The following is a 72,089-nucleotide window of genomic DNA, read 5'->3' on the forward strand; positions in this document are numbered from 1 at the left end:
AATCCGCAGCTAAAGATTTCTAGCGCTAGTGTCGCTTCTTAGCAGGCAAAAGCGAATGTGCCAACCATCTTTTGTGTTTGTGCCAGTTAAATGAGAGGAGACATAAAAAAATCATATTAAACTTTTAATTTTATGATCACATTAAGGTAAAACATTATTCTTTTTTATCACACTAATTATCATTGAATAAAAATAAAAATAATTCATATTTATCTGTAAATTAATATTTTTATATTTTGGTCTAATAAATGTAGGTGTTGGCTGGTATGCAGTAGAGACACAAAATTTTAATATGGCTGCCATCACACACACACATTATAAACAAATAAACTATTATAAATATTTTATACACCAAGTTATTATAAAAATAGATTAGTTTATGATCATCAAGAATTGTTTAATACTTTAATAAAATAATGATAACGCCAATGAAAGGAATAAATAATGGTTTTTCAGACAACCGGCCCGTCTAGTGCAGGTTGAGAAATTGAAATATTAAAAATGTGTTAACAAAAATGAAGTTAAAAATGTGAGATTTTCGTCCCATACTCATGGATTATGGATTAGGTTTGTTCGCACTTATTGAAAATAGTAAAATTTTATTATTAAAATGTTTAATTCACAATTCAATTATCCTATCCATAATATTTTTAAGTAGTAGGAATCCTGTCCTAACTATATATATATATATATATATATACTGTATACAGAAAATATAATACACTATAATTTACTTTATCTGTCTTGACTCTATATACGGGTGGGAAATGTTATGATAATGTTTCATCTGCATAAGATAGATTGCTTTTCTTGGTAAAGGTGCGTACCGAAAATTAATCTTTACTATATTTGGTCCATTTGTCTGTCGGTTATGCTACCAAAGACATTTATACTTTGAATTTACAGTGTTTCGGAGCCGTTTGATTTTGGTGCGGCTCCGGCTCCGACCTAAAATCAAGAAAAACTCGACATATTTTTTCCCCCTCGTCTATTTTTGACTTTTGAAGGTTTAAAAGTTCAAAGTTTTTCAAAAAATGGACTTGAAAAACTTAAAAAGGGCATTTGCACATGACTATTGACTAAACAGAGTTACCAAATTAGAATTTACAAAAAATCTCTTTATTTATCTAGTCCGGAGCCGGAGCCGTTTTTTAACGAGAATTACGGCTCCGGCTCCGACTCCAGCAAAATATGGCGGCTCCCGGCTCTGAAACACTGTTAAAGATAGGTTTAATTCGCATTTTTTATTATTAAAATTAATTTGTGTTATTTTTTTAAATCTATTTGATTATCCTAAGATTATAAGAATAGGTACCTTTAAAAAAAAAAAATAAATAAAAAATAAACCATGCATTTATTTGATTGTTTACTAAACATATAAAGCTAGTTTTCTAACGCAAATTTTCACACAAAATACATGTAATATCTTTGGATGAAACTGATAACTGATAAGGTGCTTAATTTCTATGCAATTTTTGCAAAAGTTGATTTGAATTTCTTTTAGGTCTACCTGACCATGCTGAATACAGGAGTAGATACCTCGCAGCAGCAACTAAACAAAAAGAATCTCAAAAGGTAACATTAAAATAGATTTGCTAAATAAAAAAAGTAATTAGAACAGGCGATGCTTGTTAAATGAAACAACTTTAAAATTTATATGTATTATGTAGATTCTAAAAGTATATTATTTGGTTGATGTGACTCTTTACATCGTCAAGTTCATTATCATATACGTAAATAGTCTGTGATAGAGATATCATAGAGATATTTTTGTATAACTTATTAACACAAACAACATTAGGTATTCTATATTAATTTTAATTTCAGCGAGGAGAGTGTCGTTGAGATGGAAGTTTCATCTGCCCCGCCTAATCCGCCAACAGGCGGGTCTGGCGGGGCGACAAGTAAACAGGCCCTTTCATCAAATGCCACCAACAAATCAATCTCTTCCCCAAACTCTGACGGAGACAAAAAAATAAATGATGATACAGTCGAATTAAACAGTAATATGAAATCAAAAGTGTCGCCTTCAGAAAAAGAAAATTCTAGTGGTAAAGAGGATCTGGAAAAAATGGAAACTGAGGATAATGAAGCGTCAAATAATGGAGTTGATGAAATTTGCAAGGAGCGAACGTTGAATGGGAATGGGGAAGGGGATATTTGTAACGAGTCCATGGAAGTTGATGACAAGGTTAGAGTTTTCCCATTTTTAAAATCCATCAGTGATTAGGTACCTATCATTTTAGCAGAGCATTATCATGATTGGTCATTAAGCAATATTTGAAATAATTGTGTGATAACATCTAACCTTTTATAGTTGTGTATTGTAGAAAGTCTGATTTACAAAGGAATATATATATAAAAGTAATTTACATACCCAACTTACCTATAATAAAAAAGTAGTACGATATATTGTCAAAAAGGTTTAAAATAAAAATTATTTAAATAGACGTACGTGCTTATTTGTAACGATCATAGAGTTGCTACGCTTCTAAATCGTACCTCACAGTAACAAATTCAGCATGTCAAATTTGAAATTGATAGGATAAATAATATATCTAATGATAAGAGCTATCCGGTACAGATGGACAGACCTTAATTATAAGAAAGCAAAGCCAAACTTTTTTTTGTAGCTGTCGATTTAAATAAATTTTATTTTAATTGTAGGAAAACTTAAAACACTCAAACGAGGACGAAGGTTCACAAAGAGTTAACGGAGAGGACTCTTCAAACTGTACAGAATATATAAATGAGATTATAAACGAGGATTGTGATACTGATATGGAATCCAAGCCTACAACTGAAAATGGTGATGGTGATGAAAAGTCTGCATTGGCGAAGGAAGAAGGTGGTGAGATTAAAAAGGAGGAAGATCTTCCCGATATTAAGGTATTTATTTATCTTAGTCCAAAAATGGGTTCGTAATGGGTAGTAGGGCCGCTCCGGATCTGTTGGCCTTAATCTGGCAGGCCCATTTTGGTTTACAACGATTTTTAAAAAAGGAAGAATTTACCTGAAGGATAAGCAGAATAAGAATTACGACAAGTGTCCCAGTTAAGGTATTTACAAAACACTTCTCTTCTAAAATGAAGCCAGGTTATTAACAATAATTTAACTCCAGGACATTCTCCTTCTGGAATGTGAAAAAGACCTTATAAATATCAAAATATTAAAGAAATATCAAACACAAACAAATTACTGAACTTTTGATGAGTTTAACTATTAACAGAATTTTGAGTGGTTTTTATTAAAATGATCCAGGTCCACTCCTTAATCGTGTGTCACTACGCAGTTACTCGTTTTAGTGTGTTTACCTAAAATAAGTTACATTCAAATAGTTAGTCACATTCAATTGTTAAGGTTTATTATTTCTATTTTGAAATAACCCCCCCCCCCCCCCTCCTCCCTGGTTATGAATTACAATTAACATATCCAGTATTATATATTAAAATATAACTAGGAAGATTCATGGCACTACACTGTATCTTGGTACTTTGTAGATTTACCCACGACTTGGTTCTGTTTTTCAGGTTGGGGATTGGGTGAAGGCGGCAGAAGGACAAGACAGGCTGTAAGGCTAAAAGTCATGTTTAAATGTGTTATATTTTTTTAATTTAGTAGCCTTCAATCCTGCCTATCCCCCTTCGCCCTGAGAATGGTTGGTGCTACTTAAATGCGTTTGTATATGTAGGAAATAAAACTGGAGGAAGAGAAGCCAGTCCAGCTCGAGTCCAGCTTGTTTGATGAAGACATAATTGATGGGTTCTCTTTCCTTGCTTTTGAAAATTATAAAGGCATAAAAGTAAGTTTTTTTACGTGTTTTTTTATTCCTTAATATGAGACTTAGTGTTCTCCTTCTCTCTCATTGATTTAAAGTAAGGTGATTCGGCCATGTGAAATGCATACTTTATAAATTTATTTTTAGGAGGTAATGAAATGGCAAAACGAAAATCCAGGAAAGCTCCCGGATCCTTGGTACCCACTCAAATTCAAGCCACCACCGCCGCCACCCCCTCCCCCTCCTCCACCACCCGAGAAGGAGAAGAAACCCAAGAAAGAGGTTATTAAGAAAGAAAAGAAATTAAAAGAAGGGAAGAAGGTAATATACTTAAATTTTCATTTCATAGCCGTGTCTCATGAACTTAAAATTAATAATTGTATAACCCAACTACTTATAGTACTTTGAGAAATAATTGAGAAGAAATATCTTTTTCTTTATTGATAGTATTTGCATGGTTTCCATTTTTAAGTTTTTTTCCTGATGTGAGAGTTAGATTAGTAAAAAATTTTGGCAAAGTATACCTGCCAAAGATTACTCATACTCATTACAAAATTTAGATTACAAGTGCCATTTGTGCACAAATAACGAGATTAAGGGGGGGGGGGGGGGGGTTCTGACACATTTGCGTAAACCTGGTATATAGGCTTTATCTTTGGACTGAGAGGATAGGTTATTAGGGATAAAATCATTCTTACATGATGAATTTTCCCAAGTTTTAAGATTTTTTTGGATAGGCTTCCAGGTTCCGGAGCTCCAGGGCTCCAGGTGGTCTCCTTACAGGTAAAAATGAAAAAAAAATTTTTTTTTAAGAGTTAGAGGTCAACTTATAAAACAAAATATGCATCTTTTTGTAAGTTTTTCTATATTTGAAGAAAAAACATGTATATTTTGTTTCATAAGCTGACCTCTAATTTTTTTTTTCATTTTTACCTGTATAGAGACCACCTAGAGGCCTGGAGCTCCGGAACCTGGAGGCCCATCCAAAAATCTTAAAACTTGGGAAAATTCATCATATAAGAATGATTTTATCCCTAATAACCTATCCTCTCAGTCCAAAGATAAAGCCTATGTACCAGGTTTACGCAAATGTGTCAGAACTCCCCCCCCCCCCCTAATTTAAAGAAAACCCTAAAAAGTAAACTCACTCTTGATGTCCTAAAATGACTAAATTTTCAGCATGAATCAGCAAACCCAATAACGCAAAACTAATTTGTAAATTATTTGTGTTCCACATGATAAGTTCACAAATTATATTGATTAGAACTGAATTATTGTAATTACCTAACGCGATTTTAATTATTGTTTAAAAATAGGTTATTATGTCATATCGCAGATTAATTGAAATAAAAAAAACTTAAAACGGAGTGAGAATTAATGAATAAATAGATATCACTAGATATATAGATTACCAAGAATAGATACAACTCCTTTAAGTTATTCTAATTTAGGAATCTGGTTGGAATTAATTAGTCCCCCTCGTCATTACTGAATTACTTTTATTCTAAAAATATATAGGTGTCGGATAATGTTTTGTACAACATCATTGCAAAATTTTGTATGCTTTAAACTTTGGGTTAAAATGAAGTCAAATTTGGGTTTAGTAGTACAGTTTAATAGGGTAGAGGGACGATGAGACACAATGTTATAATCTGGGAATCTTTAAAATCAAATCTTTAAATAACAGTGTTAAGTACATTGGAGTAATTTTGGTGTAGCTCTATACTATTTTTTTGTTTAACTTGAATATGTTGAATATTAAATGTATTGTCAATTTGTTTATCTGATAGTCTGATGGGTTTAGCTTTACTTATAAAAGAGGCTGTCATTATTGTATTTTATAATAGTTTCAAGAAAGAGACTTGAAATTTAATGCAAGATTATTTCAATCAATAAGTTTCCTGTTTGTAGAAATTAAGTACATTGTCTGTGTGGAGGAATCAATTTGAAATTTTTCAAGCCCTACACCATAAGACACCTCAGAATGATAACACTATTATAATGCTCAGACACCTAATATCTCTTTAATTTATACCTAGGTCCTAGATAATGATTGCATTAAAAAGGAAAAGAAAAAAAGTTGTATAATAGTGTTCTGTTGTATTGGCTTGTTTTTGTCTGCATAATAGAACTAATTAATTTTTGCATTTGATTTAAAAATAAATTGAAGAACGAACATTTCATGCTACACTAGGTAAAGATGCCTTACCCTCCATTTATTCATAATAAACAAGAATTTAAAAAAATATTTAAGTAAATGAACGAATAACTAATGTTGCTTTACCCGACTATAGTTCTGAAGGTGTGTGATAAAGTTTGTGCATAAAATAACCTTGGAATGCCAAAACACTAAAGTTCAAATAAATATTCAAACTAAATTTTAACCTTTTTTAGACACTAATTGTTGTTAGCTGTAAAAGTTAGAAAATTGTTTAATTATGATACGTAACTTTAATCAATTCAATTTCAATATAAAAATATAATTTCTACATGAAAGATTTCACAAAATTTCAACCTGTTAATGCATACTATTTTTTGCATCAATTAACATTTGACCATGTTTTTTTGCAGTCACTATACAATATAAGTTGTTTTTGTTTGTCGGTTGTAGCAATAAAACAAGATAGTTTCTAGAAATCTTACTGGTTTTGTATATAAACGAAAAAATACCAAACTTTATTTTGTATTTTCTAAAAAAGCGTCTTTTTAATGTGTTCAGTCATTTCACATGTTTAATATAAATTCCACTTTATCCTTTTGCATACTATAGTTTTAAAACATTTGGTTTTCTCAATTCATATATATTGTATATGTATATATTTCATTTGATATACCCTGTTCGATTAGACTAAAATGAAATAAACATTGATTCCCTTAAAGCAGAGTAGATAATCTCTTTTAGACTTATCAGAAAAAAAACGTCTTTTTTACATTTAATATATTTTTTTGGTATCTTTACATTAACTTTCAGTGCATTTTCTCAACCAAGAATATGCAATGCTTAGGTATAACAAGTATAATTTTGTATTGACATATATTTTCTAAAATGCATTTATTTTTCCAGTCTTAATTTTTATAATCACTTATTGAGATTTCCCATGAGTTTAGCAATAAATCTTCATGCGATTTCTGTAAATTTTTCCCCATCACCATCTATTGCCAATATCTTATAATATACCTACTATATTTGCAAGTAATACTATTTAAAAACTACCTACCAAGTAATAATAAAATGTCGTTATAGCGTTTTCAACTTCTTTTGTATGCTCGCTTAAATATTATTATTTAAAATTGTCCAAATTAATCCCAACATTTATACAACCACCCATGCGATTTAGGACTTTAAATGATTTACCGTTCCCGCGTTTTAATGTATTGAATGGTATTAATTCTAAATTAATTTTAGGACAAGGAAACTACAGAGAAGGATGCAAATGTAAGTAATTTAATTTCTTTAAGGATAAAAATAATTACATGGAAAATAAGATCTATTTGTAGCAAATGTTAGCAAAAATCATTGACCGTATCATTTAGACGTGAAGAAGGCCAGTGGGCAAAATACAGGCTTTATTGGTTACTTGTGTGTATCAAAGTAGAATATATGAATAGAATATATAGGGGGGGGGGGGGGGGTAGTTTTTTCTAGAAGATTTCTTTTGGGAGAGTTTTAGTACCCTCCCCCATAATAAACCTTCTTTCCCAGGACCTATGAGAAGCTATATTGCATGAGGAACCGTGTCTGCTCAGCAGTTAACGAGATCCTTCAATGCAGAGAGATACAAACAAATTCATGGACATCCTGTTACTTTTATATCTCTTATAGAGGTCTCTAGGGGCCCAAAGGAGCGGGGTTGAATATTTATAAGTAATAAATAATTTTTTTTATGGGCTATTTCTCTTGTGGAGGTGGTGGTTCCTCCCCTAAAATATTTATAAACCTTACCAGGACCTGTGTGAAGCTACACTGTGAAGGAAAACCATATCGTTTTAGCGAGATCCTTCAGTACAGACAGACACACAGATCTTGTACTTTTATTTTAGGATTAGGATAATAGGATCATATTTAATTCCTTATTTTTACTTTAGGCTGATGGTTCAACAGACCCTGATTTCAAAAAGGTTAGTAATCTTTATTGTCATAGCTAAGCTACTCTATATATTTACAAGGCAGAGATTTTCTGCAAGCCATTTTTATCTCTCTTGAAAAAAGGCATCTATTAATCATTTCATCTGTATTTCTGAATATTTGGTAAGTACAAAGAGTACCTTTTCAGCATAATGTAAAAATGAAAGGAAAAAATGAAAACATTGTTTTGATTAAAGTTAAAATGACTAAGTTATGCTTAATAATTTCATTTCTTCTTTTATGATTATTTGTATCGATTTAAAATTTTTGTATCAGTGAGTATTCTATTGCCTCTCATTTGTTTATTTTAATTGGTCCGCGGAGATTCAGGAGAAAAATTTGAATTGCATTAAGTGTTTAATTTAACCTTTTTTTACTCACGGATAAGATAAAACAAGATTATGATAAATTGAAAAAAAATGTTGGTCGATTGAAAACATACAATTAAACTTTCTGAACTTGATATTATTTTATATTACTTGCAGTCATCATACATGTCATAAAAAATCTAGCAGCGGAATTGCTTTCCCACTAAAACTAACAATATTCGTAGTGAGCAGAAGATTTCGATAGGCGCTATTTTCATTTACATCTCCATCTGAACTTTTTGAATTAATCTATGTATATGCACAATTTCTTTTATTTATTAAAACAAAGTGCACATGATTACAGACATTAAGACAATTATGTACAATATGTCGGTTGCACAAATTCAAACAATTAGATTTTAATCTTCATTTTGCGCATTTTTTTTACACAAATTTTTCCCCTTCTAAATGTTTTCTTTTTCTCCCTTTCCTTTCTTTTGAGAACACTCTTTTTATCAATATCTCTGTTCGCCAAATTATACCCTGTAATTTCTCTGCAATTCTCTCTTTCCCCACTTTGCCTTTTTGCATTAACGGAAAAATAAGCTTAGAATTTAGAGCAGTTTACTTCTTTAAGTAATCTAAGGAAGTTCTTAAAAAATTATAAAGAACTAATTTGCTTTAAATCAAATTAAATTCACCTGAACCAAAAGTGAGAGTTGAAATTATTTTTAACAGAGACACGAAAAAAGTTATCTTTCACCATGTAGTTTTTTAAAAATCCACTGTTTTTTTTTACAGTTAAAAAGCGGAATTAGGCGTCACTTAAATTTTAATGTATTTGCAAACGTACAAAAGTACCTATGCTCTATAGCTTACCTACTAGACTTAAAATTAATATTTTAAACCTGTTCAGATTAATTAATAAAATGCTTCTTTGACTGCTATCTTTAGTAAAATGTAGTTGGAAATTAATAACAAACAGCTCATTTTATCATATATTACAGAGTCCTGTGCTTTCAACTCCCAAGAAAAAATTGAATGGTTTACACGGTGAAGGTAAACAGCGGAAGTCTCCTGTTGCGGTGGGTGCCGGGGGAGGTGTTGCAGGAGGGTCTGGAGGTCCAAATCAGCAATCAACACCCCTCAACTTTTCTGGGAAGTCTAGCCCGGGAAGTGCCAGTACACCAGATAGCGGAAAGAAGCGGCCAGGAGGAGGGGGGCTGTACAGACCTTATAGTACTAGTCCTACTCCCAGTAAACACAGTCCAGGTAACATTTAATTCTATAGGGCTGTTTACATGTTTATACTTAGCTTTTGTAATGGAATAAACCATTTAGTAGGAACAGGTGTAGTCATGCGTATTTAGCAGGGTTGGCATAAAAAAAAACAAGTTTTTTTTTTAAATGTACCTTTTTTCGATAAAGTTAACTCTATTTTGACTCATAAGAAGTAACATTTTCAAATAACTAATATAAATTATAGAAACATTTTATTTTAACTATTGTATAACTGCATTTTAACTGCTTAATTTTATATATAAGTAATGAAATGTCTATATGTACCAAAATAACTCTCTCACCACTGAACCGACAATTCTCAATTATAATGTAGCTTCTAACGGGTCCGTTTAAGATTTTAACTACTTGGGGGGGATGGGAGTACCACCACCCTCTTAAAAAAAATTTTTCCATAGAAAGAATAACCCCCCCCCCCTCCCCTAAAAAAATGGAAATTAAACCGAAAATATTTAGGGTAAAGCGGGGCGAACTCGGTGTTTTTTTTCGGTTTTTTGAACCTGCAAATCGTAAAAATTATTTTTTTTAAATGTGACAAAGACCAGTATAAAGATCTCGGAAAAGTCGATCAGGTCCTAAAAGGACGTAAACCTAGGACTTTGGGAAGTTTGTCAAAATTGATCTCTAAAACGGCACCGACTTCGCCCCGCCTTGAGTAGGGCATTTTCGAGCTTCGAAAAATTGATGACGTATTGATTTTATTACAGCATGCCGAAAAGGTAAAAGTTGCTAAATGTAATAAAGAGTATGCACAAAAAATTTTATTAAGATAGGTCAATTTTTTCTACCAAAAAAAATAATTTTTCCGAAGTACGCGAAATTTGACTTTTTTTTCGAAAATTTTTTTGATAAAAAAACATAAAAATACTACTAGAAAAAATAACTTTTTATGACTTTAAAGGCCTGATCCTTAAAATTCAGGCAATTTTAAATAGATTTGGCCAAAAAAAAAATTAGTTCTATTAGCAAAATTTCCTAAAAAAATCAAGTTCAAAAAAAGAGAAAAGTTTGGCAAAATCTGTGGTCGATTTTCCAGCTTCAAAAAACCTATGACATATTGATTTGATTACAGCATGCCCTAAAGGTTAAAGTTGCTAAATGTAATAAAGAGCATTCACAAAAAAAATTATGAAGATCGGACAATTTTTTCTACAAAAAAAAAATAAATTTTTTCTAAGTACGAGAAATTTAACTTTTTTTCTCGAAAATTTCACTTTTTTATATAAAATTGAAAAAGTTAGTATAAAAAGTGAAAAAACCGAATTCGCCCCGCTTCACTTTTAGTCGATTTAAGAAAAAACTATACAAGCTTTTTTAAAGTTTTAAACGGAAATGGATAGCCTATTAGATTCTTAATAAGTCCCCTGAAGACGTCTAAGCTCTAGCTCTTACCAGTTTTTGTCCAACTTACCGTTTTTCCGACCGAAGCAAAAAAATCGAAAAAAAATTTTTTGTCGTCCGACTTTAAGACCCAATAAGTACCCTAAAAATCCATCTCACAAAAATTTCATTTTATACTTTTTTGTAGGCAATTTAATAAGGAACAAATTTGATTTTATGTTTTTTTTCTGTCAGTCGATTAGAACATGGATAAAAATGTCATTTAATGAAGGTGGTCAAAAAAATACCGACTTCACCTCAAAACCGAGATCGCCCCGCTTCACCCTAATACTAGCGGTTGTTCCCCCTAGAGGCCTCTAGGGGCACTTGAGGAGGGAGAAGTTGAATTCGATAACCCAATTAAGATTTTAAAAGAAAAAATTTTTTTTTGAGAGGGAAGGAATATTTTTGGTGGTGGGTGAAATTTTCTTAAGAGGGTGGTGGTACCCTCCCACAAAATAGTTATAAACCTTTTCTGGACTTATAAAAAGCTACCCTGTAACGGAGAACCATACCGATTCATTGGTTAGCGAGATCCTGTGGTAGAACGCTAAAATTTTACATAGGAGTAGCTTTAATAGTTTACTATATGGAAGTGTAAAGAAAAGGCGGATAAAGCGCCACTGCCGCCGATATTTTGTGCTTTTTCTCGCCAAATTAGACAATTTTGAATCTTTGACTTACTTTGTTTTCAATGACTGCCACAACTCTTACCAAAATATTAAACGTCAAGTGAAAATAAAAAGGAAATTTACTGAGTTCTAAAATTAAATTAATTCCCCATGGTCTCACTACCATTCCTATATCCCTGATACATATAAAAGCCTAAGCAAATATTATGTTCCTTAGGTTCTTCGCACCAGAATCCTGCGCCAAGACAAATCTACGCAGCACCATCTGTTTATCACCATCACAACCAACAACAAAGGTACACGTTTTTTATAAGTTATTTATGAAAATTTTCTTTTTATTTGATATGAATGGAATATACTGTCTGAACAAGCAATTATACCAATGTCGATATGTTTTAAGGTAGATAAAGAAAAAGACATTTCAGTATTCAAAATATTTCGTTTTTTAAGTAAAGATTATCATCCACACATTTAAAGACTAGGCATACTTAACTCCAATTTATCATTAGTTCCTATTTAAATAAAATTATTTTGTTTATATGTAGATAAATTGTATTTCAATATAATTATTTTTTTTTTGTAGTAACCATGTGGGTGGAAAGCCTTTAGCCCCTGGCCACCATCCTGGCGGCGGATATACTCACCATCATCAGGGTCACCCACACCATCCATCTCATCATCCAGGCTATCCTGGCCACCCTGGGTACCCACATCACCAGCAAAACCTTCACCCTGCTTATCGGCCTTCTTCAGTGGGAACTACTGCACAGACAGGCGGACATCCAGGTTCTACTCCTGGCCATCCCTCTGCTAGTGGACATCCTTTAGAAGGTGGTCATCCGCCAGCAACAAGTGGTGCCACTCATCATTCCGCGGGCAGCAAACCTTATCCATCACACCACCCTTACCCACCTCAAGCTGGGTAAAAACTTTTCTCGTATTCATTCGAATCCGGTGGATAGGAACCGGTTCTCATCCATACGAAAAAACTATGTCTAGCATCGTATTATATCCAGCTTTCTACGAATATAGAAATGTACAATCATAAGATTAAAACCAGTTTTTTTAGCCGGTGCCTTCGGCACCTCGGGGCTAAAAAAACTAGTTTTAATCTCATAATTGTACCTATATCCGCGGAAAGCCGTTTATAATACGATGCGAGAAATAACTATTATTATATTCTCAATTACCTAATCGTTTTATATTAAAATAGGGGTGTGTATTCTGCACAAGATTCATTTTTAACCCTGCAAAAAAACATTTTATCAACCTTTCCTCTAATTAAACTTAAATTTATCATCATTCTAAGATTGTTCAAATATTTCCCCAGATCTTTGCTGCTTTTGGTCCGATTTTCATAATTTTTCTGGGTTATGTATCAGGTGACACTTGCAATTTTTTCATTCCCTCACCTCCTTAACAGGGGATCTGATGCAGAATATACACCCCTGTATATAAATAAGACTTAAATTCACAAGCCTTTCACTGTCTGCACTATCGGAGTTTTAATTATTAAACCAAATTTTAGAAAATGGCTATTTTAGAGGTTTTCTTAGAACGAAGCCTCTAAAATGCAATAAAAGTAAACTTTCGATAATATTGCAATCAGATGTAAATTCTATAAAATAATCATTTTACACTTGCATAGGTCTATTTTCTTTTAAAACTTATACTTTATATATTGATTTAGTTACCACCATCCGAAGCCAGGAGAGAGTTATCCTGGATATTATCCTGGCTATCCTCCTAGACAGCCAGCTGCTTATCCTCCACAACCTGGACACCCAGGTGGTCCTCCTGGACACCCTGGACACCCATCCGCACCGCCTGGACATTCTGGACATCCTGGACAACCACCTGCTGGAAGTCAACATTATTCACGCAGTCCATACTATAGGTACAAGATTGAACATAAATCATGCAGCATGTTTTCATAACCAAATCCATTGATATATATGACAGTCTTCTAGCGTTTATGATTTTTTCGTAGAGTACTATACAAACTGTAACAAAAGAGCATAAAAGTTAAATAAATGTTTAAAATAATTTTTGTTTTCAGTGGTCACAGTGTAGGTGGCGCCTATAAGGGATATCCAGGATATCCTGGGTATCCTGGAGGATATCCCGCATACCACGGTTATCCACCATACTCACCTTATTCCTCAGATCCAAGCAAGGATCCTCAACGAAGGTATTACCTACTTATTTCTTTCATTGTTTTTTTTTAACAATAATTCAGATTGCAAAAAAAATAAGTAAAATTGTTTTAAAGAATCCGCAAACGCCCAAGTTTTCAGTCCACAGTAGCTTTTATATTTTTACCTTTTTTTTAAACACAGCACTTGGCGAGTTTTAAAAAGCTTACAATCCCTCACAGTAAATGTCTGTAGTTATAACGGTAGCACCTAACGCCTATAAATATCTTATCACGGCCTTTGAAAAAAAAAACTTAAAAAGGCATGAGTTTTTACTTTTTTTTATAAATTCAAAAATATGTATGCTTTCTCATCAATTGTATGGCCTCTGAATCATCAGAGCAGTGGACAAATAGGTTTATCGTTCGTGTGTCTGTGTGAATGATGGGGTGTAAATAAAGGGGGGGGGGGAAAATGTGGTGACTCGTGCCACGACATACCAGCAATTTTATTTTGGGTGCTACTCCCTTAGTTTTAGAGATAATTGGGTGAAATCTTTTGGGCTGGGTCACTAATTACCCCAACTAGAGGTATCTTTCAAAAAAAACGGCGGCGGGTCCGCCGCTCCCGCCGTTCGCCGCCATTTTCCGCCGCCGCCAAAAAAAAAAATTTTATTGCATTTCTCGCCGAATTAGGCAATTTGGAATCATTTGAGACCATGTTATTTTTTTCAAAAATTTTTCCCCTTATAACCAACCCTGCGGGGGGACTTAGTCATTTTTTTCAAATTCTCGTTTATTAAGGTATATCTTAAATTCAGTGCCTCTCCTAAGCTTTTAAAGATATTGAGACAAAACCTTTTGAGGTAAATCAGTAAAAAATATTTGAATAAAAAATGGCGGCGGTACCGCCGCTCCCGCCGTCCACCGCCATTTTCCGCCGCCGCCGCCAAAATTTTTTTTATTGCATTTCTCGCCGAATTAGGCAATTTGGAATCATTTGAGACCATGTTATTTTTTTCAAAAATTTTTCCCCTTATAACCAACCCTGCAGGGGGACTCAGTCATTTTTTTCAAATTCTCGTTTATTAAGGTATATCTTAAATTCAGTGCCTCTCCTAAGCTTTTAAAGATATTGAAACAAAATCTTTTGAGGTAGATCAGCAAAAAAATATTTGAATAAAAAATGGCTGCGATACCGCCGCTCCCGCCATCCACCGCCATTTTCCGCCGCCCGGAAAAATTTTTGAAAAAAATAATATGGTCTCAAATGATTCCAAATTGCCTAATTCGGCGAGAAATGCAATAAAAAAAATTTTGGCGGCGGCGGATCTACCTCAAAAGGTTTTGTCTCAATATCTTTAAAAGTCCCCCCGCAGGGTTGGTTATAAGGGGAAAAATTTTTGAAAAAAATAACATGGTCTCAAATGATTCCAAATTGCCTAATTCGGCGAGAAATGCAATAAAAAAATTTTTGGCGGCGGTGGCGGAAAATGGCGGTGGACGGCGGGAGCGGCGGTATCGCCGCCATTTTTTATTCAAATATTTTTTACTGATCTACCTCAAAAGGTTTTGTCTCAATATCTTTAAAAGCTTAGGAGAGGCACTGAATTTAAGATATACCTTGATAAACGAGAATTTGAAAAAAATGACTAAGTCCCCCCGCAGGGTTGGTTATAAGGGGAAAAATTTTTGAAAAAAATAACATGGTCTCAAATGATTCCAAATTGCCTAATTCGGCGAGAAATGCAATAAAAAATTTTTTTTTGGCGGCGGCGGAAAATGGCGGCGAACGGCGGGAGCGGCGGACCCGCCGCCGTTTTTTTTGAAAGATACCTCTAGTTGGGGTAATTAGTGACCCAGCCCAAAAGATTTCACCCAATTATCTCTAAAACTAAGGGAGTAGCACCCAAAATAAAATTGCTGGTATGTCGTGGCACGAGTCACCACATTTTCCCCCCCCCCTTTTTTAATTACATTTGTCTTGTGTCTATACCTCTGCTATTATTACAACTAACTAGCATTTGATTTGCTTGTCTTACAATGTATGATGTTTATTAGGTCTAGTTCTATGTCAAATGGAAATATTGACCCTAAGCAAACCAAGCGCTATCCTACGCCACCAAGCAGTGCTACTTCTGCAACTTCGCCCTTCCATCATACAAGCTCCTCACCCCATCAACAACAACAAGATCCAAGGGGCGGTAAACCATTCCCTTCGCCCAGTTTAAATGTGCCGAGCAGTAACATTCCATCGCATCCTTATCCGACGTCAACAGCACCGTCGACGCAACCTGCATCGCATCACAGCAGTCATTATCCTGGCGGTTACATACCGCCATCACAACCAGCGGCTGCACCAACAACTGCAGCTTCTCATTCTTACACAGGTCCACAACAACATTCGTCTCCGTATTCTCCTGCTAGTACTCCTAAAAGTCATTCTCGACCTCCTAGCCGTAGTTCGGGTCCTTCACCATCGGTATCAAGTGGTTACAATCCACCGCAGTCAAGTAGTGTTTCCCACTATTATCCACCAAGTCATCAACAAAGCAAAGAATCGAGGTAAATAAAAGAATTCCATAATCTTAAATTTTTGTCATTTTGCAGCACCTTTGTCGATAGCTTGATACAGCTGGAATCACAGCTTCTGGCCCACGTCTGATGAACTGAATTGTTGAATAACACCTGTCAATATTACCAGAACTAAAATCATTTAACCCTTAACGGTCGGTTTTTTTCTATCTCATTTTCCATGTGTGAAAGAAAGAGGGTTATAACTGAGTGACTTTTAATTATGGGTATGACACATAACTGAGAGTTGGAATGTTTTGAATATCTCCCTCTTGGCGGGCACAGTATGTCAGCAAACCTGGCAGGGTCATCCAGTAAAGAGCAAAAAATAATTTGGACTTAAACAAAGCATTTATCTGACCTAAATACTAAAATATTCTCTAGTAGTTATTTCTGATATAAAATATAGGTATAATCATGCAGGTTCTGATCCTCCAGGTCTCCAGATTTTTACTTAGAAGCTTCAAATTTTAAACTTTTTTTAAATTTTTTTCTTACATGTCGACATAACGTATTAAAATTTCATAAAGATCCAACACTGTTTTCCCGCCGATTGCGGCGGCTGGCAGCTGCCAAGTACAGCTGCGGCTGCCGAAATTTATGTTTTGAGATTTCTAATATGAAATTTACATAAAGATAAACATTTTCTGAAAAAAAAGTTATTCTAGCTTCAAAAATAAGAAAATGACCGCCTTTTTAAAGGGGGGAGGCGGATGTGCCACTTTTTGAAACCAAAAGTAAAACATGCATGATCTCAGCCCATAAAAGAGTTACAGCTCTAAAATTCAGCTCAGCAGTTGCTTTTGTGGAGAACAATATTGAATTGTGAAGAAACGGCGGCAAAACCGCCGCTCCCGCCGATTTTTTTTGCATTTTTGCCAAATTAGACAGTTCTCAATCATCTGAGATAAACTTTTTTCTCATAAAGTGTAAAATCTTATAAGTGTCAAGGCAAAAGAAATTTCGGCGGGAAACAGCGGTTTTCGGAGGGAGCGGCTGTTCCGCCGCCGTTTCTTCACAGTTCCATTTTGCTCTCCACAAAAGCAACTGCTGTGCCGAATTTTAGAGCTGTAACTCTTTTATGGGCTGAGATAATGCACGTTTTACTTTTGGTTTCAAAAAGTGTCACATCCGCCTCCCCCCTTTTTAAGTAAAAAAGGACCTAAAAACAAAGAATTAAATAAATAGGGGAAGAAAGCGAAAATTGACTTTGACTCACAAATAGTCGGAAATTCATTATTAAACAGGGAACATGCACAATTTTTTTTAGCCCTCTAGCTCTAATAGGAGCTGAGATAATAGGAGGGACGTTGAATGACCCCCCCCCCCCCCCCGACCGATAAAGGTGCGGCATGGGGCCCGAATGTTAAGGGTTAAAACAGTAAAATTAATTACAAGCGGAAAAAACTGATAAGTCTGTCAGCCAATGTCATTTTATACTTAAATCATTGTCTTCTATGGAAAAATGCACATGGGGATTATACAGTATACACATCGAATCTCGATAACTGATGGCCCATTATACAGCAGATTTAATAGAAATAGGTTTACACCATGACAGAAAGGTACTGTAATCATTTTTAAAAGCGTAGCTTTTCTATAATTAGGGTCGGTCCGAACGTCCGTAACGAATAGCTTTTTTCGTTTATTTAGTCATGTTAGAATTGTCCTATTGATTTCAAACTTTGCATGGTGATTCCTGTAGTAGTTAGGTACGATTTAGAAAGCGTAGCAACTCTATAATCATTACCAGAATCCCCGTACGTCCATTTTAATCATGTTGAATTATCCTGTTTCAAGCAGTTTTTCAACAAATTAACTTACAATTTTGCTTCGACTCTTATACATTTATATTCTGATTATTCAGTTCTGACACTATACAAGGGTTAATGTCCGTTTGTCCTACCGTTTCAGTGCTTCGCTTTTATGGATGTTGTCATCCTTGTTTCACCTTCGTTTTATATTCAATTTTTTAAATTATAATATTTTAACTCTTTCAGTCGAGTTGAATATCCTTCAAGTCAGTCGCAACCTCAACCTCAAGCCTATCCTTATCCTTACCCCTCGTATCCGCACTATAACCCTGCAACAACAGCTGTGTCCAGTACAACTACAAGCCAAACACATCACAACATCTCTGATTCTGCATTACCTACAACAGCTTTACCAACCCCGGTTGGACCACCCGCTGCAGCACACTCTGCAACGCCATCTCTGGGTGTCACTACCAAAAGTAGTGTTAGGTTACCGCCGCCAGCGGATGGAAGCACTGGCCAGGTTGCAGCAATCACAACTACAAATGATATCCAACAACCTTGGAATAGGTAATATTTTAACCAGGGGTGTATATTCTGCACAACATTTATTTTTTTCCCCCTGCTACAAAATTTTTTATTTTTCTTCCCCCCTAGTTTTTTCTCATCAAGTAGGGGGAAAATGGAAAAATATTTAAAGAACTCTATATTTTATTTATTTTATTCCTCCTACCACACATTTTTAAAAGTTTTTTTTACCAAGGAGGGGGGGTAAATGGAAAAAATGTTTTCAGTTTTCTTAATTTTTACATTTTTTTCCCCTCCAACCACTTATTTTTTATTCCCCCCCCCCCCCCCTGAGCAGGGGATCCCATGTAGAATATACACCCCTGATTTTAACCTTGTCAAGGAACTTTATCTCCCTATTAGGTATAAATTCTGTAAAAATATCTTAAATAACGAGTTGTGCATATTTTTGAACCTAAACAAAATAAATAAATTTGTACATGAAGTTAACATTTTTCCTACAAAAAGCTATAAGAAAAGTTTACATGTTAGTAGTGAATTATAGCAGGTACCAAGTTTGAAATTGAAATTAATTTGTATTTGTAGTTCATCTGTGACAAGTATTGCTGGAAGCACAACAACAACTACAACATCCTCCCAACAGCCTTTAGAAACACCAGAAATAGTACCAGTACAACCAAAAGAGACACTTAGTGTTCACACTGCTGCACCATTACCATTGGTATCCACAGCAGTAACAAGTGCAATATCAACAGCTGTTACCACTTCAACCGCCGTATCATCTGTATTGACAGCCACATGTAGCAGCTCAGGACTGTCTGATTCTGTAACAGTTGAAACAAATAGCAGTCTTTCGGTTAAAGGCTCACCACAAGTAGCATTACCATCGACAGGAATGTTTTGCATTGTTATTTATTATACTTTTTCACCTTTTTAATTATTACTTAAGTATTTCAGATAAATTTACACACGTGTATGTGTAGGGTATCATGGGTTAATACTTTTGATATTTAAAAAAAACATATTTTTATGGATCATGAATGGGGATGGTCATAGTGGAGGGGCCTGTCTTGGACTCATTAAGATCAAGGAACTATAAGTTGATCAAAAATCGATTTTTAGAGGAGCGGTTGGCACTGACCCTACATCTTATGAAAGAAATATTTGAAAAACACCCGTTATTTTTCAAAAGTTAGTATGGTGCTGACCGTCTTTACCCCATGACTGGTATTACCCCACAATACCCTACATACAAATGACAATATCTATGCACCAAAAATAGAGAACTGTATTGCTGCCCATGAAAAAAAAATCATTGTCTTTGGTTATTGCAATAAAAGAATTATTCAGAATAAGTATAACATTTCTTGATACACTTTCCAATCAAAATATTTTTTTAAATGATAAATTTAAATAGCGCAAAACTTAGGATATTCAGATACCTCTACGCCTACTCAATTGACTGCTCCTTCAACCGTGAGTCCATTTACCTCTGTGGCTCCCACAAGTGTTTCTTCCAGTTCCTCTTTGGCCGCGCCAGTAGTTCCCTTACCACCTTTGGTACCAACAGGACCCCAACCAACATCCCTTGCTGCGCCAGGTGCCCCCCCGTCAACTTTACCACATTCTGGTGTCAATCTTATAGGTGCACCTGGATCAGCAATACCTCCGACAACTCAATTACCGCCACCGGCCCATGGAGGAGCAGTTAAGCAACTACCGGCTCCCACTGCTACTTCACAACAGCCACATATAGGTTCTGTGTCAGCAGCAGTCTTAAATAGTAGTTCAGTTACAGGAAATCATGACCTACGAGAAACCCAAAGAGGTTTGCATGGAGCCCATGCTGGTCATCTGGCTCCTTTAGGCTCCAGTCAGCTGGCACCTCCTAGTGGAGCAGTTCCAGTCTCTACAAATGTTTATTCCGGTTCTGCAATTTCATCAACGGTAAAACCTATTACACAAAATATTTCCATTAAAAGGGGGACGTAACTGAAGCTTTTTTGATGCAGGGGGGGGGGGGGTTTCTCAGGAACCACTTGATGAACCGTGTAAATTTTTTGGACTTAAGCTTTTATGGGTATGAACATCTTCTGGTTTCAAAGTCAACCCCCTACCCCCACTCCCTAGCCCCACGGGGCTCAAAAACCCCCTAAAAATGAACCTAACCTTAATTTTCTCAGAAACCATTTGACCAATAGGGATCATTTCTTAACCTTAAGCTTTTATGGTTATAAACTAACTTCTAGTTTAGAAGTCACCCCCCTGCCGCCAACCCCTAGCCCTCCGGGGCTACAAAAAAAACCTTAAAAAGAACCTAACCTTAATTTTCTCAAACCATTTGACCAATAGAGATGATTTCTTTAACTTAAGCTTTTATGGTTATAAACTAGCTTTTGGTCTAGAAGTCACCCCCCTGCCGCCAACCCCTAGCCCTCCAGGGCTCAAAAAAACCCCTAAAAATGAACCTAACCTTAATTTTCTCAGAAACCATTTGATCAATAGGTATGATTTCTTAACCTTAAGCTTTTATGGTTATAAACTAACTTCTAGTTTAGAAGTCACTCCCCTGCCGCAAACCTCTAGCCCTCCGGGGCTACAAAAAACCCTAAAAAAGAACCTAACCTTAATTTTCTCAGAAACCATTTGACCAATAGAGATGATTTCTTTAACTTAAGCTTTTATGGTTATAAACTAGCTTTTGGTCTAGAAGTCACCCCCCTGCCGCCAACCCCTAGCCCTCCAGGGCTACAAAAAACCCTAAAAATGAACCTAACCTTAATTTTCTCAGAAACCATTCGACCAATAGAGATGATTTCTTAAACTTAAGCTTTTATGGTTATAAACTAAATTTTGGTTTAGAAGTCACCCCCCTTCCGCTAACCCCTAGCCCTTCGGAAATCAAAAAAACCATAAAATGAACCTAACCTTTATTTTCTTAGAAACTATTTGATTAATAGAGATGATTTCTTAAACTTAAGCTTTTATGCTTATAAATAACTTTAGTATAGAAGTCACTCCCCTGCCTCCAACCCCTAGCCCTCCGGGGCTCCAAAAAACCCTAAAATGAACCTAACCTTAATTTTCTCAGAAACTATTTAATCAATAGAGATAATTGCTGAAACTTAATCTATAATGCTGATAAACTTCTAGTTTCGGGTCACCCCACTGCCGCCAACCCCTAGACCTCCGGGGCTCAAAAAAAACACTAAAAATGAACCTAACCTTAATTTTCTCAGAAACCATTTGATCAATAGAGATGATTTTTTAAACTTAAGCTTTTATGGTTATAAACTAACTTTTGGTTTAGAAGTCACCCCCTGCCGCCAACGCCTATCCCTCCGGGGATCAAAAAACCCATAAAAATGAACCTAACCTTTATTTTCTCAGAAACCATTTGACCAATAGAGATGATTTCTTAAACTAAAACTTTTATGCTTATAAACTAACTTATAGTTTAGAAGTCACCAGCCTGCCTCCAACCCCTAGCCCTATGGGGCTCAAAAAACCCTAAAATGAACCTAACCTTAATTTTCTCAGAAACCATTTGATTAATAGAGATGATTGCTTAAACTTAAGCTATAATGCTAATAAATTAACTTCTAGTTTTTTGTCACCTCCCTGCCGCCAATCCCTAGCCCTCCAGGGCTCAAAAAACCCTTAAAATGAACCTAACCTTAATTTTCTCAGAAACCATTTGATTAATAGATATGATTTCTTAAACCTAAGCTTTTATGCTTATAAATTAACTTTTAGTTTAGAAGTCTCCCCCCCCCCCCCCCCCTGCTACAAACCATTAGCCATGCTGGGCTTTAAAAAAACCTAAAAATGAACCTAACCTTAATTTCTCAGAAACCATTTGATCAATAGAGATGATTTTTTATGTGTATAAACTACTTTTTTGTTTGGCAGATATATGGTTATAAACTAAATTTTATTTTAGTAGTCACCCACCCCATAGCCACCCTGGGCTCAAAAACCCCCTAAAAAATATACTTTTGCTTAAATTTCTAGTAATTTTTTTTAGTAGGCTTTCAGAGGAATAACCTAACCTCAGTTTTCTCAGGAATTGCATTATTAAATGTGCAGATATTTTGGATTTCAGCTGTTATGGGAAAAAAAAGAGTTGGGACTCTATACTTTGTTAATTAAAAATTTTGGTAAAGCAATGCTTTTCTCTAACTAGGTTTGGTCTGTAAGGGTTAGCTTTTTTTCGTTAATTTAGACATATTATAATTGTCTTCTTGATTTTAAACTTGGCATGATAATTTCTATAGCATTTAGGTAAAATTTAAAAAAACGTAGCTACTCTATAATCATTAACAGAAAGTCCAAATGTCCATTTTAAACATGCTGATTTCTAAACTATAAGTTAGTTTATAAGAATAAAAGCTTAAGTTTAAGAAATCATCTCTCTTGATGAAAAAGTTTCTGAGAAAATTAAAGTTAGGTTCATTTGTAGGGTTATTTGAGCCCTGGAGGGCTAGGGTTTTGCGGCAGGGGAGTGACTTCTAAACTATAAGTTAGTTTATAAGCATAAAAGCTTAAGTTTAAGAAATTATCTCTTGATTAAATAGTTTCTGAATAAAAGGTTAGGTCAATTTTTAGGGTTTTTTGAGCCCCGGAGGGCTAGGGGTTGGCGCAGGGGGGGGGGGGGGTGACTTCTATACTAAAAGTTAGTTTATAAGCATAAAAGCTTAAGTTTAAGAAATCATCTCTATTGATTAAATGATTTCTGAGAAAATTAAGGTTAGGTTCATTTTTAGGGGGTTTTTGAGCCCGGGAGGCCTAGTGGTTGGCGGCAGGGGGTTAACTACAAACCTAAAACAGGTTTATAAGCGTAAAAGCTTAAGGTTAAGAAATCATCTCTATTACACTGCGAATTTTAAAAGAAAAAAAGTTGACCCTCAAAATTTCACCTTAAAGTGATACTTTTCTAATAGTTTATAGTCCACTAACTCGTAAGCAGTAAGAATTCAAATCCATTAAGTCCCTTCTAACGAGATATTGGCAACTTTTTGCACACATTTTCGCAAACGGCAAGGGGGGGGGGGGGGAAGTTCTGACACTTTTGCGTAAACGGTGATTATATGCTTTGTCTTTGGACTGAGAGGATAGGTTATTAGGGATAAAATCATTCTTATATGATGAATTTCCCCCAGATTTAAGATTTTTTGGATAGGCCTCCAGGTTCCGGAGCTCCAGGCCTCCAGGTTGTCTCTCTACAGGTAAAAATGAAAAAAAAAATTTTTTTTTAAGAGTTAGATGTCGGCTTATGAGACAAAATATGTATGTTTTTTCTTCAAATATGTGAATAATAAGTATATTTTGTTTAATAAGTTAACTTCTAACTCTTCAAAAAAAAATCTTATTTTTAATTTTTACCTGTACAGAGACCACCTGGAGGCCTGGAGCTCCGGAACCTGGAGGTCTATCCAAAAAATCTTAAATCTGAAAGAAATTCATCATATAAAAATGACTTTATCCCTAATAGCCTATCCTCTCAGTCCAAAGACAAAGCCAATAATCACTGTTTACGCAAAAGTGTCAGAACTTCCCCCCCCCTTATTTCCTTTATTTGAAGTTTTGGATAATAACATTTTCATATAAGTTTTCAGTAATAATCATTTAAGATCCATCGTTGAGAAAAAATAACTAAAAAAAATGTGTTTCCATGCAAAATAAGCGTAAAATCTAATGATTTTAAATATTTGCGATTTAATGGTAAAAAAGAATATTTTTTGCTTTTTGATAGCCTGAATATGTTTAATTTTGTTTTTTATATAATCTATTCTTTGAAAAGACATGCATATTCTTGCAGATTTTAAAAAAATTTAAAAAATCAAAAATCAAAATTAATCAAAATTTATCTATAGCCTTTGAAAAATACTTTGATATTTTTAACCTATATAATCAATAAAATCAATGAAAAATAAAAAAGTTTCATTAAACAAACTTTTGGAAAAGGTTTAAGATAACTTCATAAAATTAGCATTTAAGTAGGATATTTTTCTTGTCTATTTTAAAAATGCAAATTAAACATAGTTAATGAATATTTAATTAGCAAGAATAGTAATAAAATATTTCAATAACTACTTAAACCTTTTTGTGGCTATGTTATTTATTTAAACAGAAAATCTATTTTGTCAGAATTATAAAAATAATGAAATATTTTCAAACAAGCTTGCAAAATAAACGTAATTTTATCAAACTTCCTCACAGTTTTTAGAAGATATTGTTGTAAAATATTAATTATTAAAATAAAATCTTTAGTTTACAATGTTTAAAACACCTAAAAGTAAATTCTAAGCAAAATTAGATTTATTCTCTAGATTTAGAGTAGCTGCGCTAATTAAAAAAACATCTAGTATTGAAACCTACAGCTGATCAAAAATCAATAGTCATAAATTGGTGGTTTACAGATATCTAAACATATATATACACCTTACAGATTTATTTTTAAGATGGAATGTAAAGTATATTATACGAGATGTCATTTAGTCAAATTTTAAACAAAATAATTTTCATTAATTCATTAACAAAAAATAATGTTATAAATTTAAACTCACAAAGAGACTATTGTGTATTTTAATATTATGTTCTTTCTGCAATCTGATTCAAAACAAACTTTTTCTCTCATTCAAGTCAGGGATGAGTTTAGTACCAAAAAAAATAAAACAAGTTGAAATACTTTTGATTTAAGGGGGGGGGGGGCGTAATGACATAAGCTCTTAAACCGTGAGCAAAATGGTCTAAATATTGAGCTAGACCCTTCAAACTTGGTATATAAGCCTAGTCCTATAGGTATTACATCTAAATGGCAAAAAAATCCAAAATTTTTTATTTTTAGGTTAGGTTAGGTAAGAAAAACCCTGCGGAAATGGGGTTTTTAAGGCTTTTTTTGGTCTATTTTGATGTGGAAACTTGCCTTAAATTGTTTTCTCTTAGGGTTTTAACTTAAATACACTGTATCTATTCATATGGACATTATTGAAGATGATTCAGCAAGTTGGGGACCGACCCCAGGGGGCTAGGTGGGTGGCCCGCAGGGGTTAAGATCATTTTTCCCAATATATTTGTTGTGTTACATCAAATTATAGGTTTTTTAGGTCAAGGAACTCAAATTCAGAGCTAAAATAAGCATAAGACTAATCTGAAGCTAGCCCCAGCGGGCTAGGTTGGTGGCCCGCAGGGGTTAAGTGCATTTTTTCTAATATTTATCTTGTTATATATCAAACTATAGGTTTTTTAGGTCAAGAAACTCAAATTCTGAACGAAAATTAGCATTAGACTGACTTGAAGCTAACCCCCCCGGGCTAGGTTGGTTTTCTGCAGGGCTTAAGAGCATTTACCTAACCTAACCTAGAAACTTACTTATATTTTCACAGGTTTTTTTTCTTGAATAAACTGTGTCTATTAATGAAGACTTTATTTAAGATGATCCAGCAAGTCGGGGACAGACCCCAGCGGGCTAGGTGGGTGGCCCACAGGGGTTAAGTGCATTTTTTCCAATATATATGTTGCGATACATCAAATTATAAGTTTTTTAGGTCAGTTAACTCAAATTCAGAGCTAGAATTAGCAAAAGACTAATCTGAAACTAGCCCCAGCGGGCTAGGTTGGTGGCCCACAGGGGTTAAATACATTATTTCCAATATAGATCTTGTTCTATATCAAAATAAAGGTTTTTAAGGTCAAGAAACTCAAATTCAGAGCTAAAATTGGCATGAGACTTACCTGAAGCTAACCCCTGCGGGCTAGGTAGATTTTCCACAGGGCTTATGTGCATTTTACCTAACCTAACCTAGAAACTTACTTATTCTTTTTTGTTTTTTTCCTTGAATAAACTGTGTCTATTAATGAGGACATTATTTTAGATAATCCAGCAAGTTGGGGACCGACCCCAGCAGGCTAGGTGGGTGGCCCACAGGGGTGTAGTGCATTTTTTCTAAAGTATGTGTTGTCATACATCAAATTATAGGTTTTTTATGTCAAGAAATTCAAATTCAGAGCTATTTTAAGCATTAGACTGACCTAAGGCTAACCCCCGCGGATTAGGTGGGTGGCCTGCAGGGGTAAATTTTCCAAATTATGTGTTATACATCAAACTATAGGTTTTTAAAGTCAATTTGGAGCTAAAAAAACACAATAGCAACCTGATGCTAGTTTTTTCGTGGTAGGTGGTATACATTAAATTAAAAAATTGTATCCTATTAGCATATTAAATTCTTCCACCGCTAACATTGTACTATCAAAATTTAAATTCTTTCAAATATATGCCATATAAATGTAGTTTAACCAATTAACCAGGAAAAAATATGCAGTTCACTAAAAGTTCAAATGCATTTTGTGAAACTACCCCTTTGAATTTCTGGATCTAAAAAACCTATAATTTTATGTATGACAACTAAAAATGCACTTAACCCCTGCGGGCCACGCACCTAGCCTGCTGGGGTCTTAAATCTTAAATAATGTTCTAATAAATAGACACAGTTTATTCCAGAAAAAAAACCATAAAAAAACAAGTAAGGTTCTAGGTTAGGTTAGGTAAAATGCACTTAAGCCCTGTGGGCTACCTATCTAGCCCGCTGGGGTTAGCTTCAGATTAGTCTAATGCTTATTTCAGCTCTGAATTTGAGTTCTTTGACCTAAAAAACCTATAATTGGATTTATCACAACATATATATTGAGGAAAATGCACTTAACCCCTGCGGGCCACCCACCTAGCCCGCTGGGGTCGGTCCCCGACTTGCTGGATCATCTTAAATAAAGTCTTCATTAATAGACACAGTTTATTCATAAGGTCCTCATGAATGGACAGTTTATTCTAGAAAAAAACCTAAAAAAAATAATAAGTGTAAGTTTCTAGGTTAGCTTAGGTAAAATGCACTTTAGCCCTGTGGGCAACCCAGCTAGCCCGCTGGGGTTAGCTTCAGATTATTATAATGCTTATTTTAGCTCTGAATTTGAGTTCTTTGACCTAAAAAACATATCATTTGATGTATCACATCATATATATTGGGGAAAATGCACTTAACCCCTGCGGGCCACCCACCTAGTCCGCTGGGGTCGGTCCCCGACTTGCTGGATCATCTTAAATAAAGTCTTCATTAATAGACACAGTTTATTCAAGAAAGAAACCTGTAAAAATATAAGTAAGTTTCTAGGTTAGGTTATGTAAATGCTCTTAAGCCCTGCAGAAAACTAACCTAGCCCGGGGGGGTTAGCTTCAGGTCAGTCTAATGCTAATTTTCGCTCAGAATTTGAGTTTCTTGACCTAAAAAACCTATAGTTTGATATATAACAAGATAAATATTAGAAAAAATGCACTTAACCCCTGCGGGCCACCAACCTAGCCCGCTGGGGCTAGCTTCAGATTAGTCTAATTCTTATTTTAGCTCTGAATTTGAGTTTCTTGACCTAAAAAACCTATAATTTGATGTATCACAACAAATATATTGGGAAAAATGAACTTAACCCCTGCGGGCCACCCACCTAGCCCCCTGGGGTCGGTCCCCGAATTGCAGAATCATCTTAAATAATGTCCATATGAATAGATACAGTGTATTTAAGTTAAAACCCTAAGAAAAAACAATTTAAGGCAAGTTTCCACATCAAAATAGACCAAAAAAAGCCTAAAAACCCCATTTCCGCAGGGTTTTTCTTACCTAACCTAACCTAAAAATAAAAAATTTTGGATTTTTTTGCCATTTAGATGTAATACCTATAGGACTAGGCTTATATACCAAGTTTGAAGGGTCTAGCTCAATATTTAGACCATTTTGCTCACGGTTTAAGAGCTTATGTCATTACGCCCCCCCCCCCCCCCCCCTTTGATATTATTGTATAATATTTTCTTTTATATATAATTTAAGAAATATATTTATAAAATATTTACCTGTCATAAAGACGACATCTAAAAACAACATCCTTATAAGGAAATTAAAATCTATTTTCAAAATTTTCAAATTCATTTTATGCTTAAGAAGGGACGAGAAGGAATTGAAATTCAACATTAACTTGTTATTTTGCTTGTATATTTATCATATTTGTTTACAGTTTATTGGTAAAGTTTGGTAATACTTTATTTCGAGTCTATCCCATTGTGATTAGTTGAATGGTTTCTGAGAAAATAAAGGTTAGGTTCATTTTTAGGGTTTTTTGGAGCCCCGGAGGGCTAGGGGTTGGCGGCAGGGGGGTGACTTCTAAACTAAAATTTAGTGTATAACTATTAAAGCTTAGGGTTAAGAAATCATCTCTATTGGTCAAATGGTTTCTGAGAAAATTAAGGTTAGGTTCATTTTTAGGGTTTTATGGAGCCCCGGAGGGCTAGGGGTTGGCGGCAGGGGAGTAACTTCTAAACTAGAAGTTAGTTTATTATCATAAAAGCTTAAGTTTAAGAAATCATCTCTATTGGTCAAATGGTTTCTAAGAAAATAAAGGTTAGGTTCATTTTTATGTTTTTTTTTTGATTCCCGGAGGGCTAGGGGTCGGCTGCAGGGGGGTGACTTCTGAACCAAAATTTAGTTAATAACCATAAAAGTTTAAGAAATCATATCTATTAGTCGAATGGTTTCTGAGAAAATTAAGGTTAGGTTCATTTTTTGTTTTTTTTGGAGCCCCGGAGGGTAGGGGTTGGCTGCAGGGGAGTAACTTCTAAACTAGAAGTTAGTTTATAACCTTAAAAGCTTAAGTTTAATAAATCATCCCTATTGGTCAAATGGTTTCTGAGAAAATTAAGGTTAGGTTCATTTTTAGGGGGTTTTTGAGCCCCGTGGGGCTAGGGGGTGGGGGTAGGGGGTTGACTTTGAAACCAGAAGATGTTTATACCCATAAAAGCTTAAGTCCAAAAAATTTACACGGTTCATCAAGTGGTTCCTGAGAAACCCCCCCCCCCCCCTGCATCAAAAAAGCTTCAGTTACGTCCCCCTTTACTATACAAGTCTTCAGAGTTAGTTTTCTCACCCATATAAGTCTAGTTGCGTGGTTTCAATAATGATAACAACACAGAAAAACTTTAAAATAAACCTACTTAAATTTTTTAAAGGTTCTTAAGTTAACATAACATTGACTAATATTAATTTTAATACATTTCTAGATACGAGACATTCCAAAACTTGGCGGGCCCAACTCTCTATTTTATCATGCAGCTAGTTTGCCTGGTGGTAGCTCAGCTACTGGCGGTCAAGCAGCTCCCCACTCCACAGCAGTGGCTGCTACAACTGCAACACTCCAATATGCACAGGCAACTTCAGCAGCTTCCAGACAGTCTAGTCCTAGTAGTAAGGTAAATCAGAAATTTATTTTTGAGATTCTAAAAGCAAATTTTTTAAATAGAGTCTATTCTTGCATCTGTCCATAACGAATCGTTAACATAGATGTTCTAGAATGGACTTCAGATTACGGTAACAGTATTATAGAAAGAGTACCAACTCCTTAACAATAATTATAAAATCCGAATTTCGTTATAAAACTTAGTATGAGTAATCCTTGGTAGGTCTATTTTCCAAACAGGAGTTTTCAACCGGTTCTAGCCGGTAGCCGCTGGTACTAGAAATTTAAAAAATGGTTTTTGGTATCATTTCACATTAGTTAGAGCAAAAATTTGTTTTAAAATTGATTCCTATGTAAGAGTGGGGAAAGTTTTGACACATTTGCGGAAACAGTGAGTATAGGCTTTATCTTTGGTCTGAGAGGATAGGTTATAAGGGATAAAATCATTCTTATATGATGAATTTTCCCAAGTTTTGAGATTTTTTGGATAAGCCTCCAAATTCAGGAGCCGCAGGCCTCCAGGTGGTATCTGGACAGGTAAAAATAAAAATTAAATTTTATAAATCTTATAAAAGAAAATATGCATCTTTTATCTTTAAATATGATTGTAAATATCATTAAAAAATTTGCATATTATGTTTTACAAGTTGACCCTTTAAATTTTTTTTTTTCATTTTTGCCTGTTTGGAGACCACCTGGAGGCATGCAGCCACTGAACCTGGAAGACTGCAGCTCCTACACCTGGAGGCCTAACCAAAAAAGCTTAAAACTTGGGGAAATTTATTATATAAAAATGATTTTATCCCTAATAACCTATCCTCTCAGTCCAAAGATAAAGCCTATACTCACTGTTTACGCAAATGTGTCAAACTTCCCCACCTCTTATTGATAGATTTGCCCAAAAAATAGCCAAGAAAAAGACGGCTAAACGGCTGACCCGTTAGTTATAATTTCAAATTATTTTACTTTAAATAGAAACCTGGAAAGTGGAACGCAATGCATGTGCGCATAGCATACGAGATTTACAATCATCAGCAGAGAGCCAAGGCTGGAGGAAATGATCCCTCGCGTCCTCCTCCTTCACAACATCCAGTTTCCAGTGCTAGTAATAGCAGCAACAGTATTTCACACCACACAACCTCCTTGTCCTCCTCTAGTCTTCACCGTTCAATATCAGCCAGTGATTTAAAGCGTCCATCCTCCTCTTCAATACCTTCAGCTGTTCCAGCGACTGCCAGCAGTATAAGCAGCACCACAACTACAACTACACGTATGACCGGAGCTGTAGTAACTGCACATTCAGCTACTGCAGCTATGTACGGAGCGGCAGCGGCTGCAGCTGCAAGAAGTAGCTATGACTTTATGGCTGCCAGCAGGAGTCCCTATGGTCCAGTAGCTCCAAGTTTATATGCTTCACATCCATTAGGTGAGTAAATTTCAATAATACAGAATTAAATTCTTTTAATCTGAAACCCAGAAAAATCTAATATGATCGAGTAGAGAAGATTATGTCAAATATTTCAATTTGTAATTTCCAGCCACGTCAAAGTACATCATTTTCGACCAAAATACAAACTTAGAAATTTGCTGAAAAATGTCAGTACATTTTAACACAATCAAATGACAGCCATATTTTTGATGAAAAAATATTGTCTGAAATTATATCAAATTGTCTGATATGACAAGAAAAAAAATTATTATTGGCGGTAGCTGCGGGAACGCCACTGTTTCTCTGCTAGATACCATCTGGTGTAATCAATGTGAAAATGGCACTTAGAATCCGAATTTCGTTATAAAACTTGGTAGGAGTAATCCTTGGTAGGTCTATTTTCCATCACAAGCACTATACATCATACTATTTACCGCAAACAGGAGTTTTCAACCGGTTCTAGCCGGTAGCCGCTGGTACTAGAAATCTAAAAAATGTTTTTTGGTATTATTTCAAAAAAATGATTCCTATGTAATTAGTGATAGATTTGCGGCTAAACGGCTGACCCGTTAGCTGTTACTTTTCCAACTTTTTGTTCTATTTAGGGAAAATAAAGCTATCAAAGATTACCCATGGCAAAAAAATGCTGTAAAATGCAAAAGTACAATAATTAAACTGTTTACATCATTACAAGTTGCAACTTTTTACATCTTCATCGATACAATATACTTTTGTTGAAACAACGGTTTCAATTCAACAAAACATTTGTTGATATTTCATCAAAAAATGCTTATCATTTTAAGGTTTTTTTCCATGGTGAAACTTAATTTTTATAGTCGGTATAACTACATTAAGCATAAGCTGCTGGATAGGTGCTTAGATTCTCTTGCTCTTGCTCGTGCAAAGTTTCCGTCTCAATACAAAATTGTTTAAAAATCAAAACCTTATTTTATTAATTACAGGCTGGCCACAAACATGCTATTTCCACTATTTCCGCTATTTCCACTATTTTTGCATGCTATGCATACTATTCCAAAAAATTATGCTATTTCCACTATTGTCCAAAACTGCATACTATTTCCACTATTTTCCAAAAACTGCATACTACATATTTGCCACAATTTATTTGTATGTCAGATAAATCTTCAATTTTTAGGTAGGTAATTAAAACAAACTGATTTTTTTAGATCATGAAAAGAAAGTGAAGTATCGGGTTTTATCGCATTTTCGCAGTATCTTTTATCCTATTTGTAGCCCCTGCGGGGGGCTCTAACACTGCGGGGCAATCATTACCACTTACCTAACCTGAAATAACTTATCAAATGCTACTGTGAAAAAACGGCAAACTCGCTACTTTGTTTTCAATTTTTTTAGAAATGTTTCCAGAAGAAAGTAGTTCTTCAGTTCAGATTGTTGTACCTTTTTTGAAAGTTATTGGTATTTCCACATTCAATGTAAAGATATCTTCTTTTAAATTTTAATAGCATTGAGGATTACTTTTATTATTAAATGATCCTATAGGTAACTGAGGTTTATGATCTCTTAACTAGTATAAATCCTCTGTTTTTAGGTCCTTTTTCACATAACAATTTTAAATGGCTGTAATTTGAAGCTAGAAAACCAATTTTTTCAGAAAATGTTTTTGTGTGTGTAAATTTTATGTTAGGAATCTCGATAACATAAATTTCAGCAGCGGAAGCTGTACTTAGCAGCTGCCAGCCTTGGCTCGGCAGGAAAACGGTGGATATTTATGAAATTTTAAGACCTCATGTGGACATGTTGGAAAAGCTTAAGTTTAAATTTAAAGTCAAAAATTTCGGTCAAAGGATCCTTTTAAACAGTTCTGGAAACCTGGAGGATCAGGACGTGCAGGATCAAACCTGGAGCCTTAAAATGTTGCCTATATACATATACATGATATTTTAGTATTTTGGTAACATAAAATGCTTTCTTAAACTGAAATATTTTTACTCTTTACCTGAATGATCCTGCCAGGTTTGCTGGCATCCTGTGCCCGCTAAGAATGAGATATTCATAAAATTCTTACTCTCACTTTAGTGTCATACCCAAACCCATTATTTAAGTCACTCGGTGCCTATTAGATCAAGGTGGGGGGGGGGGGGGCTCTCAGGAACCAAAATTATGAACCTTGCAGATTTTTTGGACTTAAGCTTTTATGGGTAAACTAACATTTAGTTAGATGTCACCACGCTTCTACTCCCCCTAGCCCCACGGGGGTTAAAAAAAGCCTTTAAATGAACCTAACCTTAACTATCTCATAAACCATTTGATCATGAGAGCAGATTTTTTTGGACTTAAGCTATCAGAGGTATAGTTTAAGCTAGAAGCAACTCAAGCAACCTCAGTTTTCTCTAAAACCACTTAATAAACCGTGCAGATATTTTGGACTTAAGCTTTTATTAGTGCAGACCAACTGTTAGTTTAAAAGTCATTCTCCCTCAGGGCTCAATAAAACTCTAAAATGAACCCGACCTTAATTATCCCTAAACCATTTAATCATAAAAGCAGATTTTTTTTCAATTTAAGTTATCAGAGGCATGAGTTATAATTTTAGCAAGAAGCATCACCTTAGCCCCAATCCCCCTAGCACACTGGGACTTTATGAAACCCTAAAAATTGACCAAACCTTAGTTTTCTCTTTGATCACATTTGAACCGTGCAGATATTTTGAACTTAAACTAAGTGTATAAATAACTTTTAAGTTTAGAAGTCATTCCCCCTGACCCCCCCCCCCTCTATGCCTCCAGCCTTTTAGAGCTTTATAAAACCCTAAAAATGACCTGGAATCTTTCAATTGACCAACTTTTAGTCTAGAAGTCAATTTGATGTCCCCTCCCCCCTAGCCCTACGTGGCTCAAAAAGACCTTAAGATTAACCTATCCCTAGTTAGGTATCTCTTATACCATTCGATCATAAGAGCAGTTTATTTTTGGACTCAAGCTGTCAGAGGCATGAGCTATAGTTTATGCAAGAATCAACACCTGAAGACCCCCCCCCCCTCCCCTGCCTGCATTTTAAGTCAATAAGTTGATTTAAAATGCTCATTATTGTGTTTAAGATGCATGCTATTTATACTTTTTTGTTTTAAATGCATGCGATTTCATACTATTTTATGGAATTTGTACATACTAATGCATACTATTCACTTTTTTTCTGCATACTATTTTATGCTATTTTGAAAAAAAAGTCTGTGGCCACCCTGTAATTATTTAAATTACTTTGATCAAATATCAATGTAAGTCTCCATAGTTGTTAAGCCAACAAATAGGTAAACAGCTCAAAAAAACTGTGAGCAAAATGGACTGAATATTGAGCTAGAATTTTGAAACTTGGTACGCCTAGTCCAATTGGTGCCCATATCTAAATGAAAAAAAATCTTAAAGAAGGCGTTTAACTTTTTGGATTTTTATTTAAAGTAGCTAGTCAGTGTTTTTAGTAAGTAGTAGATGTAAAACGGTCCATAGAATTTAAATATGCAATCGTTTCGTTTTATAGACCTCTTATTTTTGAAGTAATTTAAGTTTGTTTGTTTTTTAAATTAAGTTGTTTTTAGGGTACTAAAGCGCAACAAAAAAAGAAGAAAATTGCAATTATGAACAAAAATAGTAAAATCTTTAATTTGATAATTTACTATTTAAATTCTGATGATTAATCATTGAACAAATCGATTTTTTTAACCTCGGTGAACAAAATTTTTGAACTTAAATATATCATAATACAGGCATAAAAAATATGTGTTTATATATACCTTTAGAATGAGAAAATTATTACGAATGAAGTAAGGTGTCAAATTAAAAATCTTACTATTTTTGTTCAAAATGGCAATTTTCTTTTTTTTTGTTGTGTTATAGTACCTTAAAACGATTTAATTTAAAAAAAACTTAAATTACTTCAAAAATAAAAGGTCTACAAAAAAAAACAATTGCATATTTAAATTCTATGGACCATTTTACATCTACTAATTATTAAAAACACCGACTAGGTATTCTATGTAAATAAAAATCAACAAAGTTAAGACACCTTCTTTAAAATTTTTACTATAGGGCCAAAGTTACTTTTACTGAAGTTTTCCGCTGGCGACAATTATTTTCTTTATTGCATTTGATTTCTCGCCGAATCAGGCAATTTGGAATCATTTGAGACCATGTATTTTTTTTTGTTTATCAAGGTATATCATAAATTCAGTGCTGCTCCTGTGCTTTTAAAGATATTGAAACAAAATCGTCGTAGGTTGGTCAGTAAAAAACAGTTGAATAAAAAACGGCGGCGGTACGCCACTCCCGTCATTTTCTGCCACAAATTCTTTTTTTAATGCATTTCTCGCCGAATTAGGCAATTTAGAATCATTCGAGACTTTTTCAAATTCTCGTTAATCAAGGTATATCTGAAATTCAGTTACTTCTTCTGTGCTTTTGAAGATATTGGAATCAAATCTTATTTGGTGGGTAAGAAAAAATTAACATAGAAAATCACAATTTGACTGCCGCTCCCGCCGTTTTCAGCAGCCGCCGCCAAATTGTTTTAGTGTATTTTTCGCCGATTCAAGTGATTTGAAATCATTTGAGACCATGTTGTTTATTTGTGGCAGTGGTAAATGGTGGTGAAAGGCGGGAGCGGTGGTCTCGCCACTATTTTTAATTAAAATATTTTTTACTGATCAACCTGAAAAGATTTTGTTCCAATATCTGTAAAAGCACTGGAGAAGTGCCTAGGGTAGCGTGGAGTTATTCCGGTAGTGGGGTACAATTCCGGCTACCCCTACCAACTTTTTAAAAACCGGTTTTTACGAAGTTCTAAATCTTTCCGAGAGATCTTCAGAAAAGTTGTAGTTTATTGCCTTTACTTTCATTTATTACTTCAGCTAATTTTTGTTATATAACCCCTTCTATGATTTTTTGCCCTCAAAAATGGACAAAATAGGCTGTTCTAAACCTTAAATTGTGAAAAAATGGTAAGTCCCAGCGACCCCAGTGTTTTTGTAAATGAAAACTATGGACTTCAGTTATCGTTTGCAATTGGAGGCGTTGTTTTAACTTAATTTTTTTTAAAAATTTCATTTTAAAAAATGTGGGGATATTCCGGTCAGCATTTTATTCGTAAAAGAGGTTGTTTTCGATTTTTTGCACGGTTTATATTTTTTTTATGTGAAATCGGCTAGGATTGAGCTGGAAAGGTGGCTAAAGAAGGCTCTTTGCATGCCCTAACAAATGGGTTCTATCTCCAAGATTTAGAGTACATATTCAAGATTTTGAATTTTTCAAAAATTTTTGAGGAAAAAATTACTTTTTTCAAAAAATTCCAAGACCTAGAATCAGAAATTGCCTCTAATTTATGTATAAAGCTTAAACATAATCATATAATAAAAAGAATGATTTTTTTTAAAGTTTGCATGAAAAAAAATGATGTTTTTTTGCAATTCGACCATCTTTTTTCAAATGGGTAAAGGCGGTCAAAAAATCCGCATGAGACCGATACAGTTAGAAAGCCAATGACCTAAATTTTGCATTTATAGTTTAAACTGTTAATAAAAACTATTTTAAGGGGGTGTACCACCCTCCCAAAGTCAAGTGACCGGAATTAACCCTCGCGTGGGGTAATTCCGGTATAGGCCAATCGCCGATTTTTGACCAACTTCTAGTTGCGAGATCTTAATTGGACCAAGATAGGCATCATCCTCATTGCATATCATTCTTTAGCGATCAAAATACCTGGAAAAAGTTTTTTGGGAATATGTTTTTTTGGGTAGAAGTAAAAAATTGACCGGAATAACCCCACACTACCTTACTGAATTTTATTTAAGATACACCTTGATAAATGATAATTTGAAAAAATGACACCCGCAGGGTTGCTTGTAAGGGGTAAAGTTTTGAAAAAATAACATGTTTTCATATGATTTCAAATTGCCTTATTCGGTGAGAAATGCAATAAAAAAAATTTTGTTTGCGGCGGCGGAAAACAGCGGTTGACGGCGGGAGCGGCGGTATCGCCGCTGTTTTTTATTTAAATATTTTTTACTGACCAACCTAAAAGATTTTGTTTCAAAAGCACAGGAGCAGCACTGAATTTAAGATTTACCTTGATAAACGAGAATTTGATAAAAGTTGCTGCTAATGGAAAAAAAATTAAAAAAAAAAAAAATCATGGCCCAAATGATTTCAAATTGCCTAATTCGGCGAGAGTGCAGTAGAATTTTTTTTGGCGGCGGTGGAAAAATGGCGGTAAACGGCGGGTCATCGATAATTTTAAAAGTAACTTTGGCCCTATAGTAGCTTAAATCCGAAGTTAGCTCAATTTTGGTCCAACCGTTCTCGAGTAAAAGGAATCCGTTTTCATGTAAACTAATTTTGTTTCATTTAGTTTGCATAATGAGCCAGCAATAATAAGTTGCATTTCTTGGGTAAATTATATTGTGTAAAAAGGGGGGGGGGGGGTTAATGCAACCATCTCGTAATCAGTAAGCAAATGGCACTTAGAATTCGAATTTAAATCTGAAATTTTGCATGAGTAATCCTTGGTAGGTCTATTTTCCCTAAATCGAACAAAAAGTTGGAAAAGTAACGGTTAACGGCTGGCGGCTCAGCAGTTTTGCCATTTTTTGGATATCTATAGTACAAATTATTCACGAAACCTATCTCCACCTTATTCTCGTTGCCACTCCAAAACGCTATTAAACGGTTCTAGACAGTATCTGTTGGTACTAGAAGTTTCAAAAATGGTTATTGCTATTATTTAACATGAATTAAACCAAAAATATGTTTTAAATAGTTGATTCCTACGTAATTGATGATGAATTTACCTTGAAAATAGGCTAAAAACGGCTAAACGGTTGAGCCGCCAGCCGTTACTTTTCCAACTTTTTGTTCGATTTAGGGAAAATAGACCTACCAAGGATTACTCATGCAAAAGTTTAGATCGAAATTCGAATTCTTAGTGCCATTTGCTCACTGATTACGAGATGGTTGCATTAACCCCCCCCCCCCCCCCCCCTTTATTTACTAGTATAGCGGGAAGCAATAAGTTAGCTATAAATAGTTGACATACTTAAGTTAAATATATAATTGTCTATAGATTTTATACTCGAAAAATTTCGTGGCTTGTATTGCTTGAATGCAAAAAATAAACAAAGGTTTTTGTCTGCTAGGAATTTCTGTTTAAGTTTGACGAATTTTGGGGTCAGATGGACCATCTAGATATACAGCATGACCCTCGAAAAAGTATTTTTAAGCATCTGCAGCCCTTATTTCTCGATGAATTATTAAAAAATGCATATGTCCTTGTTCTCTATAGTATTCCACGTAAGTAGATATAAAAATATTTTTTTTACCTCCATTAACACCGGAGATTTTTAGTGCTAAAGTTTTGAAAAAGTGACTGAGGAAAAAGTAACTTTTAACATGAAACGACTTTTTTAGCAAAATTAAGCTAGAAATCCTTTTATTTTTGTTACTAGCAAGAACTTTATACAAAAATGAAATAAAAAAGGGAGAGGTCATTTTCTAGTAAATCCCGTAAAGGTGTGTGTTATAAGGCCTAAAAATAGTAGTAGAACGATAAGGTGCTCTAGATATATGTATTCCCTATTGAATAGAACAATAGGGAAATTTTTTTTTTTTTTTTGATAACCGTACCTGGATTATCTAAAAAAAATACGAAATTTCTATCAAACGCTTTGTTTGGCTCAAACTGACAAAAATTTTAAAAAAATATAATTATAATAATAATGTTTTCTATAGGTACAAGGTAAAAGTTAAGAACAATCTATACCATTAAACAAAGGAAGAAGTCATTCTTTACAGGTTGATTTATTATAATTATATTTTTTTTTATTTGTGTCAGTTTGAGCCAAACAAAGCGTTTGATAGAAATTTCAGATATTCCAGGTACGGTTATCAAAAAAAAAAAAAAAAAATTTCTTCCCTATTGTTCTATTCAATAGGAAATACAAATATATAGAGCACCTTATCGTTCTACTACTATTTTTAGGCCTTATAACACACACCTTTACGGGATTTACTAGAAAATGACCTCTCCCTTTAGTTTTTGAGTAAAAAGCATTTTTTTACACATATTTTTTGAGTCTTTTTAGTTTAATGATATTTTGAAAAACTTGCTTATTAGGCAAAATTGTTTAAGATTTAAAAACCAAATAAATCTCTATGAATATAGCAGGAAAATTGTTTTTGTTTTACAATCCTAACTTTAATAACAAAAAAGTTATAAAGAAAATGAAAATAAACATAATGATTTTTTAGTCTAAAAAGCTTAATTTACCCCCTATTAAATAATTGAGATGTCAGAAAAGTAGGCGGAGCAACTGTCATAATTAATCCTTTTCTATAAATAAGGGTTAATAAATAACCTAAAATTTGCAAATAATCAATTCATTCAGTAGTATTTTTTGCCATTAAAAATTTATATTTTTTGGTAGAATAAAAAAGAAATATTTAGTTAACTTGTTTTTCTTTGTGTCTCATTATTCAGTTGCCAGAAAAACATAATATAACCATCCAAAAAATAAGAGAAACAAAAAAAAATTCTTTTTCTCAGTCACCTTTTCAAAACTTTAGCTCTAAAAATCTCCGGTGTTAATGGAGGTAAAAAAAATATTTTCATATCTACTTACGTGGAATACTATGGAGAACAAGGACATATGCATTTTTTAATAATTTATTGAGAAATAAGGGCTGCAGATGCTTAAAAATACTTTTTTGAGGGTCATGCTGTATAATGTCATTCTCTATGGCTAAATCCGAATTTTTATGAATATTGGATTGTTTAATGTAAACATCATTATTTGTTTAGGTTATCCTGGTTACCCATCGCCATTGGGGGCACATCCAACCCCACCTTTTGGTGGGCTTGGTACTCCACATGCCAGTAGGCCTCCAGCAGGTGCGGGCTCAGCTTACGCGGCTTCAGCACCACAGCAGTACAAACCTAGCAGTGTTCCTGCTCAACATCCCTCCATAATAGAACGCGAGCGCCGTGAACGAGAAGAACGCGAGCGGCGTGAACGCGAAGAACGTGAACGCCGGGAGCGAGAAGAGCGCGACAGACGGGATAGAGAGGAACGGGAACGTCGCGAACGAGAGGAGAGAGAGCGTAGGTTTGCGGAGCAACAACGTGCACGGGATCTTGAATTGCGTGGTGTGCCAGCTACAAGTCTGCACTTGCCACCTAAAGGCGATAAGGAAAGAAATAATGGAGCAGAATCAGACAGAGACAGATCTCCGATACGTTCAGATTCTAGTCCACAAATTATAGAGGTAGGTCCACCAAGTAAACCAGATGATCACCTTCACATGGGAAGTAGTTCTAGCATGCGTAAAGAGGACGCAGTGCTAGACATGACAACAAGACCAACTTTATCGAGCTCTTCCAGGCCACATCCCCCTTCCTCAGCTGATAAACCTGGCAGCAGGGGGGCTGCAAGCAGTTCTGGCGGTGATGACGAAATATTTATTGTAGCTGAAAAGGAAGGAACTCGTCCTCGTGGTGGAGGAGTTGCTCCTGGTCCTCATTCAGGATCTGATCCAATGCATCACCGTCTGAATGGTCTTGATGACCCAAGGTTGCATACTCGTAACAGTCCAGCAATGCTGAATGGCCCTTCTGGAGCTGGCGGTCACAAACCTGGCAGCATTCCTGGTCTACCACCAACTAGTTTAGCAGCTGCTAATCATGCTAGCTACTATTCAAGATCCCTACTGAGTCATGATCCATACTTGGCAGCCTTAGCAACTCCAACTTCAGCCTACAGTCTAGCGGCTAGTCACCATCACCAATTGGCAGGACTCGATCCACGAACAGCAGCACTGATGCCTCAACCGTTATTAGGAAACGTACCTGGGGCAGGTGGGCTCGGAAGGCCACCTGCAAATCCATATGATCCTATGTCAGCTGCTGCTGCCCTTGATCCTTTCCGTGATCCCTACAGAGACCTGTTTAGAGACCCTTTGCGCGAAGCCAGAGATCGTGAATTAATGGATCGTGCTAAAATGATGCAACAATTGGCTGTAACAGGATATTCATTACCGCCTGGATATTATTCAACACTGCCAGGAGCGGGTTCTGCTCATGCTGCCTCATCTAGCCTCCATAAGCTAGTTACGCCGGGTATGTATCCGCCGCCACCTCATAGTTCAAGTGCAGCGGTTGCAGGGCTGCCGCCTCCGATTGGACTTCATGGCCTAATGGGTGGACTTCCACCAACTCATCCAACCCCACCAGGCCTTAGTGGACATCATTCTGCCTCCGCTGTTGGACTATCAGGACACCCTTCTTTGGGAATTAATGGAGCTCAAAGTTATAAAGATCCTACCAGAAGGTGAATCTGATCCAAGTTTGAATGGTGAAAAATTATGATACATCACAATTTTTTTTTTTTTTTAAGTGGACCTGTGAATTATTGACACTAAATGTTGTCAAAGCACAAATTTTGTTCATAATTTCCAAATGAGGATTACATTATTCTAGGCTGTGCTATATTCACTATCATTATTATTCAGAATATTATGATATTGTGGAATTGTGTCCATGACAAGAGTCATGAGTCATGTGAATACATGACATACAAATTAAAATCTATGTTTATGAAATAACTTGTTATAAATACAAGCTCCAAACTATGTAATGCATGTATCGAAAATAGAAAACAACATTAAAGTAATAAATCACAGAAAATTGTCTATATAATATAAGAGACATACATCTATTATACAGTATTCTGTAAATATTTTTAAAAACATTATTAAAAAAGTGTCTATAAAAAAAGTGAAAACATAGAGTTACCACCTCTTTTTGTATATTGTTAATTTGAAGTTTAACTAGTGAATCTCACGTAGAAAAATCTGAACAAAAAAGGTGATGTTAAATTTTTCAGTTTTTATTTACTATTTAGTGATAAAGTACTAATAGTATCTTAACAGTTTCATCTCACTTTAAAATGAAATACATTTCACGGCCTTGATCATTATTGAAAAAAAGACTGCTTTTTTTAATCAGTGAGCAGAAAGAAATAAACATAAAATCTTTAACCAGCTTTGTGATATTAGATGCCAAGCTACTTTGTTTCAGTACTTTTGAGTATTAGTTAAAAAATTAAGTTAAATATTTCCTTTCAAGGAAACAATCTTTTAATTTGTATTTAAAACATTTTTTATGTTAAAACCTATAATGTGACACTTAAATAGGAAGAAAAATTTTTGTAAAATAAGATTTTTCTACGCCTTGCAAATTTTTTATAAAGATTATTTTTCTCAAGTTTTTTAGCAATATTAAAGTGCCCAAAATTCCAAAAATTTTAAGTTGAAATTAAAAGAAAGTTCAATAAAAATCCTTAAAAATTACAATTTTTAAAAGTTTTTCCTATTAGTTTAATTTATGCAACAAAAAATAAACTAAAAAATACAGTAAATAGAAACCTTATTATTAAAATTTTGAATACTTTTTGGTAAAATTATGAAAATTTTACAGAAGTAAATTCTTTGTTCCAACACTCTTGGACTTAAAATACGAGAACTTTTTAATTTAATCCTAATATTCCTGGTCTATTTAATTTTTTGTTGTTGATTTTTAGCATAGTTTTTTCTTTAAAAAATTTATTGTTTATAGCAGGGATTTTACACGTTGTCAAAAGCCTGATTTTTTTAAAGTTAAATAAAACCTAAGTCTTGTATTAAAAATATTAAATTCTATTCAGTCAACTATTCAGACTAAAGCAAGAAAAAGGTTGTTGGCCTAAACGTAAATTTTCCTTCATTAAAACAGAAAAATTTTAATTTCAAAATTAATACAAAAGACCTATACATTTTGTGAACTAAATTTCTTTTCATTAACAATACTATAGGTATGAGGTAACCTTAAAGCTAAAAAAAATTATCTTTTACCTAGGATAGTTTTTTTATAAAGTATAGTTCTGTTGAAAGAATTACTTTTAATTATAAAATTGAGGAGACAAATTTCTTGCTTCTTAACCCTGTATTTAAAATTAAAGTATTATTAAAAATATTTGCAGCCTTTTACGGATTATTATTATTAAAAAAGATTTGTTACTAAAATTGTTGTACTAAAAATTACTATGTCATTTTTTATGCCTAATATTATTCTACAGTTGATACTTGGTAAAGTTATTACTAAATAGGTAATAAAATTATCTATGCTATTTGTGTTACTAGGTTTCCAGCTACTCTACAAATGTCGATTTATGAATAAGGTTTGTCAATAAGAAACTTTTAGCCAATTCATATCGTTTTAAAGGTAGTTATAAGTTGCAAAACTACTCAAAAATGTGTTTTAACGGTCCATCCGTCAAACAGCCCGTAACATTATGAAGGTAATGCTTTTTTCTTGGCTGTTATATAAGATAAAATGATGAAACTACTTGTCAATATTTTCGATTTTATTCCAATGTTATCAGTAATTGACAGATTTCAGAAGAAACATGAATTAATTTGTCTGGATATGAGCTCACAAATATGCCTACAAAACTGGCTGCACTTGATTTATTGTTGACTGGTATTCATAGAAAGTCTATCTGCATTCAGCTAAAGATCTTCTTGTTTACCCAATATCGCTTAGTGTATGCTTATTTTTAGTAGCGAAGCTACTCTATAATTTGAAATGTCCGTTTGTCCATCTGTCTGAATCGTTTTGGGGAAAACGTGATTTTCTCAGCTCCCATAAAAGATAGAAAGCTGAAATATCTCGTCAATATTCCCATCAATATGGAGCATAGTTAAGTTTTAAAACTGATTTTCTTGGCTCCTATAATAGATAGAAAGTTGAGACTTTTTGTCAACATTCCTATCAATATGGAGCATAATCAAGTATAAGACATTTGTAGTCGTTAGACTACTTTTAAGCAGCTTTTTAGCTGCTTTTATTTTTAAAAAATGATTTTTTCGGCTTACGTAAAAGATAAAGGCTGAAACTTCTTTTGAACATTTTCAGCAATATAGAGCATAATAAGGTATAAAACATTCGTAGCAGTCGGACTGCTTTTAAGCATATTTATAGCTGCTTTTACTTTTTGCGACATATTTTCTCTGCTTTTGCAAAAGATACACGGCTAAAACTTCTTGCAAATATTTCTTAGAAGCCGTCAAACTGCTTATAAGCAGCTTTTCAGCCGCTTTGATTTTTCACAACTGATTTTCTAGGCTCCTAAAAAAGGTATAAAACATTAGTAGCCGTCGGACTGCTTTTAAGCAGATTTATACCCTTTTTTATTTTTTACAACATATTTTCACCGCTCCTTCAAAAGGTACACAAAAGATTTATGCCAATATTCCCTTCTTTAAGCACCATAATAAGCCATTACGAATAATAAATCTATGGTAGTCTGACTGCTTTTAAGCAGCGAGTTGGGAAAGTAGAGATTTCACTGGTCTATCTTGTTAAGTTTTTCTCTGTTTGATTTATGACTGGCGCAGGTGCATTTAGGACAGGGTTATATATAATTGCTTACTCTGATGTTTTTTTGCTACTTTTCTGGTGTAAATCATCTTTAGTTTAGTTTTGTAGGTATTTTGGTCAATGCCACCTACTGGCAAAATACTATTGATTTCTTGATTAAATCTCGTTTTTAGAGTCTATCCAAAGAATATAAAGTATAGAATAGAATCTAGGTAGAAGATTCTGCCTAGCTAGCCTGAAGTAAAATTGGAACATTTAAAAGACCAAAACGGCTATAAGGCTGTTAGTAATTAACAAGATTTCAGTAATTATTCAGAAAAATATTAAAAATAAATTCCGTTAGCAATAATTTACTAAAAGCCTTGAAGCCAAGCTTTAAGCTTTCTCTTCCCTATTCACAATGGAATGAAATGAATTTGATGTGCCTTAAAATTTAATTATGTAAAAAATTTATAAAAAATATTGGTCTCAGCATTTATATTATAAAACTAGCTAGGTTGCGCTCTTGTGTATGTTTTTAAACAGCTGATTTTTACATAATAGCAACTACATCCATACATAAACTTGTGGTAGGGAGGGAGGGAGAGGAAAGGGCTGTACCTATTTAACTAACCTTTGAAAAGATAATGCTGTCTTTACTTCATTAAGAGGTGTGTATCAGAGGTGTCAAGTCACATTCAAATATTTATGTTTATGGGTAAATATTTACCTTTTGATAACAGATAATTATATTATATTGTTCTTAAGTCAAGCGTGTTACACTACTGTACTTAATTTCTAATTATAAAGATCATAAACAAGGATGACAACATCGTAATAAAACTTGATGGAAATATGTAGAATTTAAACTTATCCCTGAAATTTTCAGCTGTCTATATTGTATAGGGAACGAAAAAATCAAGAAAACCTAAAAATCTAGGAATCGATCTAGCACCCCAACCAATAAAGGTATAACTTGATGGAAATATGTAGAATTTGAATTTATTCAAAGGATAACTAGATCGGTTCAGCGGTTAGCGAGATCCTTCGCTACAAACAAACAGACAGACAAACAAACAGAGAGACATCGTTCTACTTTGTATTATAAATTCCTATCCTAACTAAAGCTATGCAGGTTTAAAGATTTTTTTTAAAAAAAGTAACTTTGCTCCTTCAAAACAGCAAAACGTATTGACAAAATGCACATTGAAAGTTAACAGAGGCAAAATTTAAGTTATTTTCTTAAAAAAATTACATCATTTAAAAAAAAAGCCTATTTATGAAAGTTTTCTTTTGTCTACTCTTAATGTTTTGATTTTTGGCAAAAAATCGCACTGTGTATGACCTTGTAAAAAAATAGTAAATAAAATTATCTTTTTTATTAAACTGTTGTTACTTAAATTTTAAAAATGTGATTTTTTACAAAACTTTTACACCAAAAAAATCATTAGAATAATCATTATAATAATAAAAACGTTGCTACAAAAGACCAACTCTACAAAAGACCAACTAGTCGGTTCTACAAAAGACCAACGCCTACAAAAGACCAACCCTACAAAAAAATTATTTTAAAAAAAGTTTTTTTTGATTCAAAATTCACCTTTTTTTCCTTTTTTTTCTCTAAAATTTACCTTTTCTAAAAGAAATATATTTTAAACAATTAATTGAGTTACAAATTCACGTTGAAATCCAAAAACATTTAAAATCATAAAGTCAATTTTTTTTGTGCATAAAAATGTAAATTTTTTTTCTTTTTATATATTTTTTTCATTTTTTTCAGATATCTTCAATTATAAAGCCCTTAAAGGCTAAAAAACGGTTAGCTAGTTCCTCTATAGTTCAATTTAGTTATTTATTTCAATTATTTTAAAAAAAATTTTATAGTAAGGGTGAAAAGTTGGCTCACCCCGATCTGGCTTACAACTGAAATGATTTAAAAATCTAGCTTTAAATGGAAAACCTTGGGTACCAAATTAATTATTATTATAGGATAAAGTGTTTCATCTCATAACGGCAGGAATACAAAACAATAGATTTGATTTAATTCCTTCTTTATTGAAATATTCTGACATTACAAAAAGAAAATGTTGGGGTGTGGAGATTTATTTATCTATCATTGGTAAATTTCTCCCTGACTGGTCTAAATTGATTAAAAGGCGAAAACTCCAGGGATCTCAATGATGACTACCTGTTATAGATATTATAATAAATGGTTGAAACGTTTGGACACTTATTTTATCATAATGAAAAAAACCTTATTATATAAAAAAATTAAAACTAGTGTAATAAATAGCTTAATGTTCCCCCCCTTTCCTCCAAAACCCAAAGAGTGGACATTAAACATTAAATTACACTAATACCTAATGTTTTATAACTACTTCATCTTTTTCATCAACTTAAAAACTTTAAGTCTTTTAATTAAATTTTAATTGCTTTGTTCCAAACTATAAAAATTTTTTCACACCTAACTTTAATCTACAAAGGAGTAATTTTAAGGATTTATATCAATCTAAATTTTATTTTCTTATCCATTAAGATCACTAAAAAGTCCCAACAAAGTTGCATCTGTTTAGGCATTTAAAAAAAAATTTCGTACTTTTCCTTAAATGATATATAAAATGCAATAAAATGTGTTTAGTTTGTAAAAAAAAATATTTTTTTTTCTCATATGAATCATAAATAAAAGAATTAAAATAAGATTTTTTATCAACATTGTTAAACTTAGTAGTAGGGGGAGGGAAAGGGGGAAGTTTTGACACATTTGCCTGGGCTTTATCTTTTTGACTGAGAAAACAGGTTATTTATGATAAAATCATTCTTATATGGTGAATTTCACGAAGTTTTAAGATTTTTTGGATAGGCTTTTAGGTGGTCTCTGTACAGGTAAAAATAAAAAAAAATTTAAGTTACAAGTCAACTTATAATACAGAATATGCATCTTTTTTTCTTCAAATATGTGAAAAATATTTAAAAAGTTTTTTTTTTTGGTTCAAAATTCACCTTTCTTTCATTTTTTCTTTTAAAATTTTCTTTTTTTAAAAAAATATATTTTAAACAATTAATTGAGTTACAAATCCTCGTTAAAATCCAAAAACATTTAAAATCATAGTCATTTTTTTGTGCATAAAAATGTAAATTTTTTTTTGTAAAATTTTAAAAATAATGCCAAATGCATCCATTTGAGAAAGTTTTTGTAAAATTTCTTTTTCGTTTTTATATATTTTTTTCATCTTTTTCATATATCTTTGAAAAAATGATGTAATTTTTTTTGCTTTAGCTAAAAAATAACTTAAATTTTGCCTCTGTTAACTTTCAATGTGCATTTTGTGAGTACGTTTTGCTGTTTAAAAGGAGCAAAGTTACTTTATTTTTTAAAAATCTATAAACCTGAATAGCTTTAGTTAGGATAGAAATCTAAAGTACAAAGTAGAACAATGTCTCTCTGTTTGTTTGTCTGTCTGTTTTTTTTTGTAGCGAAGGATCTCGCTAACCGCTAAACCGATCTAGTTATTCTTTACAGAGTAGATTCTCATATGTCCCGGGAAGGTTTTTAACTATTTTGGGGGAGGTTACCACCACCCTCTCTAAAAAATTTAATTTTTTTTAAATTTATCGATTTAAAAAGAAAGTTCAACGAAAAATAAACGTTAAACGTAAAATAACAATATTGTGGATATAAAAAAACGTTTAAAGTGCCACTAGAGGCAAAAAGTGCCACTAGAGGCTTCTAGGGGCGTAGCCGCTAGTATTTGAACAAAACAAACGTTTTTAAGAATATTTCTTCAATGCAAACAATTTTTGTGAAAAAAAATATATCGACAGGTGCACCCAGTTCAAGTCCTGGCATTTTTAGGCAGGTCCAGTATGAGTAAAATAGGACACCTTTAAAGCATATTTTCGCATATTTTTTTTTACAGATATAAACAATAACATAAATTTTTAAAAACTTTTGATTTTGTGTTATAAGCTTTATTAAACGTATATTGTTCTCTCTCTCTCACACACGCGTTTTTAGGTAAAATGGAGAAAACTGATTTTTTAAGGTTAAATATCTTAATATTTTTTATGAAATTTTCTCACAAAAGCTGACTGTAAAAGAAAAAAAAAATATTTTACACAAAAAAAAACATTAAACGTCTACTTGCCTCTATTGTTTGTGTGCTACTGCATTTAAAAAATTTAAAATTATCTTTTTTACTTTGTAAAATATGAATATTTTAACTTATTTGTGCCAAACGCCACTTTTATGGGCCAAACGAGCTAAAAATCTAAGGGAAGCTTTATAATGGTCAAAACGGAATTCTAAATTTTTTTTTGCTCTAGTAACGTGCACAAAAAAGTTGCAAAAAAACCGGTTTGGCATTGCTATAAATGCTTAACGGGCATTAAAACCCGTTTTAAGCGGTTTCTGCCGGCATTAAAACCCGTTTTTTTTAAATACTTGGTTATTTCGACAAAAAATAAAAATGTAATTTTTGAACGCCCAAAATGAGATGAACACTTTTTAGAACTTTGATACGATTCGTAATTAAAAACTACATAACTTTATTTAATTTATAGAGCTACAAGTAAAAAACAAAGCGATTTATATCCAATTTAGTGTTTTAGATTTAGTGCCGCCGTTTTTGGTACGAAAAAACCGCTTTTTGAAGTTTTTAGCATAAACACTACAAAAAAAGAACATATAAAAATTAGGTGATAAATATCAGAAAAAAAGCATAAAAATATTGGAGGACACATATAGAGATTACTAGGGTATACTTTTTAGGGTGGTTCAAGAATAATTATTCATAAACAAATATTTAATGGTTAAAAAGTTAAAACTGGGTAATAAAACCAAAGTCGAGCCGATTTTTTAAAACTGCCGGGTATTTATGGCCATGCCGAACCGAAACATAATACAGCGTAAAAAAAACGATAAAAAAATCATATAAAAAATAATAATTTGAATAAAACCATCCCTGCCCTTCAACTTTAACAAGTATGTCTTATAATACTGTCCACTAAACAGGGTACCTCTTTTTACCCTGATATAGCTAGACCTCTATTCTAGCTGGCTGACATGGTTTACCCAGCCTTTAAATCTTGATGGAAGTTATTTTAGAATTCTGACTAAATCTTTTGTAATGTTTTATATCATAAGTAAAAGTGTGTATTTTTATGTAATTAAAGTATTTATTAAGGTTTGTCAAAATCATTTTGAATTAAAGCTACCAATTAGTCTTTTTCTTATTTTTTTTTTCATTCTAGATTAGGTACTGCTTTAAACCTTTTTGTTTTAACACACACAGTTGCAAAAGCTGGACATTCTGTTTTCTTTGAAGTAAAGCAGCAAAAAAAAATTTCTTTAAGATGTTGTCATTTCTGCTAGGTGCATTATTAACCAAGTGTACCACTTTTCTGCACTACCTCTCTGATTTTGTTTATACTTTGTATTTTGGTCTGTTGGGTGAATTAAGGATGCTAGATGGCCAAAAAAAAGTTTTATAGTCCCTGGATGTCTAGATTTTCAGCTATTTATGAAGATAGGTAACAAAAATTTAAAAAACAACCTTTTTTTTACAATTTTTAAAATCAATTTTTTTTATCAATCTTACATCCAACCTAAACATTTTATACATTTAAATGATCGTTTATCCATGTAAAACGCGCACATAATGCTATTTTGGTCAAAACTCTAATTTAACAGGGTGTCCAACAAAAAGTATATTTTGGATTTCTAGCGTAATACCCAAATTACCTGTCCAAAAAATTTTTTTTTTTGGCTTTAATCCTGTGTTTTATCTGTAAGCATATGAACGGTTCGGTTTATATGGAACTTTTTAAGACACATTATTTGTTATTTATGCAAAAAATGAACCGTTTTGCCGTTGTTCACCGCCAAAGGTGTAATTTTTACGATTTTTGCCGTATCGAGAATTTAATGCGCATTTTTGATAAGAAGACGTTGATTTATCAAGATCACTCTAAATACTTTTATTAGGGAAATTTAATTTTCTTAATTTCATATTGAGTCAAATTTTTTGTGCAGCTAACTGTTTTTTGTCGAAAATAAAGTTGACCTGTAAATTAAAATTTTTTTTTTAAAATTTACAGGTCAACTTTTAAAACAAATAATGCATATTTTTTAATTTTGTTCACATATTTGAAGAAAAAAGATGCATATTCTGTATTAAAAGTTAATTGTAACTTTAATTTTTTTTTATTTTTACCTGTACAGAGACTGCCTGAAAGCCTATCCAAAAAATCTTAAAACTTCGTGAAATTCACCATATAAGAATGATTTTAACATAAATAACCTGTCTTCTCAGTCAAAAAAAAAAGCCTAGGCGCCAGGTTTACGCAAATGTGTCAAAACTTTCCCTCCCCTTCCCTCCCCCTACTACTAAGTTCAACAATGCTGATAAAAAATCTTATTTTAATTCTTTTATTTATGATTCATATGAGAACAACAAATATTTTTTTTACAAACTAAACACATTTTATTGCATTTTATATATTATTTCAGGAAAAAAACGAAATTTTTTTTTTAAATGCCTAAACTATTTTTTTCCTGTTCCTATCTACTGCTGCTATGTGTCTGGTGCGTAACAACAATAGCAAGAGTATAGAGGGAATGCCTTGGTAAACAGATGCAACTTAGTTAGGACTTTTCAGTGATCTTAATGGATAAGACAATAAAATTTAAATTGATGTAAATCCTTAAAATTTGTTAATTATGCAAAAACCGCAAAAACCGAACCGTTTTGCCGTTGTTCACCGCCAAAGGCGGAATTTTTTTACGTTTTTGCCGTTCCAGAGGTTGTAATGGACATTTGTGGTAAGAAAACGTTGATTTATCAACATCCCTCTTAAATACTTTTATTTAGGTAATTTAATTTAATAAATTTCATATTAAGTAAAATTTTTTGTGCAGCTAACCGTTTTTTGTCGAGATTGATTTCAATTGTTAAAACAAGAAAATGAAGTGAATATAACATAAATAATTGCTATAACATAAGTGATAAAAGAAACATAAATCATGTGCATTTGAAATTCCTTTTGACAAAAATTGGTTGGATATACAAAAAAAATTACTTTACATGAAATTTAGTAAATTTAAATGCCTAAATAAAAGTATTTCACAGTTATCTTGATAAATTAACGTCTTCTTACCACAAATGCCAATTAGAACCTCGGGAACGGCAAAAAACGTAAAAAATTCTGCCTTTGGCGGTGAATAACCGCAAAACGGTTCGGTTTTTGCAGTTTTTGCATAATTAACAAATGATGTGTCTTTAATCAATTTAGACCAGTCAGGAAGAAATGTACTAATAATAGATAAATAAATCACCACACCCCACCATTTCTTTTTGTAATGTCAGAATATTACAATAAGGAAGGAATTAAATCAAATCTATTGTCTTGTATTCCTGCCGTTATAAGATGAAACACTTTATCCTATAATAATAATTACTTTGGTACCCAAGGTTTTCTATTTAAAGCTATATTTTAAAATCATTTCAGTTTTAAGCCAGATTGGGGTGAGCCAACTTTTCACCCCCACAATAAAATTTTTTAAAAAATAATTTTAAAAAGTAACTAAATTGAACTATAAAGGAACAAGCTAACCATTTTTTAGCCTTTAAGGGCTTTATAATTGAAGATATATAAAAAAAGATGAAAAAAAATATATAAAAACAAAAAAAAAATTTTACAAAAACTTTCTCAAATGGATGCATTTGGCATTTTTTAAAAAATTTTACAAAAAAAATTTACATTTTTATGCACAAAAAAAAATGACTTTATAATTTTAAATTTTTTTGGATTTCAACGAGGATTTGTAACTCAATTAATTGTTTAAAATATATTTCTTTTAGAAAAGGTAAATTTTAGAGAAAAAAAAGGAAAGAAAGGTAAAATTTTGAATCAAAAAAAAATTTTTTTAAAATAATTTTTTATATGTTTTTATTACTTTTACACTTGTGATGCTGCCCATTTCGTTTTAAACAAAGAAACCCAAGACACCCATTTTTTTGTAACTATTTTTTTACAAATAAGTTTTTTTTTTGTTTTGTAATAATAGTTATTTATCATATTTTCGTAATATTGTGAATGCTAGAAAGGATATTAAAATTATTTCAACAATTTTGGTCATGTGATCAAAATTTGAATTTTCCTTCTACTATTGCCCCCCCTGGGGGCGAAGTAGGTGGAAATTTAAATTTTTGTCACTTGACCTTAATATTGGTGAAATAATTTTGAATGACCTTTCTTGTATAAGCAATATTAATAAAATATGATACTTAATTTTGTCTCATTCTCTATCTTTTTCTTAAATTCAAAAAAGTCTATAAAAAAATTTACATCATCTAAGGGTGAACAATAAATATCTCTGTCTATTTTTCTCTATATTTCTTCCCCCTCCCCCCTCCCTCACTTTTCTGTCTATTTCCTTCTCTCTCTCCTCCTCTTTTGTACGTTTATTTATACAATAGAGATAACCTAGAGACAGCACAAGAGAATTTTGTTTACATTATGTATCAGCTATAAATTGTTGAATATCTTAGGTTAAAGCTTTCCTTGGGTGAAATATTTGAAGAAAATATTTCTTCCATCATATAATGTGAAGCGTATGACACAACATATAATAAGTTAGTTATAAATAATTTAATTTCTTATAATAAAGTTATCTTTCTAAAAATTATATCATTGCAAAATTTAGTTGCAAATAATGTTGCCTATAGACTGTATTTCATATACAACAAAAAGTGAACAAAGGTTTCTTTTTAAGAAAAAATGGGGTCAGATTGACCATCAATGTCTAATGTTTATACCCACATCAAATATTAAATTATAACAATGTAAAGTAGAGTGGATCAATTTTGGACATTGAATTTGTAATCAACATCTACAGTTTAAACGTCATATAAGAAACGTAAATATAAAAAATTGATTTTGTCCTTGAGGGGAAATGGGGGGAAGGTGTTTCCATGCATTAAAAATTTTAGAAGTTTATTCTGGAGGTGCAACTTTTTTTCTTTCAAAGTATTGCTTTATGCATCTTTTTGAATTTGTCTTGTTGATTAATATAAGAATATCAAATTGGTTTTAAAAAATATTCATCCAAGCATGAAAAATCTTAAATTAAATGTAAATTCTCTTGGTTTTTAAATTTATTTATGGATTTTTCTTGCTAGGATCAATAGTTTTAAAAAAAGATTTTTTATTCTTATTCTACTCTTCAAGACAAAATTGGGAAGGTGCATAAAGCTATACTTTGAAAGAAAAATAATTGCCTCCCCCCCAAAAAAAAAAAAATTTCTCCCCACAAGTGTCTTTCTAAAAGTTTACATACATCAGCGAGCCTCCCTATTATTCAAAATATTTTCTTTTCATTTTTTGGTCTCTTATATGATGTTCAGACAGAAAGTGTATGTAGCACATTTAAAATTAGAAAATCATTAAAAATCAAGCCACTCTAATGTACAGCATTTATTTTTTCAATTCCACAGTACAAAATTATTCCTGTATTTAAATTTAACATATCATATAGGAAAAAATATTCTTGTATTTAAAATTAAAAATCATGTTGGAATTTTTTTACAATTTTTTAATTTTTTAATAATGTACAGCAAATTATTTCCTTTTTATCTCATGTTTTGAAATTTATAAGATAGTTAGAATAAATTACAGAAATAATGAAAGATTTAAAGAAGAGAGCGTCAGGGGGGGTTTCCCCCCTCAGGAGAGGGGAGGTTGAGGGGGGTCTCCCCCCTCAGAAAAAGCTTGGGCTTAAATCTTCAACAAAAAAAGAAAACAAAATTATTTTAAAAATTTCTTTTTTATGTTAAATATTATTATTTTTGTGACACTTGATTTTGAATGACAAAAAATGTTGAAATAAATATTACCCACTGGTTGAAATGTTAAATTAGAAATCAATAATGATGTTAAAAAATTTATTCTCATTTTATACTCTGAAAAAAGGAATTGACAAAAAATAATAATTTTTATTCCAAACTTTTAAAACAGCATGCCTATTTCTTATTGGTTGACACTCGAATTAAAATAAAATAATGAATATTATTTCAAGACCAGAAATAAATTTGAAATAAATAATTTTCTTTCCTTTATATTTTTTATTCCAAAATGCCAAGAATTAATTTTGAAATAAAATAATTTTCTTTCCAATTTTTTTATTCCTTTTTCTTATTGGACGTCTCTTTGTGTCCAATGAGAGACTAGTGTTTAAATATTTTAAAGCTTATTACAGCATTTATTTTGAATATGATAATCGCAACATTCTTACATTAAATGTGATAAACAATTTTAAAATATTTTTTTTAATATAACTTTTGTTTAATATTTTGTAAGTGACTGTGTAACAAAATTTAATTATAAATTATTTTAATAATTTTTTGGTCAAACGTAAAAATTTTAATATTTTGGATATAAAAAAAAAATTTAAAGTGCCACTAGAGGCCTTTAGGGGCGTAGCCGCTAGTATTTTATGTAAATATTTTTATGTAAATATTTCTTTAATGCAAACATTTAAAAAAAAAAAAGAATATATCGACAGGTGCATTCAGTTCGAGTCCTGGCATTTTTAGGTAGGTCCAGTATGAGTTAAAATGGACACCTATAAAGCATATTTTCAAATATTTTTTTTTTTACAGATATAAACAATAACATAAATTTTTAAAAACTTTTGATTTTGTGTTATTAGCTTTATTCTAAGGTAAGCTATCTTCATAAATATTATTCTTAAACGTAAATTATTCTCTTTTTCTCTCACACGCATATATTATAGGGTTTTAGCAAATATTAAGAAAAAAATTCCCAAATTTGAATTTTGGCTGGACCGAAACTGGTTAAAAATACAACTTTTTCTAGAAAATATGAATGTTAGTAAATTTAATTTCTAAAAAAAAAGGATTTATAAGTCACTATGAATTATCGACTTCTTTAACCACTTAATGTCCAATTAAACCGCAAAAACGGCAAAAATTGTTAAAAATGACGCTATTGGCGGCAAATAACGCCGAAACGGTACCGCCTCAAAAAGTTAGAAAACATTGCAGAGATGAGTTTGGGCTCTAAAATGACTCCTTCTTCCTTTAACGAGGGAAAATTTCAAATTAACAAGAACGAAATTGTTCAAACCATGCAATGTAAATGCTCAATTCCTCAACAACAGCTATGAGGCCCCAGATTGTGAAAACTGTTTTATACACAATACATGTTGCATAATAACGATATTATTGCAAAACCCGGAGTCTTTTGGGCGTTTTTAGGTAAAATAAAGAAAACTGATTTTTTGCGGTTAAATATCTTAATATTTTTTATAAAATTTTCTTACAAAATGTAATTTTACACCCCTAAAAAAATATTTTTCTTTAATTAAAAATTAATAAAGGTATCTTAAAAGTACCTCAATCAAAAAATTATTTAAATAAATGTATTTTTTGTTGTTTTGAAATAAGTAAAATAATCTGGAAAATTTGATAAGAAGTTTTTCACTATCTTTTTTTGAAAATGGCATAGATTCGCCAAAAGTTAATATTTAAAAAAAAAAAATTTCTAGCTGTCTAGGATAAATAAAAGTTAATTTTCATTTTTCCGGATGTCCCATTGGTTCGCATTGGTTTGAAATATTTGGGACTAGTGTAATAATAGCCCAAAAATTTTCTCTCTTTGCATATTTGAAAAAAAAATTGTAATTTGCGTCCTTTTGTTGTATATTTTGTTGTTTTTTTTTATGAAAACATTTGTAAACAAACCTAAAATATTTAATCAAAAAGTTATTTTTTATAAAAAAAAACAGCGTTTTTTTCAACACTGTATGTCTGTCTAAATGAATGTTAAAATGATAAAATATGATTAACAGGATAAGTTTATCATTTTTTGTGTACATACCTATAGAAAAAAACATGTTTTTTTTTATGGCAATTTTCATTAAAAACCTTTAAAACAAACTACACTCTTTATTCCTAACTTGATAAAATACGCCACTCTTGAGTACGAAGACAAACGTCAGAGCGACAAACGTCAGAAAGACAAACGTCAGACTGGACAAACGTCAGACTGTACAAACATCAGAGTGGTACAAAAGTCAGACAAATAAAGCTTTTTGTAAAAGTCTGACGTTTTATAAAAAAAAAAATTAAAAAATTATAATTTGTATTCATTGTTTTTGAGAATAAATCAATTATAAAAAGATTTATGGTTGTCAGGGGCACAATTTATGTAATATTTTTTGTTTTATATAAGAAAAGAAAATTTTATAAGATCAAACATTTCCTCCAAAATTCGGTCTTTTTGTGAGAATAATTTTACAAAAATGTGAGAAAATTTATATTATTTTTATTTCTAAACTAAGCCTAACAACAAAGTAAATGTAAAACCACCTGCATATAAAGGGCGGAGCTATAATTATTTGAAGTAAACATTGAAATAACAAAAAAAAAGGAGGAAAAATATTATTATGAAAATGAATGAAAAGAACATAAATAAACATAACCACTTTAAAGTTTAGGGTGGAGTTAGGAGTGCCACTAGAGGCCTCTAGGGCGTAGCCGCTAGTTATACATATAATTTTACTTATCCCAAAAAAACATAATATAAGGTATAGTTGTTTGCTATAGTGTTATTTTTAATGTGCAAGAGCAAGGTTTAAGCAGTACCAAATCTAGGGTAAAAAACTAAATCAAGAAAAAGACTAATTGTGTTTTATAATACAAAATGATTCTGACACACCCTAATACATACTTTAATCACATAAAAATACACACTTGTACTTATCCTATTAAACAAAAGATTTAGTCATTTACAGTCTTATTTTACATATGCAAGAGCTAGGTTTAAAGCAGTACTAAATCTAAATAAACACTATCTAAGCCTCTAGGTACTGCTTTAAAATTTTTTGTTTTGGTACACACAGTTGCAAAAGCTGGACATTTTGTTTTTTTGAAGTAAAGCAGCAAAAAAAATCTTTTTTAAGATTTTGTCATTTTTGCTAACATTGTAAGAGAAAGGGGTACTAAGAGCAGTACTAAATCCTAATAAACAATATTTAAGTCTAAAAACCTGTTCTTTAAACAAAAATATCTTATATTTGACTTCTTTCACCAAAACAATGACTAAAAAATAGTTTTTAAGGTTTATAAAAACTACAAACTTTTACAAAAAGCTGACCTTTGTACCACTTTGATGTTTGTCTTTCTTACGTTTGTCGCTCTAACGTTGTTTCTCTGGTGTTTATCGTTTTGACGTTTGTCCTAGTACCTTTTTTAGGAAGGTAAATTAACACTATGTAAAAAAAAATTACAAAAAATATAAAATTTTTTTTTTTCATTTTTCATTTTTACTATAAACGACAAGAAAAACGCAAGTTTGCAAAAGAAAATTAATGTATTGTTATATTGCCTATTAAATTTTATTTCAAATATTTTTAGGAGTGTAAATTAACAATATGTAAAAAAAAAATTACAAAAAATAAAGTTTTTTTTTTTTTTTTACTATAAACGACAAGAAAAACGAAAGTTTGCAATAAAAAAATGTATTGTTAAAAATTGTTTTGCTTTGTGCTTTTTTTTTCTTGTTTCTTCTTTTTTTAAAAATTAGTTTTTTTTCAATTTAAGTTTTTTAATACTTGTTTTTTTGCGATCTATTTTGCCGATATTTATTGGTAATAGCATTTTTACTTGATCTTGCGTTTTTTAATAAACAATTTTTAGTTAAAGGCGAATTAAAAAAAATAATTTTCAAGGTAAGGCACAAAAATTAAAACAGCCATAGCGTCAAAACTACTTGAATTTTCTATTTCTTGACTCCAACTTAAAATTTTTGGACAAAGATGGAAGTGTACAACTAGCTGGGCGCTTATGTTTACCAAGGCAAATTCGAAATGCGCCGGTGGTTTGATCTTGATTTTCGACTAAAGTCTACTAAATCTAACCTCAACCCATCTGTAGGTGGAGTAGAGTTATGCAAACTACTTGAAATACTGTCAGATACATGCGTAAGACACTAGAAAAGACTAGTTGAGTAAGATTGGCCTTTTGTCAGCCTGATCTTAATTCAATAAACTTTTAAACTTATCACAAAGATCTTCCTTATTGCCACTATCAAGGTTTACCTCGCCAGCTAAGACAGGTACATTTCGACTTAGGCCTGTTGGCGGTTAATGAGGCATGTAGAGCCTGCAATTGATCCTAGGGGCAATTTTTTGAATATTCTTAAAGACATAAACCTAACCTGCCTTCTAGTTTTTTTAAATTTAATAAAATCTTTAAAATTGACGATTTTTTATGTTTATTTGCCTCAAAATTAAAAAAAAAGTCTGAATCTAGGTGCCCCTTTTTGTATAAATATTTTTATTTAAGTGAATAAATTTGCTTCATTTTTTGTTTTTTAACGATTGTATTTTAATCAAAAAATTAAATTTTTAAAACTTCTATTTAAATATTACAGTTAGTTTTTGCCTTTTTTTTGTAAAAAAATCTTTTTGTGAAAAACCAATATAATTTTTCTTCTATTTTGTCAAAATATTTTAGCAGAAAATTTAAAATTACAGATGCCAGAAACAATAACATGTCGTCTGCATCCATGACGCAAAAAATCCAATAAAAGATGCTTTTTACTCATTTTAATAAATTGCAGAAACTAATAGCCTGAGTAGAAGCCAGAGAATAAATAGAAATTTCTGTTGTAAATGTTTGGTGTGTTGAAAAGTGCAGCAGTTATTTTGGGTCATCTTGTATCTTGGCAATAAAAGGAGGCAGAAACGTGAAACTATCAACTTACAAGCTTTATTTTAAGGAATTTTTTTTGCAGGCCAAAAATGATGGCTTTACTGTTTTTGTTGTATTTTGCAGATTTTTTTGTTTGATGGTAAATGTTTTAAACACACGAATTGGTTTGAATACTTTTTCTTTTTTGCAAAGTTCCTTCAAAAAAACAGGATTTTAGGAATCTATCTCATCATCATCATTATCAGGCGCATTTTTTTTTTTTTTGACTATGAAGGCCAGAGAATACGGACACCTTGTTCCTCCATGAATTCCTGTCTTTGGCAATTTTCTCAGCTTCTCCCCATGTTAATTTTAAATTAAATAGGTCAAAGTTTGATATTTTGTTTGGCCAAATATTTTGCAAATTCTTCTTAAGCAACTACTGTGAAATGCATTAGGTTGATTTGTTTTAGTTTTCACAGTTCTCCAGCATTCAGCTCCATAAAGAAGACCTGATTTCAAATTACTGTTGTAAAGTGTGATTTTTGTTTTCAGAGCAAGTTTCTTTGAATTCTAGACTAGACTGTTGAAAACAACCCTAGCCTTATCAATCCTGGTTTAAATATCAGCTTTTGAGCTATTTATACTGCTAATAACACTCCTTAGATAGGTAAATTTTTTGCTTAGTTATAATTGTTTACCATTTATTTGATCAGAGTTTATAACAAAAAAAAATTCTTTTGATTTGTATTCAAATAATTTATAGTAAGTATTGTTTTTTTTAAAAAAAGTTTTAATTTTCAATTAAATTGTGGGGTTAATGGGTTAAACCCTAAAATCTAAAACCTAATGATCTAATTTTGTAATTTATTCTTTTTATGATAAAAAAATTTTAAATAAGGCTAGAACAATTTTTTTTTATAAAATAATGTTTGTTTCTGCAGTAATCCTTGTACTCTGTCTAAAGTTAATAAGAAATTTTTTTTTAATTAATTATAATTTTTGAGTTTTTTACACACCTTTTGACAAAATTACATTTGTGATTTTAACAGAAAATAAATCATAAGAGTTTGTAGCAAATAAATTTTTGTTGGCAAAAACTCAGCAGCAGTAACAAAAAGATTTTAAAAAGTTATCAGTGAAGAACAAGTGAATTTTTATTACGTAAATTGTCTTTACATTTATTCATTTAGGAGTCTTTTTTTTTATAATGTTTTTATCATTATTCTTCAAAATATTTTCATTAAACAAAGTTTTTTTTTGTCAGCTTATTTATTTATATAAGTATTTATTTAATAATAAAGAAATGTTAAAAACTGCAACAATTAGATCTCTATGATATTTAATTTATAAAAAAACTGAAAAAAATTATTACTAAATAAAACTAAAATATTTTAGAAGTTAAAATTAAGATAAACATTAAATAAATCAAAAATTAAAAACAACTTTACTTTAAAATTATCATTGTATAAAAATTATAAGCAGAGGCAAAACACTGATTAATTGTTAAATAAAACTATTTGTAAATCAAAGATAAAAGTCCAAAAAAACCTTATTTAAATAAAAGCTAAAACTAAAATTTAAAATAAAATTGTTTGAACAGATGTACAACATCAAAATGTTATAATAAATCTGTTAAGAAATTTGAACTGTTTTTAATGACCAGCTTGTTTAAAAATAAAAAATAAAAAATTCATTTATTAAAAAAAGAATGTGCTAATACTGAATAATTATTTTTATAAAATTTAGTCAAAAAGTAAAAATACTTTAAAATGAACAAAATTTAACAAATTTTGTTCCAGCAAATTACCAAAAACAAAAAAAATTGTCAAATTTAAAAAAAATTAAATAATAAAATTGTTCTTGGTAAAATAAAATTAAAAAACTAAACTTCATAAAAATAAACTAAAAGTAAAAATTAACTCATAAACCAAAAACACACAAATTAAGATTAATACTAAATTAACATTTGATTTAAACAACTAAAATGTCGTTAACTAATTATTTTTTTAAAAATTATTATTTAGAAACAAAAAAAAAATATTACAAACTTTAAAAAAAAAAAACCTGCAACTAATAAATAGGCTTTGTAAACATTAAAAATTATTATTTAGAAACAAAAAAAACTATTACAAAATGTAACAACTTAAAAAAAAAAACTTGCAACTAATTAATAGGCTTTGTAAACATTGATTTTTAAGCAATACTATAGATCTTTTGATTTATTTTTACTGTAACTAAAACTTATCTTGCACTTAACTTTGCATTCTTTTCTGTAAAAATCTTAAGATAAGTTTCTAAAAGACAGCAACAAGGTTTTCAGCAAATTTTTTTTTACAAACCGTAATGTTCAGTTAAAAAACAGTTTTTTTTGTAATAATAATAATAATTTGTTAAATTTAATATTAGATATAAATTTTTTACTGCCAGAGTATTAAATAATATCAATTACAAAATTTTAGAAACTTACAAAAAAAATTTTAGTTTTAATTTTATAACTTTTTTACAAGATATCGTTCTAAACAGTTAAAGCTTTTTATTTTGCCTATTTACCTATTTTATAAGCACAAAAAAATAATAATAAAAATAGATTTTAGACGTTGTACAACTTTAAGGAGATCTTCAAAAATTTGATAAACCATTAGAAATTGTTGATAACTTTAAAAATTACTGTAGGTCTAAATTATAAAAAGTATTCAATATCCACATACTTTAGGAGCAGAAAAATATGACTGAATAATTTGATACTGAAATTTTATTTTATCAAACAAATTATCAGCATAACACTCTTAATTGTTTAATATTGACAAGAATGTAAGACTTTTTACTTTAAATTAAACAAAAAATTTTAAAGCATTTTAACGCACACATATATAAAATGTGCTTTAGAAATAAATAAATTTTAATAATGCGACAACATATTGAAAAATATTTTTCTTTGTACCAAATTTTTACAACATAAAGCTACTTGTATCATTATGAAATGTCTTTTTTTGTAGTGAAAATCTTTTATAGATTTAAAAACCTGTAAAAAAACTTTTTTATTTACTTAAATTATGCTAAATAAGATTTAAACATAAATCTTAAAAAAATTTTAAAGATAAAATAATATTAAACGTTTTTTAAAATAAAACAACAATTAAAATTTTAATTTTTTTAAAAAACTTACCTAAACTTTCATAAATTAATGTAAAAAAAAATATTAAAGCTTTAAATTTAAATTTTAGTCTTTTTTTTTTCCTAGATTTTTAAAATACAATATAACAAATTGTTAAAACCTATTTAGTTTCTCGCGTTTTTTCTTTTTCTTTTTTGCAAAGTTCCCTTAAAAAAAAGGATTTGAAGAATCTATCTCATCATCATCATTGTCAGGCGCATCTCTCTTTTTGACTGTGAAGGCTAGAGAATACGGACACCTTGTTCCTCCATGAATTCTTGTCTTTGGCAATTTTCTCAGCTTCTCCTTATGTTAATTTTAAATTAAATAGGTCAAAGTTTGATATTTTGTTTAGCCAAATATTTTGCAAATTCTTCTTAAGCAACTATTGTGAAATGCATTAAGTTAATTTGTTTCAGTTTTCACAGTTTTCTAGCATTTAGCTCCATAAAGAAGAACTGATTTCACATTACTGTTGTAAAGTGTGATTTTGGTTTTCAGAGCAAGTTTCTTTGAATTCCAGACTAGACTGTTGAAAACAACCCTAGCCTTATCAATCCTGGTTTAAATATCAGCTTTTGAGCCATTTTTACTGCTGATAACACTCCCCAGATAGGTAAGTTTTTTGCTTAGTTATAATTGTTCACCATTTATTGTTATTTGATCAGAGTTTGTAGGTACATTCATAATTTCGGTCTTCTTGACATTAACAAAGAGCCCGACTTGTCCTGCATATTTGACTAGTCTATCTGTCATAGCTTGTAGATGTTTAATTGTTTCTAAAATCAGTGCTAGGTCATTAGCAAAGTCCAGATCTTCTATGTGTCCTAGTATGCTCAGCTGAAGACCACGTTTTTTGTTTTCTTCATCACCCAGTCAATAACTAATATAAATAAAATAGGTGATAAAATGCATCCCTGTTTAACTTTAGTGCTTATTTTAAAGAAATTAGATGCTTTTATTGTTTCTTACTGAAACACAGGCTTGAAAGCTGTCATAAAATTTAGTTATCATAATTATCATCTTTTCTGGTATATCATAACTTCTTAGTATTTTCCAGAGTGTTTGTCTATGTATTAAGTCAAAGGCCCTAGAGAAATCAACAAAATTTACATAAAGTGGCTTGTTAAATTCAACACATTGTTCAATAACTGTCCTAAAGGTAAAAATTTGGTCAACAGAGCCCTTTCTAGCACGGAATCCAGCTTGTTCTTCTCTAAGTTTATTGTCAATTTTCTCATCAATTCTGTTAAAAATACCTTTACATAGGACCTTGATTGGGATAAAAAGCAGCATAATTTTTCTCTAATTATTACAATTGTTAAAATCTCCCTTTTTAGGTAGTTTTATGATTATACCTTTAGAATAGTCCGTTGGTATCTTTTCTTGCCTCCAAATTTTATCAAAGAGATTAGTTAGACTCCTTGCAGAAAGATCTATCTCTGCCTAAAGCATTTTGACAGTTATCAAGTCAGGTCCTGGTTCTTTGTCATTCTTTAGACTATGTATAGCAGCTTTAACTTTTTGAATAGTTGGTGGTCTTGTGTCTATGTCTATTTCATGTCTTGGTTCTGTAATTTCTTCTTTTTCTGTAGTGAGTAATTTACTTTATTATTTATTTTTGTTATATTTGCCACTTAATTGCTTGGTTATGTTGTATACAGTTTTCATGTTACCAAAGTCAGCTGCTTTCTAGGCTTTTTTAGCAAAATTGTCTATGTACTCTCTTTTGTCTTTTCTTTTGCACTTTTTGACTTCTTTATCTTTAGCAGTGTATTCAGCTTTTAAATTACTCATGTCTGTCAAATGTTAAGCATTATGGACTTTGTTTTTGAGCTTTTTTCTCTTTTTTATTTTGATCCATGTTTCTTCAGAAAACCAGTCCTTTGTCCTAGAATTTCCTTAGCAGCAGAATAAAAGTTTTCTTTTATTGAAGTCTATGTGATCTTAGTCTCGTCATTTAGGTCCTTAAGGACTTGAAATCTATTTCTGAGTTTGAAGAAAAAAGTATAAGTGGCAATCTTTGGTTGTAGTTTGTCTTTGTCCTGTCCATCTACATTCTGCAATCCCAAGTATTTTAAAATTGTATCTTGTCATTTCTTTAACTACATGGGCTGTTTTAGTTGACTCATACATTGTTTTAACATTTCAGGTTCCTATCTTACAGCTTTGCTTAAAACTTATTGGTCCTGTCATCAAGTTGATAGCTTCCTTTCGAATTTCACCATCATCTTTCATATTCTCAGTAAACTAAGCATCAGTTCCAACGGTTCTTGTTTCATGCACACCTCTGGCTGAGTAAAAGCTATTAGTGTTTGAGGTTCTGTGGGTGTTTTCTTGAACCTAATGATTTTATAGACAGGATAGTTAGTCCTACGCAAACCTTTCATATTACTGGAAGGATAGGTGACTGGTAAAGGAAGAAACAAATATCCCCAAGTACTTCAAATGCCTTCTGCCTAGAAGAATCCATCTATGTAGTTTTAAAAAATACAGAAATTCTGCTCTCCCAAGGAATGCTTAAAATTTTTTTTACGTCAATTCTAAATTTATTTTTCAGTGCTGTGCTTTCAGGTCTATTTTAGTTGTCTTTGTCTAGATTTACTTGTAAAATTTAAATTTTTTTTTTTCAAACATTTTTTATGAAATTTTACTTTTTTTTTGAAAATTTTATTAAAGCATATGTTTAGCTGCTTTTTTATATTTTACTTTAGATTCTTATTTATTAAACTTAGTATTATTATACAATTTAATGTTTGTTATATTGTTTTACTAAAATATCTTATAAATTCCTTTTTTGCAGTTTTTTAATTATGTGTTTAGTAAATTTTTAACTTTTTACAGTTTTAAAACATTAGGTTCCATAAAAAAAAACAATTTTAATCATTTTTTAACAATATGTTTGTTGAAAGCAACTCAGTTTTTTAAACCTAATTTTAATATCATTTTTGAACCATCTTTACTGCTAATTTTTTTTATTTAATTTGTTGAAAAATTGTAAATATATCTATCTATAGGTATTTAATTTTTTTTAACAAAATCTGACTTGTAAAATAAAAGTAAAATTGTTAACATTAAACTTCAATTTGTGAGCAAATTTGACTTAATAAACATAAATTAGAGTTAATATTATACAAATATATTATTAAATATAATTGAATATATATTTTGTGTTTTTTAAAAATTACGACTTTTTTCATTTAAATATATATTTTTTCTTTTTAATTATTAAGTTAAGGTCAAGCGGGGCATAGATAGGTAAGTAACTTAACCGGTATTTTTTTACTTTTCTTCATAAAATGACCTTTATCCTCGTGTTCTTTTCAAATGACAGAAAAAAAAATTCAAGGAAATTTGTTCCTTAAAAAATTGCATACAAAATAGTAAAAAAAAGGTTACTAATTATGATTTTTTATGTTAAACTGACCGTTTGGCCGTTTTTTATTGATTTTTTTAGGTTTAAAGGCGTAACAGGATTAGCTTCCTTGTTAGGTAAAGGTTGGTAATTATGACAATTTTCTAAAAAATTCTAGGATAACGTTCTTTAAGAACATAATGGTATTTTCCGTAAGCTTTCTAATGGTCCTAATTTCATTTTAAAAATATTAATATAATCCCTATTTTTTTCTTCAAAAAAACGAAAAAAAATATTGATTTAGTTTTACTCTAATAAAAGTAATGTTTTAAAGAAAAACCCTGATTTCTTTACAAAATACACCAGTAAACGTCAAAATGCAACAAACCTTCAATTTTTAGTAGCGAAGCTACTCTATAATTCACTTTGTCCCTCCGTCCGTCAGTCCGTCAGTCCGTCAGTCCGTCCGTCAGTCCGTCCGTCAGTCCGTAACGCTATGGGGGAAATGGGATTTACTCAGCTCCTATGAAAGATAGAAAGCTGAAATTTTTTGACAACATTCCCATCATTAAGGAGCACAATTAACTATAAAACATCAATGGCGGTCGGACGGCTTTTTAGCAGGTTTTAGGCTATTTTTTTATTTTCCACATTTTTCCTCATATCTTTGGTGTTTATGGTCCGATTTTAAAAATTTTTTCAGTTAGATATATCAAAATTAAATTTTCCGTCGTTTGAAGAAAACACCAATGGCGGTCAGACTGCCTTTTTGCAGGTTTTTAGCTATTTTATATTTTTTACATTTTCCCCCATATCTTTGGTGTTAATGGTCCAATTTTCAAACTTTTTTCAGTTAAAGATATCAAAATTAAATTTCCCTTCGTTTAAAGAAAATAACAATGACGGTCAGACTGCCTTTTTGCAAGTTTTTGGCAATTTTTATATTTTTTTACATTTTCCCCCATATCTTTGGTGTTTATGGACCGATTTTCAAAATTTTTTCAGTTAAAGATATCAAAATTAAATTTCCGCTCATTTGAAGAAATCAACAATGACGGTCAGACTGCCTTTTTGCAGGTTTTTGGCTATTTTTATATTTTTTACATTTTCCCCCATATCTTTGGTGTTTATTAATCGATTTTCAAAATTTTTTAAGTTAAAGATATCAAAATTAAATTTCCCGTCGTTTGAAGAAAACAACAATGACCGTCAGTCCCATCCACGAAATTTTGTGCTTCGCTACTTATGGATGTTGTCATCCTTGTTTTTTTAATTAACACTAAAAAGAATCTTTTTGATAATCAATGTTAAGTTTAAAAGTAGTTTTAAAATTAATTTTTTAGAGATCTCAAAGAGGCAACTACACAGTTAAAACACACTTTTTTGTAGAAAATATATATTTTGTGTTATTTAAGTTTTTAAAATTCTATAAATAATAACCATATTTGCAAAAAAAACAACAAGCTTCATTCTAATTAAAAGTAGTGTAAGTTTTACAACATTTTTCTATAATAAATGCATTTTACAGATACAATTTAGCATAATAAGTCGTAAAAAGTCTATTTTGTTAGTTTTAAAAAATTTTAGATTTTAAAAAAAATTTAAGCTAATTACTTCTGCCTGCAATTTTCTATAACAGAAACTTTCATGTTAGCAACACTGTGTCTAAGAAGATTGATATATTCCCCAACTGCAGTTTTATTTAAGTTTTTATTTTGAGATCTGACACAATTTAAATGTTGTTTACACCTTTTTTTAAACTGTTTTCTTGTTTCTCCTACATAATGTGTGTATTTGCATTCTCTTTTATCACATGTTATAGCAAAAACAAGATTTTTTTGTAGAGCAGCTGACTGATGTAGAAAAGGGTATCCTAAAATTTTTTTCTAATCTGTAGACAACTTAGGCTTCACAAACATGAGGACAGGAAGAACATTTAGATAGGTTACATTTACTAGAATCTAACAAAGAAATAAAAAGACATCAACTATGCAAATAATAAATCCTGACTCTATACTTATGCTTTTATTAATAAAACAATTTCAAAGAAGCCTGCCTTTAGCCAATTTAACAAAATTTGGAACTTCAAATTTATAAGACAGAAAACAAAGATTAAATTTTTTTTTAAAGTAAAAATCATTTTACGAATCAAAACTTTTTTTCTTAACAAAAAAAAGAAGATAAATTTCTAGTTTTCATAAATAAATGTCTTAAACAATTTTTAAAGATATTTTGGCCTAGAAAACAAAGTTCTGCAGTGGAAAAAAATGTCTAAAAAAAGTTGTCACTTAAAATAAAATTATAAAACAAACGTTCTAATGCATGCAAAAAACGTCCTATTGTGACAAATCCTCTAAAAAAAATGTCTTACTGCGATAAAATCTTCTAAAACATTTAAAATAGAATTAAACAAAACAAAATAAAAAAGTTTATCAGCAGCCTAAGCTCCTCTTTAGTCGAAGTAAAACGTCTAAAACTGAGTTTTAAAAAAATATAATAAAAAATTGACGCAATAAGAGACATTTAATAAATAGGCAAATTAAAACTTTGCTTGACATTTTTTTTAAATTTGTGATAAAAACATAACAAAATAATTTAAATTAACTTTTTTTTTCTTAAAAAATTAAGCATTTTGTAGATGTAGGTCTTTTGTAGGTGTAGAACTTTTGTAGAGTAAATTTTTGGTACAAATAAGTCTTATACAGCAACGTTTTAAAAAGGTACTTGTATATACTTTTAAAAAATTTTAACAAAAAGTGAATAAAACAGGTTTTATTATAGAAAAAAAATTTACATTTTTTAAAAAAAATATTTTTTGTAAGAAAAAAATCTAAATTTCCTGTCTTTATAAAATAGTTATTTTTATTTACTACAAAACCTGGTTTTAATACTAAGGAAAACCGCCAAAATGGGTCTAAATGCCCGTTGGCTATTTATGGCCATGCCAAACTGTTTTTTTTTTTGCAAAACAAAAAAATTGAAATTTAGTTTCTTCCCTGGGATTTTTAGCTCGGATTTTAGCTAAGTCTTATACAGCAACGTTTAAAAAAGGTACTTGTATATACTTTTTAAAAATTATAACAAAAAGTGAATAAAACAGGTTTTATTATAGAAAAAAAAATTTAGATTTTTTTTAAAAAATATTTTTTCTGAGAAAAAAATCTAAATTTCCTGTCTTATATAAACGCGCAGCTAAAGCTAACTACACAGTAAGAACACACTTTTTTGTAAAAAAAAAATATTTAGTTTTTTTCAAGTCTTTTAATTTCTATAAAATAATAACCATATTTGCAAAAATTCCTAAGAAAACAACAAGCTTCATACTAGTTAAAATTAATATAAGCTTAACACAAATCAGATTGAAAATATTAAGTACTTTGAAAAAAGGAATTTTTTGAAACCAAAAAAATTCTTTTTACTTTGAAATATGGTGTAACTTATTAGGTTTATGTACAACTGAATTTTTTTTGTCAAAAAAAAGGAAAGAAGAGAAAAAAAAGGGAAAAATTTAATTTTTTAACAAAAATGTATAACAAAACTATAACAATAATTTTAAATTTTTCTTTTAGCCTTAAGTGCTTTGTTTTAAATTTATGGATAAAAAAGGATTCTCGACATTTCTGTAAATAGCTGACTTTATCTTGCAATTTAGCATCTGTAAAAAGTCTATTTGGTTAGCCTGTTGTCTGATCTGTTTTCTAAAGCAGTTTCACAAAAGATATTTCATCGTATTGATACACAATATATTTATATACAATTCAGATACATTTATGGTCATCAGAATGTCCGTGTCTTTAACCATTAGTGCTGAACCTTGTTTTTAAGCTCGGTTTCAGAAAATCACAAAAATAACCGGTTTCTAGCTTCATAATTGCATCATTCTCAGTATGAATTTCCCTTTTACTACCCTGGTTTTCATATACCTCTAAAACAGGCAGTTTTGCTTACTTCCTTTTGCCAGTATAGCTCAACAAAATTTAAAAAACCACGAAAATTTTGGTTAATTCAAAATACCCCTTCTAATTTTTTTTGTTTTTATAGTAAAGTCGCTGTTTTTTTTTCGTGAAATCTAAAGTTTATTGACAAATAAATCTATTTGTGAATTCGTTTTTTTCAAATAGTTATTTTTATTTACTACAAACCGGGTTTTAATATTAAGAAAAACCGCCTTTTTAAATGGCTATTTATGGCCATGCCGAACTGGTTTTTTTTTGCAAAACAAAAAAATTGGAATTTAGTTTCTTCCCTGGGATTTTTAGCTCGATCAGCCTATAAAAGTGGCGCTCGGCACTAATATGTTATTTCCAGAGTCATTAAAATTTTTCATTGTTCTGAGGAAACCTGGAATATCTTCAATAAAGGCAAGAATTTGATAAATGACTTTCTTTGCATGTAAATCCACAAATTTTGATATGTTTTTAATAATTGATTCATTATTAGAAACAATAAGACTGCTTGAGGAAATAATGACAGGTTCATGTTCTTTTTGCTTTTTTAAAATCTAATAGATTCTGCCTGAACCTTTTTTACTAGGATTCATGGCATTAAATGCTGATTTAGCTATCCATTTATTGTTTAGGTAATGTTTTATACAGAAAAAAATTTGGTGTTTAATTGTATCTAGATCCTTTTTAATGATTGTTTGTAGTAAGGTAGCGGTGGCCCATTAAGTTGCTGTTGAGAAGAAGAAAGGTGTTGATTGCAGCTAAATATTTACATAATCATCATAGTCAACTACAACAATACCGCTGCCTTTTTTCGTAGACTATAAACTATGATCTGGTGTTTTTTCTGCAACTTGACTAGGTTCTGGAGGGCCTCAAACTCTGGTAGATTTATAATTTTTAGATTAAAGTGTTTTTTTGTTTTACATAGATCTCTTTTGTAAATTAGATTCTACAGTATTAAGGAAAGTTTGTAGTGGTTTATTACGATTCGAAAAATTTGTTTTCTTCTGTTTAAATATTGATAAAAAACTTACTGTCCTCAGGTTTATCATTGTAGAATTGTTTTACCTATTGCATTCGTCGACTTAAATTTAAATGGTCTGATAAAATTTTTGTCATTTCTATATTTTTAGGTTTGATAAAAAAAATTAAACCTTAGTTTAGAGCTCGTATTGCACTTAAATTAACGCTTTAGTAAATAAACATAATGTCTGGTGTTTTTTTTCCTGTAATCTTTAAATTATTGTTGACTTATATTTACTTTGTCTATTCTTCTTTTTGTCACTTTAACATTGTTGGTTTTAATGGCTTATATTTATAGTTTTTGAGCGAAATATTATGTGTGAAAACGTATTGTTTTTAGTTTTTAATGCTTGACACAAAAATTTTCAACTTTGTTTCAATAAAAATTCTTGTAGATTCTTTCTCTTATTTTTTCTTGTTCTCTGTACAATTTTTAAAACAATTATTTATGTCATCAGATAAATTTTAAAATTTAACGTATTAATTGTTTTTTAGATTCTTCATACCATAATTGTTTAAATTCATTTGAGTCAAAATTTGCTTGTTTTTTTTGTATTTTGAAGATTTTTGGAACTAAATTACAGTTCAGACAATTTTGCAAGAACTCAAAATAAAAAAAATTTAAAAAAAATTTTTTTTTAAACAAAAAATAGTAATTGGGGTAGGGGAACCCCATTGCAACATGAAGCGAAGCCCCCATGAATCCTTTCCCCCTAAAAAAAATCAAAATTTTTGTTTTTTTATTTTAATTTTTGTGTATGCGAACAACCTAGGTCTAATTTTTACGAAATGAAATTTTTGTGTTTACGGCAAACAACCTGGGTTTAATTTTATTACAGAGTAATTAAACAAAGAATAATTTTTTGAATATTTCTATTAAGGAGGGTTGACTTCCCAAAACTTTATAGGGCGAAGCCCCTAGAGGCTAGGGGCGAAGCCGCTAGTATAAATATATAGAAGATTAAATCTGCAATTAAAAACTTAAAAACAATAAAGCTGCTGGCTTATGATATTATATAAGAAAAAAATTCTAAAATTCTATTTGTTAAAAGTCTTAATCTTTTTATTTACAAAATCTCTGACTACAGACACTAAGTAATTTTTTTTTAAATAAGAATTTTGTAGCAAAAATTTAAAATTAAAAAAAAGGATCCCAAAAAATCGTAGATTAAAAATTTTTTTTTGTTTAGACTAATAATCTTTTATCTAAATTCTAATGTTTAAAGCAAAATAACCTAATTAAAAGCGAAGCTTTTCTATA

The 72,089-nt window shown here is 31.4% G+C and overlaps 2 protein-coding genes across 3 annotated transcripts; both read left to right on the forward strand.

Annotated features, from left to right (window-relative positions):
- The first annotated feature begins 293 nt into the window (after window positions 1–293).
- LOC145305687 (uncharacterized) lies at window positions 294–19,481 on the forward strand. 2 transcript variants are annotated; one of them, XM_080147399.1, is made up of 16 exons: window positions 294–567; window positions 1,505–1,575; window positions 1,828–2,191; window positions 2,668–2,889; window positions 3,692–3,802; window positions 3,926–4,099; window positions 7,185–7,214; window positions 7,865–7,897; window positions 9,220–9,484; window positions 11,741–11,819; window positions 12,107–12,445; window positions 13,214–13,420; window positions 13,583–13,714; window positions 15,719–16,222; window positions 18,232–18,555; window positions 19,099–19,481. In XM_080147399.1, the coding sequence occupies exons 2-16, from the start codon at window positions 1,517–1,519 to the stop codon at window positions 19,448–19,450; spliced, it is 3,195 nt and encodes a 1,064-aa protein (XP_080003525.1). In that variant the 5' UTR covers window positions 294–567; window positions 1,505–1,516; the 3' UTR covers window positions 19,451–19,481. The 2 variants fall into 2 exon arrangements, with proteins under 2 accessions (XP_080003525.1, XP_080003526.1); XM_080147400.1 differs by having other exon boundaries at window positions 405–529.
- Window positions 19,482–19,502: 21 nt separating this feature from the next.
- Window positions 19,503–43,400, forward strand: LOC145305372 (uncharacterized). Its single transcript, XM_080146990.1, has 5 exons — window positions 19,503–19,506; window positions 19,931–20,460; window positions 29,612–29,800; window positions 30,763–31,213; window positions 40,040–43,400. Exons 1-5 carry the CDS (start codon window positions 19,503–19,505, stop codon window positions 41,566–41,568), a joined length of 2,703 nt encoding a protein of 900 aa, XP_080003116.1. The 3' UTR covers window positions 41,569–43,400.
- The last annotated feature ends 28,689 nt before the right edge of the window (window positions 43,401–72,089 follow it).

This window comes from Acartia tonsa, chromosome 14, assembly GCF_053477335.1.
Source record: "Acartia tonsa isolate MP-2025a chromosome 14, ASM5347733v1, whole genome shotgun sequence".
In the NCBI taxonomy this organism is placed as follows: domain Eukaryota; kingdom Metazoa; phylum Arthropoda; class Copepoda; order Calanoida; family Acartiidae; genus Acartia; species Acartia tonsa.

Excerpts from the sequence above, each read along its gene's own strand:
- LOC145305687 (XM_080147399.1), top strand. The coding sequence starts at position 1,517 with ATGCTGAATACAGGAGTAGATACCTCGCAGCAGCAACTAAACAAAAAG. Across the intron at positions 7,215-7,864 it reads CTACAGAGAAGGATGCAAAT|GCTGATGGTTCAACAGACCC; the intron begins GTAAGTAATTTA and ends TTTTTACTTTAG. Across the intron at positions 18,556-19,098 it reads ATCCAACAACCTTGGAATAG|TTCATCTGTGACAAGTATTG; the intron begins GTAATATTTTAA and ends TTGTATTTGTAG.
- LOC145305372 (XM_080146990.1), top strand. Across the intron at positions 20,461-29,611 it reads GTTCTGCAATTTCATCAACG|ATACGAGACATTCCAAAACT; the intron begins GTAAAACCTATT and ends ATACATTTCTAG. Across the intron at positions 29,801-30,762 it reads AGTCTAGTCCTAGTAGTAAG|AAACCTGGAAAGTGGAACGC; the intron begins GTAAATCAGAAA and ends TACTTTAAATAG.